Raw genomic sequence first — 71,678 nt, 5'->3', positions numbered from 1 at the left:
GGATTTGTGTGAAAAGAGATTGTTGAAAAAGATTACAAGGGATTACAAGGTCAGAAACTGAAGCCAATTTACTTTGAAGACAGAGTTAGGTCTCAGCCTCTGCAGCAGCCCTGTATGAGATATCAAGACTGACCAGATCCCTGCTTAAAATTGCCTGTATCTTAGCAACAGCAATGAAGATGTGATACTGTGAGATGTTCTGCGGAGACCTCTGTTCTGTGAGATGTTTTGTAAGATTTCTCCACTTCTGCAGAACAACTCGCAGCATGAGTGCTTTTATACTTGGAGGCACACGAGGACCCAAGGGGCTGGTACTGAAACTCTGGAAGAATAGGAAAAACAAGTGGAGTTATTGATCGTGCAGAGAAGAGATCCATGTTGTATGCTATAATTAGGAAGTGGGGTGCTATATACAGAGTCTGCCTGTCCTGAGGGAGAGACATAAAGGTGTTAAATGTGGTGATATGAAAAACCAGCATGTGAGGAACCTTCACAGCGGAAGGCAGCTAATGAGCTGCTATTAAGAGGCAGAAGCTGGGAATGAGCTTCTGTAGATCTTTGTCTTGAAGGCTAGGAAGAAAGTGGTCAGTGTCATCAGCTCAGAGCAAGAGTGATAAATAGATACTTTAAGTCCAGGAGGCCCAACACCATGAAATTGTCTCTTTTTGAAGGGATCTGGAAATGACACTGTAAAGGCAATAGCTTCTTTGTGCCTGGTGGTGTGAGGGTTTTCACTGTATCACCACGACATTATCCAGGCTACCATTTCCACTGGTCTGGGATTATCCTGAGCAGGCCACAGCTCCCTTCACAAATGTTTGAGGTTTACTCACTCCTGTTGCCTTTGTGGCACTTCACTGAGACCACGCAGGTGTGAAGGATGGTTCCCTGTCAAAAGTGAACAAACAGCTTGTGTTTACTTATGATGAGAAATACTAATGGGAGCGTAAAATAAGTGTAAATGCAAACTAGTTTGTTTTGCTTGAGTATCAGAAATTGTCTTTTATCACAAAGTAAAAGATTTCAAATTGCTTTTGACCTTGAGGGTAACTGCAGTTCCGTCTGCTCTCCATTTCTCCAAGAGCATTCCCAGGCACAGACATAATGCAGTGCTGTTAGGCCTCCCCTGACATGGCCCATAGTTTAATCCAAGTGTGCTCTTTCCGCCAATGCACTTATCACTCCCATCTACATGCCCCACGTAAAGCCCAGTGGAAGTCATCCACTATAAACTTTTATTATATTGGTTTGGGTTCTCTCTCCCTTTACCCCTTGTCATTGTTTAACCCCAGCTGGCAATTAAGTCCCACGCAGCTTCTTACTCACTCCTCCCTGGCAGACATGGGGGAGAGAATTGGAAGAACAAAAGCGAGAAAACTTGTTGAGACAAAGATGGTTTAATAGGGTAAAGAAAAAGCCACATGCACAAGCAAAGCAAAACAAGGAATTAATTCACTGCTTCCCGTTGGCAGGCAGGTGTTCAGCCACCTCCAGGAAAGCAGGGCTCCATCACGGTTACTTGGGAAGACAAACGCCACAACTCCGAACATCCCCCCCCAGCTTTATATACTGAGCATGACATCATATGGTATGGAATATTCCTTTGGTCAGTTGGGGTCAGCTGTCCTGGCTGTGTCTCCTCCCAACTTTTTGTGCATTCCCAGCTTACTCACTGGCAGGGTGGAATAAAGAGCAGAAAAGGCCTTCCCTCTCTGTAAGCACTGCTCAGCAATAATTAAAACATCCTTGTATTATCAACACTGTTTCCAGAACAAATCCAAAACATAGTCCCATACTAGCTAGTACGAAGAAAATTAATTCTACCCCACCTCACTCTGAGCTCCTAGCTTGCCACCTTGGGGGAAAGCTGCTGACTCAACATACTCTCCAGCAGAAGAGTGCTAGGTTATTCAGCCTAGCTGTTCCCCTTTTCTTATGGATATTGGAAATAGGCATGCTTTCCAGTGACCTCTGCTGCTCTTCCTAGAGAGTTTCTCTATGTGCTGACTCCTTATTTTACCACAGGTATATACATCATGAATATATATCACTGACAATAATCATTACAGAGAATGTGATGTAAAGTTCAACATAATTCTTAGGTTTTATAGGCTCCATTGTCAATGGCAGTGATCTGATACTGACACTGCAAAACTTTCAGTGTGGCTTCTCGGTACCTTGGTAAGACAGCTGCACCCTGCAGGAGTGGTGATTTTTTGCTGTACCATATCTATTCTTACATCTTCAGTGCAGAATTATTTTTTTTATAAAAACAAGTATACAAAGGTACACCAAAAAACATGCAGGTTTGTGTATGGGCTTCTGATTTATGCTAAGAGAGCCATGGGTAAAAGCAATAAACATAGTGAATACTTTTTTGACTAGTTTCTGACTTATTAGTCTCACCTAATCAGAAGACTGTACAGATGTAGTCTTGAGTGCCATCGCTGACTGCAGTAAGAAAGCTTGATGATTTCACCATCCACACTATTTAGAATGTGTTTGTGGTAATAGGTGAAGGGGTAGAGAGAAAGGAAATGAAAGGTTATGGGTATGTGTGAGGTAGCAGAATTGAGCCTGCATTTTCTAAGCACAAAGTGAAATCTTGTCCTTGTGAATTTCAAAGTTTTTGAAATTTTATTTTCCAGAAATACTGACAGTTCTTAAGACAGAAAAAGATAGGATAAAGAGCAATGTGTTGTGCTAAAAAATTCAGGAAAAAACCCCCCAAGGATTATATATTTATTTTGATTTTTCCAAATAGTAAAAGGTTTTCTATTTATGTACTACAGCCAGTCCTGATAGAAAACTAATTACCAAAAGATCAAGTGTGGCAATACATGTTAATATCCCTAGTGTCCTGGTTTCACTTGGGATAGAGTTAATTTTCTTCCTAGTGGCTGCTGGTTTGGATTTAGTATGAGAATAATGTTGATAACGCATATTGTGTCAGATGTTGCTAAGTAATGTTATATTAAGTCAAGGACTTTTTCAGCTTCCTGTGGAAGCTGAGAGGGACCATAGACAGGACAAGCTGGCCAAAGGAATATTCCATACCACAGAGGTCATGCTCAGTATATAAATGGGGATTACCTGGGGGACAAGGATCAGTGATTGCTGCTCGAGACGGACTGGGCAATTGATCATTGGGTGGTGAGAGCAATTTGTGTTGTATCTCTTTATATCGTATATTTTTTTACCATTATTAGTATTTTTCTCTTCTGTTATTGTTGTATTAAATTGTCTTCATCTCAACCCATGAGGTTTTTTTCTCCTTTTTCTCCCTCTTCTCCTAACCATACTGGGAAGGGGGGGGAGTGAGTGAATGGCTGTGTGGTCCTACTTGCCAGCTGGGGTTAAACCATGACACCTAGACAAAATTATATTTACAAGAACATTGATAATTTGGGTCAATCTATGCAACAGGGAAGAACATTAATTATCCATAACCAAGCATAATAAACTGAAGAAATGCCAGAGTTAAGCTAAACTGAAAGCGAAGAAAACACTTTGGAACAAAGAGAGGCGTCTGGGTATTTTGGTTTTGCCCTTTAGTGAGCTATGCAGTAACTGTTCAGCCATAGTTAATCTGCTCTGTAAGGTCAGACTGAACTGATGTTTTATGAAGAAACCTAAGACATTTTAGATGCCCACTGTAAGTCTGGATCCTACGCTGAATGATTCTAAAATTCCTAACCCACGTACACATTCCTGGATCCTCCAATTTGCCATTCAGATTGAGAGAGCAAAGTTACAGAAACGAAGAAAGAAATGGCAGCAATCTGTGGTCATTACGCTACCAGAGCTAGATAAAGACGTAGAGAACTACCACTGCCAAAACCGCTATTTTCTGAGTTGGCTTTAAAGCACCAACACTGTCTCATATGCCAGTGCATATCACATGAGGCAGATGTGACTTACCCCTTAGCCTCAAGGCCAGGATTCAGCTATAAGCCTCCTTAAAGCTTTCTTTAAGACACTTCTGGGTTAGTTAATATGCATAATTGTTTTAGATGTGTTTTTATTTGGTTACTTGATCTATTAGTTACTACCTACAAACATACATCGTAATTAAATTTCATAGTACTGGAGCTGGGATATATACAAAATGGAGAACAACCCTGGTACTGCAACTTCATCTTGTTTAAAGCCACAGTTGGGCAACAAATGGCAGTGATTTACCAGTTTTGTTTTTAAACCTCAGACTTTTAAATTTCATCATGAAACTGGGGAAGGGGGTATTCTACCTTTGAAAAACTGTGGAAACATAGCTGCATCTCATCTGTTCCCTAGAAAATATTGGTATGATCATATGTAGTTCAAAAAGAAAAAAAAGTTCCTGGGAAGAAGATCTTAGCTTACCATCTTATTGCAGGAATCCCTCATTAGCTAAATTTTACAGCTTTCTTAACTTTCCTGATTGAATGGTGGATAGGTATGCCATCAAAGTCATTCATCTGTTCCTTCTGCCCTTTAGTACATTCCACTCTGTCACCAACTCTTTAATTTAAACTCTTTCCATTTTCCTCTGATTCAAAGAAAAGAGTTATAATACAGATTTACTGTTGTAATACAGCTATGCGTAAACTCCCAGGAACTATATTATCTATGACATTATGATATTGAATAATTTCAAATCAGCCTTAGTGAATAGGATGGAGGGTCACCTAAGAATAAATTTCAATGGTGTAAGAAAGAGGGCTGTTACTTTAAAGTCATTGTACTCATTTCTTGTGAAATATGTATGGTGAATATTACAGAAAGAAAAATAATGTTTTAAGTTTAAGTCTGCAAGTATTTCATCCCTGGTTTTGCCATGGTGTTGATATGTGATGACAGGCAAATTCCTTAAACTCTGAGGTCAGATGTGAGAATCTTAAGGGACAGAGTACAGGGAGGGGAAGGAAGGGAAACATTGTGAGAGCATAAGATTAGACCCTGCCTCACAAAGTGTATTCTTAAGGCACTCCGGTTGCACAGATGTATTCAGTAACAGTGTTTCTTAGCTTGACTGCATGATGCTGTCACCCACTGGAACCTGCTGTATTATTTAAAACTATTTTTTGTGTATAACAGCAGACTGATACAGAAATTGAAAACGGGACTGATGGAAACACTTGGGAAGGTTGGAGAATGCCTTCATTAATTGTTAGATAGCTATAGACGTACCTTCTTTAGGCAAGAAGCTATAGCCAGAACAGCTGTGGCATTGACACACAGCCTGGAACCAGGGGTCAATGATTTTTTTAAATGAAATGAAAGCTAAGTAGTCACTTTTCTTGTGTTTCAAGCTGGAATGAGAAGTAGGTCAAGTTGGGTATAGATACATTCCTTTCACTCTTATCTGTGGATGAGCCACAGATCGGTGAAAAATTTGGGGTAAAACCAGCTATGTGTGCAGCTCCTGGGATACCCTCTTGATTATTTCTTTATTGTTCTGTGCTTGGTTCCCTTCTAGGAAGCAGGTTGCTTCCTTCCAGCAGTGTTGCTGGCTCCACTGGAAAAGGAAAAGGCAGCAAAGCAGATGCTCAGCACCATAATCCAGTAAGTGCTTTAATAAAATGTTTCCTTCTCACTTGCACAGCAATAAGGATGGGAGAAAAGAGACACACTTAACTTAGGAGGCTTTGCTTGCTGAGGGTTGAAAGGACAACAAAGTGCTTGCAGGGAAGGTTAAAGAACTGCCTTGTTCTGCAGGCCTCCATTTTGTGCTGCGTGTGAGGTCACCGCTGGAGGACTCTCTGGGTGCACGCTGGGTGAGGAGCACAGGTAACGGGCAGGGAGAAGCACCAGGGGCCCATGGCTCAGGGTGGAGGCAGCTCCTGGGCCACCTCTGGCCCCACTGAAAGAGTGCAGCATGTACTGCACAGCTCCACGGTAAATAGAGTTAATCCTGTACCTTCTTCCCCAAGTGATCTTCCAGGGCAAGCTGACTCTGGCCTGTTTAATCTACCTAAGGTCTGCCTTCCTCTGTTGCCTTCTCCCTCTCAGGGGACAGCATTTCCCATTGAGACATCTCTCCCTGCCCTAATCCATGCTTAGTTTTATTCTCTTCCTTTTCGGTTTCCTTTGCTCAGATGCCACCTAGCTTTATCTGCTTTATCAGAGGATAGTCTGCTTCCTATGCTTTCATTATTTTGCTGAACCACTTTCTTTTTTTCTCATTTTGTGACTTTGTGCCTATCTCTACACTTGCTTGTTTGCTTTCAGCCTAGCATTGGTGGGACCTACTTCTCCATGCCAGTTTCACAGCTTTTCCAGACATGGGAAGTGGGACTGGATCTCCCTCCAGACATGGGAAGTGGGACTGGATCTCCGTAATAGAGCAAAGCAGAACACAACTCCAAGCTTGTTCTCTACAGTTCATAGTCCAGTGTTGCCTGTGTCGCTGAGAGTCTTTCTTTTGACTCAAAGTCCCCTTCCTTGCCCAGTATCTTCTCTGGCTTGACAGCTAAACAGCATGCTACCTTGAAAGTGATGTGGATTTGAGGCTCTCAGGAATTACTTAGGTATATAGCTAAGTAGAATAGGTATCATCTTTATGGAAGAAAATTTTTCCAGCTATTCCTAAATAGCTGGCAGTTCTTACTACTGCTCAGCGTCTACCCCCGTGACTGGTAAAAAGACTCCACAGTTTAGATCCTCTGTTTTTTCAAGTAATGCTCAACCTTTAGCTGCCCTGCCACCTGGTGGCATTCAGAGCAGTCAGATAAACAGTTCACGAGGTGGTGACCATTGGTGTCACAAAAGACTGACACAGAAAGAAAAGAAAGGGAAACCATGTAAAACAGCTGGAGACTACCTAAATGCACGCTACGCGAAAGATAAGTACCGAGAATGACAGTATAGCTGCCAGCCACTGTTTACTGGGATAATCAACAGTCTGCCAAGAGCTTGTACTTACAATCAGGTCTCTGTAATGCAGGAGTAAGGTTGCCTAAACAAGAGGCAGAACTTCCTCAAAGCTCTACTCCAAAGCAGGCAACCTTTTCTCCAAGTAGGTATACAGTCAGAATTGCAACAGTATGCATACTCACCGATACAGATGCAAAGGCTGTAACCACTTACTAGTGGTTATCACAGGTAATAAGCAAATCCTGAGTTTGGATTTTCCTTATCTCAGTAGTGTTTAAGTACTACCTAAGCCTCTGAGCATTTAATTTCTACTGATTTCAAGTAGGTCTAAGGGCCTTTAAGATAATTTTGGGACATGCACAGCAGTCTTTAAGATCCATCTCATTTGGCCCATCTGCTAAATCAACAATGCTTTGTCACAAAGGCTGTTTTTTTTAAGTTAAGCTGGTTCAAAGGACAAAGTCTCATGAGACCCTGGCTTTCACCATTATGTTATTTCAAGATGTTCCTTGCATTTTTCCCACCTTCCCGAGTTCATTTACCTCCCATTTTACCCATTTCTCAGACAGCACTGCCCATGGCAGTGGCCCCAGGTCACTGGGATGATCTGGCTTAAAGTGACGTTTCAGTCATTCCATTTCTTATCACAACCTCGGAATCAGTTTGACAGCACAAACTGGAGACTAGAAAATTTCAGGGGGAGAATGGTAAAAAATTTCTTTAGTGTGTCTTCAAGGGACTCAAAGAAACCTATGGCATCTGTGTACGTATGATATCTTCTCTGTAGCTCTAACTCCTAAAAGAATGTAGCGTCTGATATCTCACAAAGATTTCCTTAAATTCCGGGCTGGATTTGCCCGAAGACTAATGGGTGCACTGGTGGAAAAAAAGAAAGAAGTCTCAAATTACAGGATATTTTGTGAAGAGCTGGAAGAGGTGCAAGAAGGAAAAATTGTGCTAGGGGAACATTAGAACACTTACAGCTGTAAGAACATGAATGATACAGATATTTTTCCTGATGCTTTGTTCCAGGATTTGCAGTTCAAGTGAACAAGCATGAATGCTTTACCTTAAAGTTCAGAAAGAGACAAAAAATGGAATTCCAGCTGCTGCTAGTTCTGCTTCCTTCAGTGATGCGCCAGAGACAGCCAGGAATCCCTGAGAGAAATCAAGCCTCATACAAATCAAATTAATTTGTGTTATTCCAATTCACCTAATACAGGGCCAGGTTCAAACTATCTCAGTGTGAAATTTCTAACTACTGTAATCGGAGATGAGAGTGAAAAGCAAAGTGTTTTGGTTTAAATGTTATTGTTTGCATCTCTTTCCCTCTGCAGACTATATGATGGGAAGTCCCTCAGAGCTGTATCCAAATCACCTTTGGATAGGCAGCAATTAGGCCATCCTTGAGAAAGTAAAACACAGTCTGGTTCAGCTACCAACTAAATGTATATGGTATTCACCATTGTCCTCCAAAGACATTACTGTAAAACTGGCATTAATTTAAAACCCCTGCAAAGTTCTGGGGTTGATGCCTGAGAATGCATGTGGTGGTCTCAAATTTACACACTGCAGAGCAAGGTGTATAAAATACTGTCCAGGGAGACAGTTCCTTTTGAAATACTTGATTGGTTCCCCAGATTTTCCTTTGGGCTTGAACTGTCCCTCTTTCTTCTCTCTCATGCCCCCTGCACTTGCCATGCTGCAGAGCAAAAGGAAGCGTAAATACCTTGTCCTGTGCTTCTAGTGTGTATGTAGTACCTTGGACTTAAAATAAAAGGAGAATGCGGCCAGCTTCTCTTAGGCTGTGTGTGTAGTGTGTTTCTAAAGGACAAGCAAGAAGATTCTGAGATCAGAGTCCCATAACAACAATTTAGTCCTCATGGTTTTAGGGTAAGAGAAAGAGAACTAATCAGGAAAGAAGAATGTTTTGCAAGAAGTTAAATATTTAGTGGGTCATCTTTAATGTTAATCATTAATCTATTGAAAGAAAAGCAGCACATTTGTATTGGTAAAGAGCTCACCAGACTGGTAATACTGGCAAACCTTGAATTTCTTCATAATTAGAAATGAGACTGAGCTGTAAAGTTAGCTGTTAAGGACGAGAAAGCCATCTCCATAAAATTGGATACATTCAGATAACCACTGAAGATTGACCATGTACATATATATTTTCACTCATATATTTCCCCAGGACTTTTCACATCTTGGGGCTTGGAACTGATGGAACTGGTCCCAGCCATTTTTCACCTGCAAGGCAAACCAGCACAAAAGAGAAAGTTAAAATTTAATACATAGAAGTGATCGGCCGGTCGCATTTCTGCAGTAGGAAGACTGTGCCTACTCTTCTTTTGAAGGGTAATTACTAATGATGGAATATAGATTTATATTTTGTTTGGCATGCTTTAGCCAGTGCCATAAATCCTCCACTGCCTAGTCACAACTGAAGCTGTACAGAAGAATTATTTTCCCTTCTCACAGATGAGAGATTCTGCAGGTCTGTGGCACGCCACATGACGGTGAAGCCAATTCCTTTTAGGAGTCCTTCTGTGAGGGACTTGGGGTAAGGAAGAGAAAAAGGGTGGAAGGCTGGGGAGTCAGAGAAATAAAAGGAAAATCTGTTGATATCCTTGGAGTTGAGACTAGAAACCAAGCCGTAACATTCCAAGTAGGCTTAGTGACTATCCTAGTGGATGTTTGGTATTTATCTTCCTCACTCTTGTTTTCATCAAGAATATTTTTATAGAATCAGAAGCCCATCCAGAAAAGAAAATAAACCTCAAAAAAATCCTTTTTATTTAAGCCCATGACTAATTTTAATTTACATTAAGATTTCCTGCTGAAATTTTTCAACAATCGTATCAGAGCTAATTATGTGCATAACTCTTTCTAGTGACAAACTCTCTCAAGTGCCAAATCGTGAGATTAATAGTCAAATGCCCTCTATACCATGCAAAAGCAGGTGACTGAGTTTTATTAGTTATCACATCCTATTCCAATTCTCTTTAAAAATTTGAAGTTCGTAGACTATTAACAAAAATAAAAAGAAGGATGGCCAATATATGAATTTCTGTTAAAAAGTTGTGTAGTTAGGTAATTACAAGTTATAGATTGGGGAGCTGTGATAATGTGCTTCTTATTAAGAAGGAACAGATATAAAATTAAAATGTTAAAGCTACAGGAAAAAAAAAAATAGCAGTATCAGCCATAGTCTTAATCTTAGCCAAGACCTAGTGTCCCGTACCAAAAGGTTAAATATGGACATTTTGAAAACTAAAGAGTTTCAATGGTAATTTGAGTATGGCATGTGGAGCACAAAGCCTTGAAACACAAAGAGAGGATGGAGAACTCAATTACTTCTTGTTTGGAAAAGGACAACATCTTTAGTCACTTGAACTGTACATTCCAGTCAGCAGTTTCATCCTGGGAGAAGGATGCCCAACGTTATTTAATATTTGAAAGACCTTAAGAGTGTTTTATTTAGCAGTATTACATACTTCATTAGAAGGGGGTGAAAGCATGAAACCAAAAGTGATGTTATTAGGTACACTCACCTATAACGCTGCCTAGCAGCTCTATACGATCAGAGCCAAAAAAGAGATGAGGTTCTCCATTAAAATGTGCCACAACAGCAGGCATCCCAAATGCCTATTGACACCACGGAGATGAAACAGAGAATGTTATAATGAGATAAATTTTTGCAGACACGTGATCAATCTTCAGGAATAAAAAGCAAAAGCTTTGACATTTTTTCCTCCTCTTCTTTTCACCTTCCTCATTCTTAAAGATGAGTCTAATGTAGCCATCAGAAAGTAGGAGACTCTCCAGAGCCTCTGTGCCCCTTTTGAAGGAGCAAAAAAAAGCAACCTGATAAATCCACAGTTTTATGTCAAGTAGTGATAAATGGTATCTCTTAGTACTGGTCCTGTAGCTCCCCATTCTTGCTGTCCAGTTGGAATGAGCTGAATGGGTCAGCTGTGGTTTCCCAGATGACAAGGAGATAAAACTACCAACAACAGTGAGTTAGCTTTCACATGTTCAACACGCAAAGACCACCTATATATAGTGCTTTACATGGTCTATACAGTGCTTTCTACTCATCACCTTCATCGTTCCTTGCTTCCCAATATTCTTAATAGGGAAGGAATGCATAGCTGTGATGCCAAATGGCATTGGAAGCTTCTCACCCCATATTTCATTGCTTCCTCTGTTGTCTCTCTCAGACGGTTCTTCACTGCAGGGGTTGAAATCATTTCAAGTAGCTTCTGGGTGAGCTCTGATGATAGCCCAGCCTTTTTGGCAACCTGAGAAAAGATGTTATGAGTACTCTAATATTAAATATTCTCATTCCTACTATGGTCTAGTTAATTTAATCTTCAGTATTATCACCCGAGGTCTATCACCAAAAAAAATTACAAAATACCCTTGAAACCCTGTCCATTCATCATTTATCAACTCTCAGATATGAAGTAGAAGGGCTATTTTAAACTTCTAAGCCCCAAATCTGCACATTTTTTCAGGAGTTCCTAAACAGAAAAAAAAAAAAAAAGGAAAAAAAAATAATACTAAGTTTAACCTCTGATCCAACGACTTACCAAATAACTTACCAAAAAAATATAAAAAATATTGTTCTGAAAAAGAGTATCTTACTGTACAACCCTGCCAAGACAAAAACAGTTTGTATGACAAATATGGCCACATAGGATCTATAAGTGATACTACATGAAAGAGACTGTAACTCTCCGAGGTTAAACAGTTGCTAGCCTTAACTGCTGTTTCTCTTCAGCCTCCTCTGTGCCTCTGCCACACAGGATTGAGATAAAGTGGCCAAAGGTAATGGTCCAAGGTTTATTGGGTAACATAGCAGTTACAGCTACCTATTTTAATAAAATATTTCACAAAAAAAGTTAACTTCCATGCCATCTACCTGAATGGCATGCCTTTTTTTTTTCTTTTTTTTTTTAAATATTTAAAAATGCTTACAGTATTGCAGATGGAGCAGTAATCCTGCACATGCAGGTGTTAATGATTTTTATTTTCTCTCAACGACTGTTTCATTTAGTATCCACATTTTGTTGTACTTTCTCCTACTTCCAGATCAGGGAGATTAGGAGCTCTTTTTGACTCTGCTTGAACAGGAGATAAACAAGTATAGTACTGGAGTAGAACAAAATGCTGCATATGCTTGTAGCCACAGTATTTAGACTGCAATATTTACACAGAGATGTAGTATCTTGTCCTCACCATGTTAGGGCAGGAGGGGTATTTAAGTGGACTGAGGCTGGATTCAAAGACTATACATTGCTTCTATAGTAATTTATGTGAAGTTATTGCTGACTGGAAAAAAAAAAAAGTAAAAAAAATACTAAGGAACTTTATAAAGTAAACAACATTCCATTTATCTAATTGATGTGTAAAATAAATTCACCTATAAAGACTCAGATGAAAAGGCTGGGACTCTGTCTGGCTGGGATGGAGTTAATTTTCTTCAAAGCAGCTCCTATGGTTCTGTGTTTTAGACCTGTGACTGAAACAGGTTGGTAACACCTAATGTTTTAGCTATTGTTGAACTGCGTTTTCACAGTGCGAAGGCTTTCTCTGTTTCTCACTCTCCACCACCTACTGTGGATAGATTGGGGGTGCAGAAGAGGTTGGGAGAGGACACAACAAGGCAGATAACCTGAACTAATCAAAGAGATATTCCATGACATATAACATTATGCTCAGCAATAAGATCACAGTATTGTTGAATGGTTAGAGTTGGAAGGGACCTTAAAGATCATCGAGTTCCAACCCCCCTGCCATGGGCAGGGACACTTCCCACTAGAGCAGGTTGCTCAAAGCCCCATCCAGCTTGTTCTTCAACACTTCCAGGGATGGGGCGTCCACAACTTCTCTGGAAAACCTGTTTCAGTGTCTCACCACCCTCACAGTAAAGGATTTCTTCCTGATGTCTAATAGAAATCTCCCTTCTTTCAGTTTAAAACCATTACCCCTTGTCCTGTCATTACATCCCCTGATAAAAAGTCCTTCCCCATCTCTCCTGTGGGCCCCCTTCAGGTACTAGAAGGCTGCTATTAGGTCTCCCCAGAGTCTTCTCTTTTCCAGGCTGAACAATCCCTACTCTCTCAGCCTGTCTTCATAGGAGAGGTGCTCCATCCCTCTGATTATTTTCATGGCCCTCTGCTGGACCCGTTCCAACAGGTCCATGTCTGTCTTATGTTGGGGGCCCAGGATGTGGTTGGCTTTCTGGGCTGCCAGCGCACACTGCTGGCTCATGTTAAGCTTCTCATCCACAAGCACTCCCAAGTCCTTCTCCTCAGGGCTGCTCTCCAGCCATTCTCTGCCCAACCTGTATTTGTGCCTGGGATTGCCATGACCCAGGTGCAGGACCTTGCACTTGGCTTGGTTGAATGTCATGAGGTTTGCACGGGCCCACCTCTCAAGCCTTTCCAGGTCCCTCTGGATGACATCCCTTCGCGCCAGCGTGTCGACCGCACCACACACCTTGGTATTGTTGGCAAACTTGCTGAGGGTGCACTCTACCCCACTGTCCATCTCTCTGGCAAAGATGTTAAACAGCACTGACCCCAGTACCAATCCCTGAGGAGCACCACTCGTCACTGGCTTCCACTTGGACACCAAGGACCGCAACCCTTTGAGTGCGGCCATCCAGCCCGTTCCTTATCCATTGGTGGTCCATTCATCAGATCCATGACTTTCCAATTTTAAGACCAGGATGTCATGTGGGACAGTGTCAAGATGTGTGGAGGGGGCTTAGGAAGTTTAGCCACCTTTTGCTTGGGGACCGGCTGGGCATCAGTCTACCTGTGGGAGTGACTGCCTTTGCATAACTTGTTCTTTTTTCTTTTCTTTCTCTCTTTTTCTATTTCTCCTTTCCTTATTAAGCAATTTTATCTGAACCCACAAGTTTTCTTGCTTTTACTCTTCTTTTCCTCTTCCCCTGTCCCACTGGGCAATGGGGGGAAGTGAGCAAGTGCCTGTGTGGTGTGTAGCTGCCTACCTGGGTTAATGTGCAGCAGCTTAACTATATCCTTCAAATCTTGCCTCTTGAAAAGGCAAAATGCAAACCTCTGCTAAAATTCTGGTAAGAAATAGTACACTAAGATTAAGTTGAAGTTCAAGGATTAGACTCCGGGAAAACAACAAGACTGCAAGTTTCAGGTTTCAAATAGGGATGTTGGATAGAAAAGACTAGTCATGGACAATTTCTCTCTTTTCTTCATATTCCAAGAACTTAAAAAATAAAATAACGTAGAAACAAGAGCCCTTAAAGAGGATCTCACGGTATACTAACTTACATGCCATCACAGCTTTTAGTGTAATAAAACCTTTACAGCAAAAGAAAACAGTATAATTTCTAAGCATGTAAAAGGGCAATATAACATTGAACTTAATAGTAAAGCCTGGCTCTATCACTCCAAAGGATTGCATTTCACCTGAAGATTTCATATAGCAGCAAAACCTCAATGCATTCTGGAGACACTGTTCATATTTTCACTACTGTTTTATTAACTATTCATTGTCCACCCTGGCTATTTTGCCACATGAATTAACAAAAAAGGAGATTCTGGCTCTGAGTGTCATTCAAAGCATAACAAAAAGAAAAAAAATAGAAATCATTCCAAACAGACCTGCTAGGGAAATTAAATCCACTTTTTTTATAGCTGAAATTATTCAAAACTCAAAATGATCATTTGACTAAGCTATCTTCATGTCTATTACTGATCTAAGCCGTCAATAAGAATCAGTATCAGAAACACAGAAGGACCAACATAAAGGAGACACTTACAGCCAATATATTCTCCGGCTGACTGATATCTTCACGCTGGTAAAAGAATAAAATAAGTAATTAAGTACTTAAGAACAAAAGCTCAGTTCTGGACTCAAATGCAAGTTTTCTAAGAAAATATAAATAAAACCACTACTAGTTGATGGAGGAATTTCCTCAGAAAAAAGGTTGTAAGTCTGGGAATATAATCTGGGAATGCATTAAGTGATTTCTGATACGAACTAATGATCCACTCAGCCCATAGGATTCATCATACATACCTAAAAAAAGGCAAATTAAGCTGACTTTAAGGCAGTTCTTTTCTTGTAATGGCTCCTCCACCTTTAAGACCTTAAGTTTTCTGCTATGACTTTTCATTAAAAGACATTTCCTTTCTCTTGCTTGAATTCCACATTTGGACAAAGTGGGGCAGGAAGGGTGACAGAGAAAAGATCAAGAAGTTGGCTTCATAAAATACTGACCTGTGACCAAAAACGCATCCAGAATTCCCTAGATAAGGGTTCCACGTATCGTGGTTGTGTCATATCCACGGCTGTGATAAAGCGCATGGCCCCAAGAGTGCCTGGGATTAGTGAGGAGACAGAGAAATATACTGAAACAATGCACAGGATCAGGAACAGATACGGTTTGCGCAAGCGCTACCTAAGAACAGAATGATCTTCTCTGTAACAGCCCCCAAACAGTGAAGCTTATGTTGATTCACAGTATCTTCCACGCTAATATCATTCACAAGCACGTTTCTCCAGAAGTTCCTTTTATGGTTAAAAATCCACATACTTTGTATTGCTCACAGATACAGGAAGAGGCTGTGGACACGGAATGCATCTTCACCTTTACTGTTATGCAGAACTTGAACCAGAAGTGAAAAGAAGTTGAAAGACAGCAGCTAAGCTAAGCCTCTTACTTACTTGAACCAAGCATACGTTGCAAGTCATCTTCTGAAGTATTTATAGGCACTTGGTAGTATTTTGCCATCCTTTTCATATCCTTCAGCAGGTATTCTCCACGCTTTGGCAACAGTGCTGGGGGCTTGTTACCTTTCAGAAAAAGTTCTGTTGAGATTTTCAACTGTATTATAATAACACTAGACAAAACAAAGCTGGACAAATTAGACCTCACCCATACATGTGCCTACGGAAGAGTATAATTTCATACTGGTTTACTGAAACATACACAGCTTTTCCAAAGATAACACTAGGATTTAAACATTATTTATTTTGGTTTTGCACAGATCAACTCTTTAAGTTAGCAGAATAAGTTTTAAAGCAAGGTACAAACATCCTAGCAGGGATTTATATTGATTCAGACAGATGACTTTTAAGCTGCACAACTACTAATGCATGAGTAAACAAATGTAGAGACTTGTTAGTTTCATGATTTATGAGTTACAAGTCTCAGTGATTAACTTGTTCTAGTAAGGCCGCCAAGTTCTATTTCATGGCATACTTGGACCCTTCATGCATATTACAAGCTGCAAGCGTTCCACAAATTAATTCTGGTCTGAACTCAACAGAAAACTTTTAGGAAAACATTCCATATGAAATTATTATTATCCTGTTTTAGAACTGAGGAACTTTGGCATAGACTGTCTGTGCTGTGTGAAATTCCTTGTGGCTGATTTCTCAGTCGCTGCCGAGCTCCACAACCTTATAATTAATTTATTATCAGTGCCCAAACTTAGTTGAAAGCTGGCTCTGTGGGCTCTGCGCTCACTAAGAGCTTGCCCACTAGTGTCCTGCTAAGTGAAGGTATTTCCCTACTGAGCTCATCTCCCCGTACTGCCTACCAGTTGCTTGCATTATGCCACCAAGGAAAGCCGGACGTAAGCGTAGATCGATATTCCAGATGTGCTGGTACCGGCAGAGCACCTGCAACATTAAAAAGTAGTGACGGATGAACAGTCAGAGGAGATGTCCGTAGAGCTGCATGCAGCTAGGAAATAAGCTAAGGCATGGAGCAGACGCTGCAAGCAAATCCTTTTCTATCTTTTCTGGAGTCCTCAACATAGAAAGGACATGGACCTCTTGGAACAGGTCCAGCGGGGGCCACAAAGATGATCAGAGGGATGGAGCACCTCTGCTATGAAGACAGGCTGAGAGAGCTGGGGTTGTTCAGCCTGGAGAAGAGAAGGCTCTGGGGAGACCTTATAGCAGCCTCCCAATATCTGAAGGGAGCCTACAGGAGAGCTGGGGAGGGACTCTTTGTCAGGAAATGTAGTGACAGGACAAGGGGTAATGGTTTTAATTTGGAAGAGGGTAGATTTAGATTAGATATTAGGAAGAAATTCTTTACTGTGAGGGTGGTGAAGCACTGGAACAGGTTGCCCAGAGAAGTGGTGGATGCCCCATCCCTGGAAGTGTTTAAGGCCAGGCTGGATGGGGCTTTGAGCAACCTGCTCTAGTGGAGGTGTCCCTGCCCATGGCAGGGAGGTTGGAACTAGATGGTCTTTAAGGTCCCTTCCAACCCACACCATTCTATGATTCTATTAGTGCTAGGGATAAATCCCTTTCTTGGAGGCTGCCAGAGAACTCCGTTCTCAGAGAAACTGAAAGGACCACATTTCTATTACAACTATACAAGTCTAAGCAGCAGTAAACATGGAGAAGACCGAGCTCACGAGTGCACACCATCAGCACTTGTTAAACGTCGTAACTATCCCTAAAACGGAACTTTCAGCAATTAACTCCCAAACAAGCACAGGCCGTGGCTGCCGTTGGGCTGAGACACGCTTCCCTTGCGCCCCTGGTTTCCAACACCTGAGGCAGAAACCGAAATACACACCGACATACCGGCATACCCCTGACAAGGGAGGTAAAGCGAACACGGCAGCTTCAAGGTGGGGAGGCCGCTGCCCGCAGCAGGGCGGGAAAGGCAGGGCCCGCCGCCCGGACGAGCTGCCCTTCAGGCGGCTGCTGCAGGAGGCCGAGGCAGCGGCAGAGCCACCACCCCCCCCCCCCCGGGCCCGCCCTCAGCAGCAGCCGCCGCCGCCGAAGAAGGGCGGGGAGCCCCTGGAAGGGCCGGCCTGCCTCCCTCCGGCCACCCCTCACCTCAAACCCCAGCCAGGAGTACGGGGACACCACATCGTAAAAGAGATCCACCAGCGTCCGGCCCATCTCGGCACCGTCCCGTCCTCCGCCGCCGCCGCCGCTACCCAGAGCGCCTCAGCGGCAGCAGCACCTCCCCCGGGGCGGGGCGGCGTTCCGCTCCCCTTGCCCGGTGTGCCCCTTCGTCCCCTCGGGTTCCTTCTCCCCGTCTTTCCCCGCGCCGCAGCCCGCCCCGGCCTGCCCGGGGCCCGGTCCCAGCTGTGAGGTGCCCTTTGCCGTCTCTCCTTTGAAGCCCGGCTCGGGAGAAGGAGGAGGGGTGAGGGCGGGAGCCGGGGCTTTGCAGGGAGCCCGGGGCGGGGGGAGCCTGTGCCCTTCTCCATGGCCAGGCAGGAGGAGAGGAGGCTCCCAAGGAGGGAAGCCGGGAGCTGACTCAGCGGAGCACTCCAGCATGTTTTCCCGGGAGCACGCCTTCCCTGCCGGAGCCTGGGGCGGGGGGAGGGTACGTCAAATAAAAAAAAAAAAAAAAAATCCCCGAAAACTAACTAGTTGGGGTAACAAATTGAAGTTCTTGCTGGCTGGAAAATGCATAGTTTTGAACCATCCTTTCTAAGCACACTGACATTTTAAAGAATTTTCTTATGGTACAATCTAAAGCACAGCAGCAATCACTATTTTTCCTTTTTTCTATTCTTTTTTTTTTTTTTTAATGTATTGTGTTACACCCATCAGTCAAATAATCTCCAAGTCTATCTCTCCTTTCATGATATTTAAAAGTCCTGTCAAGTATCTTCCAATATCCCATTGAATCACATGGGAAGTCTTATCATAGAATCATAGAATGGTTTGGGTTGGGAGACACCTTAAAGGTTCTCTAGTTCCACCCCCCCCCGCCACGGGCAGGGACACCTCCCACTACAGCAGGTTGCTCAAAGCCCCATCCAGCCTGGCCTTGAACACTTCCAGGGATGGAGCATCCACAAATTCCCTGGGCAACCTGTTCCAGTGTCTCACCACCCGCACAGTGAAAAATTTCTTGATATCTCATCTAAATCAACCCTCTTCCAGTTTGAAGCCATTACCACTCATTCTATCGCTATATGCCCTTGTAAAAAGTCCCTCTCCAGCTTTCCTATAGGCACCCTTCAGATACTGGAAAGCTGCTATAAGGTTCCCCTGGAGTCTTCTCCAGGCTGAACAACCCCAACTCTATCAACCTGTCCTTATAGTAGCAAGATAATATTTTGCCACCCTGTTGTGGCTTGGGCCACAACAAACTAGGACACACCATCTCCTTTTTGATATACTCACTAAGATCATTTCACTATTTTAAGTGTGGCTTGTGTACATCAGCAACAGCACGAAGTCAGCTCTTCCAAAAGCACACAGCCCATGCTAATTCCATCGTGTCTTTCCTGAGATGACTCCTCATGCTCTGAGACAACCACAATCTGGTGTTAGAGAACTGAATTTAATCTTTCATGCTGCCTGATCTGGAAGTGCAGTATGCTTCCCTACCACCTTCTGCCACCATTGAGTATTTGTTGGTTGAAGTAACTGAGGTACCACCTACAGACTCAGCTCTTTGGTCTTTACTTCCTCCCTTGTATCAATGAATAATATTGAATATTCTAGGCTAAATTCAGCTCTTGGATAGGCATCTCCCACTGGGTTTTATAGGTTTCCAAGCACTCAAAAGCTCTGAAAATGGGCCTGTTCCTCTTCAGAAGTTAAAATATGAATGTGTCTAACAAGACAATAGATTTTAAATGTAGAGATTATAACAGTTTGCAGCACAGAACTATGGTTGCTTACAAACTTTTATGTCTTAGAAAAATTAGGTGTTCATTATAATAGAACTGTTTGTCTTTACATGTAACGTTTAACCTATGAAACTATATTGACTGATCATTACAGATCTGCCCTTGGAAAGAAAATGCACTGTTTCACGTGTAGTTCTGAAATGACATCGTAAGGATGGGCTAACACTATTAACAGCTACAGTCAATACATGTTTTCTAAATGATTTTGAGTGCTTCTAGGAATCTCATCCAGTTGACTTTTTCTATTCAATTCTTCATTCACTGATACCATAAACAATCAAGAAGTTCAATTTTCCCTTGGAGAAGCCAAACTGGCTCAGAATTACTGCTTATATTACATATTAAATGTATTTATATAAAGGGAGGGAGAGATTGGTCGAGAGAATCACATTGGCTACCTTTGAGTGGAGCACAAGTTGTTGCTCTTTGTAGTAAAGGTGTTTGACTCAGCTCTCTAAGATTACCCAAACTGTGCATTATTTAGTGCTGTCCATCTGTACCTTTCGTCTGGCAACACTCATGGTAAAGTAAAGAAATTAAATGGAGACAGAAAGAAGGAAGCAAAACCCACTCTTTTTGTCCTCTACTTTATTACTTGTTACGTGATAGCACTGAGAAACCTTGCCATAAAGCCAGGTATAGTCAAAACAACTGTATATATAGGTGCTAAGGCTAGCAATCATCCTGTTAAAAATAACTGAAAAGTATACTTTAAGATCACAAAGGATTTCTCCTTTGTTATTAAACTAAGTCTTGCCATCTTTAAAGAAGACAAATTCTTTAAAAAGTGGTTTGAAAAGTCAGTCACGAGAACACATCAGCTTTGATAAAACTTTCTCATTTGCAGGTTCAGCCAGTAGTGAGGCTGAGTGTGTGTCGCAGAGAGATACATAAGTGTGCATGCACACACACACACACAGGATGCTACAGCAGCAGCTACACAGACTGCAACAGGCAGCGTGCTGCCTGTAACAACACTCACATATAACAACTACCAGCACTCAAAAAAAAAAAATCTAATTGTAGATACTCCAGTCCTGTTGCTCTCTACCTGATTGGGGTTAAGTTCACTAGTGAAAACACACCCCTTCACCCTCTGGATTCACAAGCACATGCACGCTGGCAGATCCCTTGAATATCAGCATGGGCCCTCAGCCCTTCTCATGTTCATTCCCTGATCTTTAGCCCTCTTGCCCAGTATATGAGTCTTCTACTTACCAGCTAGTCCAGCTCAATACTTGCTGGCAGAGACATGCACTTACACACTTGTCTCACAAGTACGCTTACACTCATGGATCCCTTGATTATCAGCAAAGGCTCTCAGCTTGGCCCGTGGACTGTGCTCTTAGCTCCCTTAGCCATGTCCAGCTCAGACATGAGTCTTTCTAGGTGTTTCTCCCACAGGCTCGTCTCTGTAAGCCCAGAGGTGCTCAGGGCACAATGGCATGTGAGAACCCAAATCCCACCTCTTGGAGAAGGGGAACACACTGTCCTGGGCTCCTCCCAGGGCAGACATCAGTCCCATCAAGGGACTAGGGATAAAACCCATCAAGTCAGCAGCACGACTGGTTGTGGTTTTTTTTTTTTTGGGGGGGGGGGGGGGGGGGGCGGTACTGCAAAGGGGTCTGGGATGCAGGGGAAGACCATTTGAGGCTTACAACATATTTATGGGGTGTTTATGGAGGAACCAAAGACAGGGAAAGGAATGCAACTAGGTGATTTGGGGAGGAACAAGCGTGGAAAAACACAGGTATAAGGGGATAAAAAGAGCCAGTCATATGTAAACATGACTTGGCTACCACAGGGACCAGGGGAGTCCCAGTAAGCGCTGTGTGTGCACCTGTATGTCTCAAAGAGCAAAAGTATAGAAGGAGTTGGCTTCCAGAGGGAACCAAGGGAGCCCTGGCCAACTGCTGGTAAGTTGTGTGTGTATGTGTGTCTGTGAGCTCTGTAACAGCAACTGGAGTGAGGCTGTGGCCTCAGGCGCTTCTATAACCAAGTGTCAGCAACTGTAGAGACTGGGATCTGATGGCCAGCTACTGGGTAGACTCCCAGCCATGGGGGAGAATCCACATTGTACCTTGGATCAAGCTGAGTAAAATCAGGTGAGGTTGAATACAAGGAAGTATTCGGTTCATCTCAGTGCAACCTCTTCTACCTCAGTCCTTGGCACAGGACTGTACTGTGTCCTGATGCTGCTCTAATGAGGTTAGTGAGATTGTTTGGGAAAGGATTTGCTTGTCTGTGTGTCTTCTCAGCTGTTTGGGACAAACTCACATTTCTTTATGTATCATGATGGCTAAACCCACTGTTGGTTTTATGTAGATTGATCTCATCTAGATTATGGTGACTCTCACAGGTATTTCTAGGCACATCATTACATTGGCATGCCCTTGGCAAATTATCAACAGCCTGCATTTCCACTGCATTTATCCAAAAAGTCATATCCATGTTGAAGTTTCAGACCTTTTTCTTTGACATACTTAGTTGAATAAGGTTCATAAAAAAATCCCTTTGCATTCTTGAATAAATTAGCAGCTTTCTTGGGCGGAGAGGGAGTGCCTACTAGACGGGTAGGGCTCAGGTTTTGAGGGATAAATGGAGGTCAAGAGAGATGACAAGAATACAAGAGAGGCTTTTTGTTTCAAGACCAAGTCTTGTCTTGTCAAGTCTTTGTTTCAAGACCAAGTCTTACTGTTGTCTTGTGCCAAGACAACAATACTTCACCACCTGTTCCATCAACATGCAGACTTTTTCAGTCTGCCTTCATACAATTAAAAGAAGTTATATGACAGACACCTATAGGTATGACCACCACTTGCCATTTGTAGAAAGAAATTAAACTTTCTCTTACTATATAATTTGTATGACTGTGGGAGACAGTAAGTCATGATGGTATAGAGGGAGAAAAGAGAAGAGTAGCTTTTCCCTCCAATCAAATGCGGGATTCACTTGTACATAATTCAAATGACAGACATGCATCTAAAGTGAGGACAAGAGTAACCTCTTGCCGAGTTTCTCATCTCACATAGCACTATCTAGAAAATTTATTCTAATCCTCTATTTGTTCTGTGTGACAAGCAAGAATATCCAAAAGATGAAACAGAACTTTGGTTATTTTCTTGCAGTTCAGTCTCCATTCCTAATGATCTCCAGAAAGCTGCCTTGTGTATCTTGAAGAAGAAGCATAAGCTTGAGAAGAGATCTTTAAACAGTTTCTAATAAGAAAATATCATAAGTTGAAAAATTAACTCAATAGAAAAAAATTACAATGAAAATATTTATAAATAAAAAGCAAAAGTGTTCACACAGTCTTGGCAACAAGAAACTACAAGGGAAATGAGAAAGCTTTTCTTAACAGTTATGCTGAAAATAAACCAAACTTAGGTAAACTAATCCTAAATGCAGGTTTTTTTGGTTATACTAGTACCCGATTAGCATTTTGCGAACAGAAATGTATTTCCAAAAGTGGTCACTACAGCTCAGCAGTCTCTATCAGTGTCCCAGCTCTCCAATGTCATCATAGCCTGTATCTTCAAGAGCAGGGGATGAATGTCTGTCAGCCTCAGAGTTCCTGTTTCCTGACACATTAGGGCTCGGGTCTGAAAACAGGAAGGGAAGAACATCAGATAAATGTATATCCTCCATGTATTACCTTTATAGCATTGTGCAGTTGGCAGCATGGGCTGTCTGTCCAGAAATTAGAACCGTAGATACACATCGCTGTGAAAGCCCCGAGAAATGCTTGTCTCATCCTACCTCCTGCTACATGTGCACATATGCAAGGATCAGGCTTACTTTTCCCAGAAAACAGGGAACTGAAAACACTTCAATTCTTCAAAATCCCTAAATAACCTAACTCTGTTTTACTGCCTCAAGTCATATCTGACGCACTGCAAATTTAGTAGATCTGTCCTTGTCCATCCCACAAGTGTGCCTTGATCTGGCTCCTCACAAGAGAGTGCTCAGCCTATTGTCTGTGTTTGAAACCCATGAAGAGGCTGTAACCCACTTTACTTACTGGGGCACATTGCTGCCCACCACATGGGAAGACAGAAAGAGGATCTTTGGATTATAGAGAACTTACCATGGGCTGCTTAGAGAAGGAAATGAAAGCACAGAAAAAGAGGGATCAACGTAGTTTGGGGAGGAAAACACATGAGAAAATAGAATGATAAGGGGATAAAAGGGGCTGATGGCATGTAAATAGGCCACTGGCCAGTCTGTGTATTTGGCCATGCCCTGCACCTTATCATGAGCATCTGTCCTGTCTTATCATAGAATCATAGACTGGTTAGAGTTGGAAGGGGCCTTAAAGAACATCGAGTTCCAACCCCCTGGCCATGGGCAGGGACACCTCCCACTAGACCAGGTTGCTCAAAGCCCCATCCAGCCTGGCCTTGAACACTTCCAGGGATGGGGCCTCCACAGCTTCTCTGGGCAACCTGTTTCAGTGTGTCACCACCCTCACAGTAAAGAATTTCTTCCTAATATCTAATCTAAATTTACCCTCTTTCAGTTTAAAACTGTTTCCCCTCGTCCTATCGCTACACTCCCTGATAAAGAGTCCCTCCCCATCTTTCCCATGGGTGCTCTTTAGATACTGAAAGACCACTATAAAGTCTCCCTGGAGCCTTCTCTTCTCCAGACTGAACAACCCCAGCTCTCTCAGCCTGTCTTCATAGGGGAGGTGCTCCAGCCCTCTGATCATCTTTGTGGCCCTCCGCTGGACCTGCTCCAACAGGTCCATGTCTGTCTTATGTTGGGGGCCCCAGAACTGGATGCAGTCCTCCAGGTGGGGTCCCATGGAATGGAGCTTTTCATCAACCAACACCTCCAAGTCCTCCTCCACAGGGCTGCTCTCAATCCATTCAACACACAGGCTGTGTTTGTGCTTGGGATTGCCCCAGCCCACATGCGCTTGGTCTTATTGAACTTCATGAAGTTCACACAGGCCCACCTCTCAACCCCATCTTGGTCCTTCTGGTGGGCATCCCTTCCCTCCAGTGTGTCAACCTCACCACACACCTTGGTGTCATCAGCAAACTTGCTGAGGATGCGCTCAATCCCACTGCCCACGTTGTCAACAAAGATGCTAAACAGCACCAGTCCCAGCCCACAAGGAATGCCACGCATCACTGGTCGCCACTTGGACAATGAGCTGTTGACCGCAACTCTTTGAGTGTGACTGTCCAGCCAGTCCCTTATTCACCAAATGATCCATCCGTCAAATCCATGTGTCTCCAATTTAGATACAAGGATATCATGAAGGACAGTGTCAAATGCTTTGCACAAGTCCAGGTAGATGATGTCAGTTTTTCTTCCCCTATCCACCAACACTGGAACCCCATCGTAGAAGGCCACCAAAAGCAGATAGATAACAGATAACATGGATTTGTCAAAAATAAATCACACCACATAAATCTGATTTTTCTTTTTGATTATCTAAAAGGGGTTTTATAAGGGAGTAGAGCAAATTATCACTCAAGTCACAAGATATTTTTATAAGAAAACTAGAGAAATCTGGTCTAACTCAAAGCTCTGTGGACTGGGTACAAATTCAGTCAAAAAGGTATTCTTAGTGTAGCTCACTGTACCAGCTAAGATTCTTTGACAGCCCTAGATACAACTATGTATTTTTTTTAAGTCCTAAGATAAAAGACATGTTCTTATTACGTTTTCCAGGTGATACCATACTATACTATAATTCAAATGATCCTGGCAAAGTTTTCATTAACATGTAATGTAATTTAATAAGGACCACTTGCAACACTACAGATGAAGAGAGAAACAATCAACTGCATAATTAGAAAGTACAGTAACTATAGATTATGAAAACTAACAGCACTGCTCTTCTGGCCTCACCTGTCCATGATTCCTTGTTTCTGTCACTTTCTTCAGGGATCCCAATGATTTTCTGTTCATTCTGCCCAGAAATAGAAGCATCTTTAGGTCCAGGAGCTTCTGTCACATCATCATAACCATCTTCCAGGGCATTTCCAGGCAGTGGAGAGATATCTGGAACAGTACAGGTATTAACTATAACAGGAAGAGATCTTTCACTAGAGAAAGCAGTAGCTGATGGTCCAGTGATAAGGGCCTGTAACACTGACATTATCATGATGATAATGAACAATTATAAACCAATAATCCTCCTGAGGACTACAAGGATTCCAGACAACAATGATATAGCTCCAATAATTGTTATACATTGCTGTAGCAAGTAGAAAGTGAAAATCAACATGGAGAAGGGACAGGAAGGGAAAGAAGGTTTGGAGGAGGCAGTTAGTGACAGGCTTTATTTCAGAGTAAGATTCCCCATTGCATTTCATAATTGCACAATGACAAATTACTCCTTGTTTATCTCTGTGTAGCACCCGCTTCCTTGTCTTTTCATGACTTTAACCACCTTCTGTTAAATTTCTCTGAAATTTTCTAGCTCAGTAGCCACTCTGGCCATTTGGCTATTGTTGTGGTTTAACCCCAGCCAGCAACCAGGCCCATACAGTCACTCGCTCACTCCTCCCCTTCCCAGGGTAGGGAGAAGAGGGAGAAAAGGGGGAGAAAGGGAAAAAAAAAACTTGTGGGCTGGGATAAAGACAGTTTAATAGAACAGCAATGAAAGAGGAAAATAACAATAATAATAACGGTAAAAGAATATAGAAATTAAAGTGATACAACACAAGTCACTCTCACCACCTGATGATCGGTTGCCCAGCCCATCCCAAGCACTGATCACAGATTTCCTGCCCCCTTGGCCAACCCTCATTTATATACTCAGCATGACGTCTATGGTATGGAATATTCCTTTGTCTGTGGTCCCTCTCAGCTTCTATGGGAAGCTGAAAAAGTCCTTGCCTAATGTAAACATTACTTAGCAACATCTGAAACAATGTGTTATCAACTTTCTTCTCATACTAAATCCAAATCACAGCAGCTACTAGGGAGAAAATTAGCTCTATCCCAGATGAAACCAGGACACCTATGGACATGTGGCTACATACCTAGGCCAAACCTTTAGAGAAAAATATCTGTTTCTCTTCTGCAGGCTGAACAACCCCAATTCTCTCAGCCTTTCTTCATAGGAGAGGTGCTCCATCCTTCTGATAGTTTTTGTGGCCACACTCTTGACCTGCTCCAACAGGTCCATATCTATCCTGTAGCGAGGATTCCAGAGCCGGGCACAGTACTCCAGGTGTGGTCTCATCAGAGCAGAGTAGAGGGGCAGAATTGCCTCCATTGACCTGCTGGCCATGCTGCTGGGTACGACTTGCTGACCCAGGGTATTATTTGCTTTCTGGGCTGCAAGTGCACATTGTTGGCTCATGTCCAGTTTGTCACCCACAAGTATTCCCAAGTCCTTCTCCATAGGACTGCTCTCAACTCATTCACCCCCCAGTCTGTACTGATCCTGGGGATTGCCCCAATCCAGGTGCAGGACCTTGCACTTGGCCCTGTTGAACTTCATGAGATGAGATTCATGTTCATGCATTTCTCAAAGCTCTCAAGCGTATCAACTGCAGAATTCAGCTTGGTGTCATCTGCAAACTTGCTGAGAGGGCACTCAGTCCCACAACCTGTGTCATTAATAAGGACATTGAATAGTACTGGTCCCAGTATGGACCCCTGAGGGACACCACTTGTTACTGATGTTCATTTGGACATTGAGCCTTTGACTGCAACTCTTTGGATGCGGCCATCCAGCCAATTCCTTATTCATTCATCAAACTCAGTTTTGTGAGTAGCCAGCTTTCTGATTCCTCAGGGGCAGCTAGCTCTGTGGTCTGTACTTAACTAGAAGCCATCCCTCAGAGGATATTAGTTTTCACTGTTTTATAGTATATCACAGAATATTTTTGGTTGGATGGGACCTTTGAGATCATCAAGTCCAACCAACAACAACAAAAAAACCCCCCACACCACCAAAACCAAAAAAAAACCAACCCCAAATCCCAGAACACCAAAACCAAAACAAAACAAACACCCACAACCACACCACACCCCACCCACAGACACAAAACAACAGTCTCGGGCACTAGAGCATGCCCTGAAGTGCCATGTCTACACATTTCTTAAATACCTCCAGGGATGGCGACTCCACCACCTCCCTGGGCAGGCTGTTCCAGTGCCTGACCACTCTCTCAGTACAGTAATTCTTCCTAATACCTAATCTAAACCTCCCCTGCCCCAACTTCAGACCATTTCCTCTGGTCCTGTCATGATTCACTTGGGAGAAGAGGCCAACACCCACCTCTCTACAACCTCCTTTCAGGTAGCTGTAGAGGGCAATGAGGTCTCCCCTCAGCCTCCTTTTCTCCAAACTAAACATGCCCAGTTCCCTCAGCCTCTCCTCATATGACTTGTTCTCTAGACTCTTCACCAGCTTGGTGGTTCTCCTCTGGACGCGCTCCAGCACTTCAATGTCCTTGTAGTGAGGGGTCCAGAACTGAACACAGTACTCGAGGTGAGGGCTCACCAGTGCCGAGTACAGAGGCACGATCACTTCCCTACTCCTGCTGGCCACGCTATTCCTGATACAGGCCAGGATGCCGTTGGCCTTCTTGGCCACCTGGGCACACTGCTGGCTCATGTTAAGCCGGCTGTCCACCAATACCCCCAGGTCCTTTTCTGCTGGGCAGCTTTCCAGCCACTCTTCCCCAAGCCTGTAGCGTTGCCTGGGGTTGTTGTGATCAAAATGCAGGACCCGGCACTTGGCCTTATTAAACCTCATCTCATTGGCCTTGGCCCATTGATCCAACCTGTCCAGCTCCCTCTGTAGAGCCTGCCGACCCTCAAGCAGATCAACACTCCCACCTAGTTTGGTGTCATCTGCAAACTTACTGAGGGTGCACTCAATCCCCTTATCCAGATCATCAATAAAGATATTAAACAAGACCAGCCCCAAAACTGAGCCCTGAGGGACACCACTGGTGACCAGGCGCCAACTGGATTTCACCCCATTAATGACAACTCTCCGGGCACGCCCATCCAGCTAGTTTTTTACCCAGTGAAGAGTACACTTGTCTATGCCATGATTCGCCAGCTTCTCCAGGAGAACGCTGTGGGGGATGGTGTCAAAGGCCTTACCAAAGTCCAGGCAGACAACATCCACAGCCTTCCCTGCATCAAGAAGGCGGGTCACATGGTCACTGAAAGAGATCAAGTTGGTTAAGCAGGACCTCCCTTTCATAAGCCCATGCTGGCTGGCCCTGATCCCTCGGCTGCCCTGCACTTGCCGTGAGACCTCACTCAAGATGATCCTCTTCATGATCTTTCCCGGTACCAAGGTCAGACTGACAGGCCTATAGTTTCCCGGATCATCCTTCCGGCCCTTCTTGTAGATGGGCGTCACATTGGCCACTCTCCAGTCATCTGGTACCTCTCCTGTTGACCAAGATTGTTGATGGAGAGAGGCTTGGTGAGCTCTCCCGCCAGCTCTCTGAGTACCCTTGGGTGAATCCCATCCGGCCCCATGGACTTAAGTGTGTCCAGGTGCATAAGCAAATCATTAACTACTTCCTCCTGGATTACGGAGGGGTTGTTCTGCTCTCCATCCTTATCTTCCAGCCCAGGAGGCTGTACACCCCGGGGGTAGCTGGTCCGACTATTGAAGACAGAGGCAAAGAAGGCATTAAGTATCTCAGCCTTCTCCTCGTCCTTGGTCGCAATATTTCCCCCCGCATCCAGTAAGGGATGGAGATTTTCCCTGACTCTTTTTGTTGATGTATTTATAAAAACTTTTGTTGTCCTTTATATTAATGGCCAGGTTGAGTTCCAGCTGGGCTTTTGCCTTCCTAATTTTTTCTCTATATAACCTAACAAGATCTCTGTACTCTTCCTGAGTTGCTTGTCCCTTCTTCCAAAGGTGATAAACCTTCCTTTTTTCCCTAAGTCCCATCAAAAGCTCTTTGTTCATCCAGGCTGGCCATTTTCCCCTCCCTTTAATTTTGCGCCTCATGGGAACAGCCTGCTCCTGGGCCTTTAGGATTTCCTTCTTGAAGAGCGTCCAGCCTTCCTGGACCCCTTTGCCCCACAGGATTATCTCCCAAGGGACCCTCCCAACCAGGGTTCTAAACAGGCTAAAGTCCGCCCTCCAGAAGTCCAAGGTGGAGGTTTTGCTCACCCCCTTCCTTACCTCACTAAGAATTGAAAACTTGACCATTTCATGATCGCTAAGACCAAGACGGCCTCCGACCTCCACATCTCCCACTAGTCTTTGTTTGTGAAAAGCAGGTCTAGCGAGGCACCTCCCCTGGTAGGCTCTCCTACCAGTTGTGTCAGGAAGTTGTCTTCCATACACTCAAGGAACCTCCTAGACTGCCTGCTCTCTGCTGTATTATATTTCCAGCAGATATCCGGTAGGTTGAAGTCCCCAACCAGAACAAGGGCTGGCGATTGCGAGACTTCAGCCAGCCTTATAGAATACTTCATCAACCTGCTCATCCTGGTTGGGTGGTCTATAGCAGACTGCGAACACAAAATCCCCCTTGTTAGCCTTCCCCTTCATCCTTACCCACAAACGCTCAACTTCATCGTCACTGGAATCTAGCTCTATACAGTCAAAACACTCCCGAATGTACAGAGCCACACCCCCGCCTCTCCTTCCTTGCCTATTCCTTCTGAAGAGCTTATAGCCACTCATTGCAGTATTCCAGTTGTGACTGTCATCCCACCATGTTTCCGTGATGGCGACTACGTCATAGCTGTCCTGCTGCACCATGGCTTCCAGCTCATCCTGTTTGTTGCCCATGCTACGTGCATTAGCATAGATACACTTGAGCTGGGCTCCCGATTTCACCCCCATCCTTGGCCCTTTACCCCCAGGCTCATTATCAGTGGGCCTGGTTTTATCCCCTTCCCCCTCCACCTCTAGTTTAAAGCTCTGTCCATGAGCTTTGTTAACTCCTGGCCTAGTACCCTTTTCCCCTTTTGGGATAGGGTTTTCCCATTGTTCATAATCAGAAATTTCTAAATGTCTATCCCTTTTCTCAAATAAAATGACACAGCAAGAGTCCTCACTAAATCAGCATCCTTCAAGACTTGGCATGCTTCCCTTGAGTTTAATCCTGACAGGCCCAGTTAGTTCCCCATCCCCCCCTCATATCTAGTTTAAAGCCCTACCAATGAGCCCTGCTAACTCCTGCTCCAAAATTCTTTTCCCCCTCTGGGACAGGTGCATCCCACCTGCCCCCAGCAGGCCAGGTGTCTCGTATAGCTGCCTATGCTCAAAAAACCCAAAACCCTGCCGATAACAACAGCCCCGGAGCTACGAGTTGACCTGTTGCCTCTTCCTATTAATTTCCTCATTCATAGTTGCCACTGAAGGGATAGAGAACACAACTTGCGTTCCTGATCCCTTAAGCAGCCGTCCCAAGGCTTTAAAATCTCTTTTAATTGATTTTGGCCTCCTTCTACCCACTTCCTCACTACCCACCTGAAATACTAACAGGGCGTAATAATCAGAGTGGTTTACCAGGGCAGGAAGTTTTTCCAACATGTCCCTAACCCGTGCCCCAGGGAGGCAGCAGACTTCCCTGTGAAGTGGGTCAGGGCGGCATATTGGTCCCTCTGCCTCCCTCAGTAGAGAGTCACCCACAACAATGACCCGTCTGCTTTTCCTTTTGGAGCTAGTAGTGATGCCGGGTCTATGGTGACAACTTCTTTCTGACTTCTCCAGCCTGGGTGTACTATCCTCCTCTCCAACAGCCAGTTCCTCCTGCAGGACTCCACACCTGTTCCACAAGGGTAACTGGGGAGGTGAGAGGGGCCGGGAGGGGGCTCACCTGCTTCCCCGAGCAGGGACCTGTTTCCATTCCCCCTCTTCTCTGAGATCTCCTCCTATTGCTTGGTGACAAGAGGGGAGGGGATTCTCGGATTTATGTGGGGCCTCAACCTGTTCCCTTACTCTCAGGGAGCGGGCCCACCAGCCAATCTCTCTCTCACACTCCCTGATACTCCTCAGCCTCTCCACTCCATCATTCAGCTCGGCCACCAGGCTGAGCAGATCATTCACCTGTTCACATCTGATACAGGTGTTGTCTCCCCTACCCTCCATCGCAAGAGCCAGGCCCCGGCACTCTCTGCAGCCAGAGGCCTGGACGCCCACACGTTTGCGTGAGGCCTCTGTCTGGGTGCCCACAGCTTTTCTAACAGTCTTTGACCGGGTAGCAACCATGGCTGGATCTCTACAAGCAACTGACACCTTGCGACTCGAAAGTCAGTTGGGATGAGCCCCCTAGTCCTCTGGCCACTTTGAGGGATTGAACTTACCTCGTACACTGGTAGAGGCTCAGCACCCTGCTGTACAGGCTGCAGCTGGCTGAGGCACCCGCTGGGTCACACACACGAGCACCAGGTGCTCACTCTGTGCCCTGTGGCCAGGGACTGCTCCCTGCCCTCCCCGAGGCTTCTTATACCCTGGAGGCTCGGTGAACCGGGGGTGGTGGTGGCTCCGCCCGGGCTCCCTCAGCAGCACCTCCCACCAGCTGTCAGCCCCAGAACAAGCAGGGGGCTTGTCCCGGCTTCAAAAAGCCCCAAAAAGAGCTTCTCGTCGTCAGCCTTTTTTGCTGCAGATCCCTCCCCCAGCGCAGTCTTACCTGCCCTGAAGCTGGTCTCCGTGGCAATATACATGCATACATGGACATACAAATAATACACATATGAAAATAAAAGTCAATCAAAGCACTCTTACTTCACTTTTTATCTAGTACTCAATATTCAATCTGAATAAGGAAAAGAGATCTTATTTGGCATAGTTGTCTTCTTGATGAGCATTTCCAAGCAAGAAGGCAAAAGAAAAGCTTTCAGTTTAAATAATAAAAAACTTTAATAAGAGAAAAACAACAGAAATAAAATTAATGACATAGCACAGCAGAGTTAGGGATATGGGCAGCTGAGGTCCAAAACTGCTTGTGCCTTTGGCAGTTGAACTCTGAGACCAGCTAAGAGCTCGGATGAGCTCTAGGAAAATGGAATTCTTTTCCAAACACTTGTTCTCCCTCAGCTTTTTCAAATTAAAAAAAAAAACCAACACATGACTGGTAAACTGCTGTTGTCTTCAGATCACTCAGATTAAAATTTCCTAATTAACTCCAGTGGTATGCCAATATTCTTCTTTTGAGCATGTTTTCCCTCTGTTTTAATTCTCCCCGTTTAGCTCAGAAATGAAGCAACAGCTTGCAAGCTGTTACACTTGCAATTTCTGGGAGAAGCAGTTGTCAAATTGTCGGATTCATGTGACTGGATCTCATGAAGAGTGCAATAATACCAGCAAACATTTATTTTAAACTTCTCATACAGAAGAGAAGACTAGCACTTAAATACAAGTGGTGTTCTTCCACCACAAGAGTTAAACAGAAATTTTTGGTTCACATCAAAACATCAGTAGTGGACATGAAGTAGAGCAAGAAAAAATTTAATCACCAATAGTGCTTTGGAAATTAAAAGCTACCCTGATTTTGGGTCTCTTTCTTTGTAGGATACCCATCTTCCATTACCTTGAGTTTCTCCAGGACCATTTTCTTTATCACTGTCCCCGCTATAAAACTGTGCCTTTGTTTTTGAAGTCTCTGAGTAAGAATCTAGGCAAAAGAGAAAGAGTGTGGTATCAGATTAAACTCGCCTGAGCTGCTAAGACTGCATCATGAAGAAAAGAACAGGCTACAATAATACCACCCAAGTCAAGAAGATTCTTGGGCAGTCAGTATTACTCCTGCAAGGTAAAGGGCTTTCAGAATCACCCAGGAGCCCCATAATACCTCTGGTGGCTCATGAGGGAGGCAAGACATGAAGGGAGAAAAGCAGTTGACAGAAGGAAGCCTACAGAGGCACATAGCTTCTGGGAGGGAGATAAAAATTATTCCTTTACTTGTTCCTGCTTTAAATAATTGCAGCAAAAGCCTTTTTGTTGGAGGGAGGAGGGGGTTTGTTTGTTTGTTTGACCTATACTGACCTATGGTCTATGGCTGCAGTGAGGACAGCACAGAATGAATTGTCCCTAAGAGAGGAATTGGCAGAGTCCAGTGGGCAGGAATCCCCTTTCCTCAAATCTAGGAATTTCCCTTTTCCTGGTAGATTTGGGAGCTGAAAAGTATCAGTTTGGGATCTGGGCCACCAGGAGGAATTAACCTCAGTTATTTTCCTTTGACAAGAGCAAAACACACATACCTGAGAGGCCAGTCGTGCTCTGCTTTTCCCTCATCAGGTTATAGTCGATCTCTTCATAGACAGCCTCAGAGAAGGCGTCATAGGATAGTCTGGAGCCTGAAAGTAAAAGGCAATAATCACTCACACAGTCTGTGCTCATACTCAGGCTGGGGTCATGCAAAGGAGAAGTGACCTAAATGGGTCTATGTGGCCTGGTTGGTACCCAGAAAGTCACTGAGAGGTGCTGACTGAGGATAATCACTTCTGGGCTGAATCTTTCACTGCCAGATGGTAAGTGAAAATCTCAGTGTGGCATCAGATGCCATTCATCTCAGTCACCCGTCCCCCCAGCCTCCCCAGCCAACCAAACGCTCGCCAGCCACATCAAGGAGGTGTTTCATACCAGTTCTGAGGGACCCACCTCTCTGCTGTGCCCTGGCACTTCGTATCTGTCCAGCAAGAATGGCAAGGACCAGGCAGAGAAGGGCCCCCAGGACAATGCAGAGGATGATAGGTATTGAAATTCTTGTACTGTCTGTTGCAGTGCGGCGGGGAGGATCTGAATGGAAATAAAGAAGCAACAGGTAGAGAATTGGGTGACCCAAAGGGCTGCTCCTCTGTAGGCTCCTGCTGTGCTAGTAGGGTGAGGCAGGTCACCAGCTGCCCAGCGGTGGGTCCTGCTCAAGCAGCCAGAATTCAGCAGCTGGGGATAGTGCCACTCAGCTTTCCTTTACAAAATGCTGTGGGAGGTGCTTTCTGATGAGCTGCAATATACTGCTGATTTACCTTCTATGCAGTATCAGGGACGTTAAACACTCATCTGATGGGAGAAAAAAAGGGTGAAGAAGGAATGTTTTACCTGCTCTAGTGGGTGATGCTGTTGTTTCTGTCATACCTGCAAGAGGAAGGTGAATCCAGATTAAAGAAGAGGCAAGTGTGAAAAATAGGAAGAATATCTCCACATCATTTGTGAGGTTCCTGCAGTCAAAATTATGAAGGGGCTAGTCGCTGGGATGTGACTGAAAAAAACCAGCTGACATAATGTTGCTGCACCTGGGAAGAAACAATCCTCAGTATAAATACAGACTGGGGGATGAGGTATTAGAAAGCAGCCCTGAGGAAAGGGACTTGGGGGTGCTGATGGACGAGAAGTTGGACATGAGCAGGCAGTGTGCTCTCGCAGCCCAGAAGGCCAATCACATCCTGGGCTGCATCAAAAGAAGTGTTGCCAGCAGATCCAGAGAGGTGATTCTGCCACTTTGCTCTGGTGAGACCTCACCTGGGGTACTGTGTGCAGGTCTGGAGCCCTCAATATAGAAAGGACATGGACCTGATGGAGCGGGTCCAGAGGAGGGCCACCAAAATGATCAGGGGGCTGGAGCACCTCTCCTATGAGGACAGACTGAGGGAGCTGGGGTTGTTTAGCTTCGAGAAAAGGAGGCTCCGGGGAGACCTCATAGCGGCCTTCCAGTACCTGAGGGGGGCTACAGGAAGGCTGGGGAGGGTCTGTTTACAAAGGCCTGCAGTGACAGGACGAAGGGCAATGGTTTTAAGTTGGAGAAGGGAAGATTTAGATTGGATATTAGGAAAAAATTCTTTACCATGAGGGTGGTGGAACACTGGAACAGGTTGCCCAGGGAGGTGGTTGAGGCCCCTTCCCTTGAGATATTCAAGGTGAAGCTCGACGAGGCCCTGGGCAACCTGGTCTAGTTGGGGATGTCCCTGCTGACTGCGGGGAGGTCGGACTAGATGACCTTTGGAGGTCCCTTCTGGCCTGGACCAATCTATGAATCTATGAATCTATGTTCCTTTATCCACCTCCTTCCCAGATCTGTGTAATGAACCAAAGGACCAGTCACTAACCGGAGCAATTCACAGCAGCATCTTCCTTATGATCACAGTTTTTGCCGAACAAGGCCTTGGCAGGACAGTCCCAAAAAGACAGCTCTGTTCCTTTACAGTGCACCTTCTCCAACCAGATGGGACCAGTCCCTTCCCCAAAGGCAGCTTCAATCAGAGCAGACACAGCAGATCCACAACCCAGCTGCCTGCATACAACATTAGCATCTGCCATGTCCCAGGAATCATCACAGACTGTTCCCCAAGAACCTTGGTGCCAAATCTCCACTCTGCCTGAACATCCATCCTCTCCTCCTATGACTCGTAACTTCTCCCTGTCTGCAAAACACAGAAACCTTCTGTATTGCTGAAACTGCAGGAAGGTCCGCAGGGAACAATAAGGAGAAACAAAGAGGTAGAGGTACCTGAACAACTTGTAGAGTTTGGACAGTCAGTAAATGTGGCTGGAGACGTTGCCTCTTTTCTTCCTGCAAAAATTTAAATACTGAAATTGATTATTCTCTGGAAAGAGTGAGGGAGTATAAAATGCCTGAAAATTAATCAAGTCATTTTTTTCCTAAAATATATATGACCTATTTAGTGCTTGGTGGATCACTGTTTGGCTATTTCTGTGAATTAATAATCTTCCTGATGACTGTGCTTGCTTTCTTCTTGTGTGAGGTAGCTGCAGTCCCTTTCAGGAGATCTGAATGTCATCTAATACTCATTTATATTACAATGAGCACCCACAGGTATGAAATACTGTCATAAGAGCAGGCATTAGAAATGGACTTTTAGAATGGAACCAATTCATACACTTGTCCATGGCTGTGTGCATGCACGTGGGTACATGTACGTATGCACTGATATGCCTTCATACATGTAGAAACACCTACATGCCTCTAGACTTCTTGAGAAGTCTGATCCTAACTCAGATCTCACAGATTGACTGTGTATCATAGATTTTTGCTTTAAAAATATGCTATGGCACCATCCTATCAGGGACTTCCTTGGTATTTCCACCAGGTAACTGCACTCATTGACACTCCTGTAATTTTAATTCACTTCTTTACGTCAAGGATATAGATAAAGAAAAATGTTTCTGCAATTTGCATGAAACTAGAAATAATATATACCAGATAACAAATGAACATGAGGTAATTGCTACAATGTCCATATATGCATGCATAGGTTTATGTAGATGTCTGGGTAGTCCTGTACAGATGCATTTCTAATTACCAGTGCAAGAAATATGGGTCTCTTCTGCTCTGTTATCACATGACTGAGGATTCCAGGGGTCTGACTGACATTTCCAGAGAGAATTATGGTGTTCAGAACACTCAATGTGGTCCAGCCATGTAGGTCCAGAACCTCTGCCATATTGGAAGTCTTCCGCAATTTCCCCACCATCTCCACAGTTCAGGTGTTTGCACACAGCTATTGCAGTGAGTTGAGACATACGATTGGAGCAAACGCTCCCCCATGTCCCATTGTAGAAAACTTCTAGGCGCCCAGCACAGTCATTGCCATTCACCAGCCTCAGAGCCAGGTACTCTAGAAATGAAGACATAAAAATGGAATTAGAGAGGCCGGACTTTGCTAGCAACTTGGCTGTGATGAGTGAAATCCAGTATCTGCTAACAATCCTGTTCGTCCCTCTGAATGAGGAAGTGCCAGAGGAAACCACTACAAAAGTGGCAAACACTTAAACCCCAAAATCATACAGTGATCCTCTCTGGTTAGGCAGCATTCACCAGCATCTACATAAACGAACAACAGTGATGGCCACACCCCGCAGTACCAGACGTATTTCTTTGGTATGTTGAAGCATAGGTGCCATGTGTTCCTCTGATTTGTTGAAGTTCTGGTGTTTTTTACAGTAGTTTCCGAGCCTGCTGGAATGGCTCTCCTGCAGCAGCACAGGGCGTGCCTGCAGCCTACGGTGACTGAAACCCTGCCAGTTACAGCCAATACATTTCACCCTTCACCTCTGTGAAACACCTGTTTAAGAGAAGTGTTTGAACATACGTCCATTATAAACTCTACTTTACCATCATCATAATCATAAGAATACATGCATTATAAACTCTACCCTTAGTCCCAGACAATAGGTATTGACATTGTAACAACGTGCATATATAGTCAACAAAATGTTACCTCTTATTCTGGGAACCACATTATAGGAGTTAACATCATATCAATCTCAACATATATTTATTACAAAATTCAGACCTCGTGCTTGCAAAACACATGAACAAGAATGTAGTTTATGAGGTAAAGTAAGATTACTCTCTTCTACTTACTTGATGTAAAGGCACACATTTCGTTCCTTTTTTGAAAACCAACTACTAAGTAAACCCTGCTCTTCAAACAATAGAGACCACTCTCTTAGGGATTGCAGCTGTTGCAGGCTTCCCAATCCAAGCATCAGGGCTGGTTGGTACTTCATCACCCAGTTGAGCTCAGGTTTTCTTTTGGGCTGCTATGACAAGTTCCTGGCTCAAGGTTAGCAAGCCACACAGATTCTTGGAGGTGAGGAAGGTAAGGATGTCATACATTCCTGATAGACCCTTTCTCTAGTGTTTTTAGCATGGGTTTAAGTAAGCCATTGTACAGTTCTACTTTTCCAGCTACCTGGAGATGTACCCACTCTACTCATTCTTGACTGGTTGCATTTTTGTAATAATTTACATTGTCTGATTCCTGCCTAAACAGCATTCCATGGTGCCAACAGATATGTTTGTTTATTCCTTCTAGGGTGCTACCTGCGTTTGCTGTTTGAGTGGGGAAGCTTCTAGCCACCCTTGTGATGCTCTACCACTATGAGGACATAGCATCTGCCAGTGGTGATGGGGAGGGAGGGGTTGGTCTATATAATCCACTTGCCAGGCATCTCCAAACATTCATTTCTTTCACTGTGCATACAGTTTCATCATTCACACTGTATATTGTGTTATTCCACAGACATCACACAGCCTAATTGCTATATCTTCCCAAGACAAGCCTAAGCAGCCGCCTTTGTTCTCGATCCCTCATAGCATGCTCAGCAGTTTCACGGGCTCTTCTACCTAAAAATAGTTTTCCTTTATGCTCCTGTCCCAAACCTCTACTGACTAAGAGCCAGCTGGTCAGCTTGGTTGCTGTGTTTTTCTTCTTGAGTTGTCTTTGAATTTGGGATATATGCATTTGGGATATACGCATTGTTAGCATGACATACTAAGCAGTTCTTTCTTCAAGCAGCTGTTTTCTACACTTCTGCTCAAAATGGTTTTCCTCACTGCTGCCAGTTATCACAATTTCACTCTTTAAGTGATTTCCTTACCAAGTTATTCAGCATTCAGGAATCTGTATACATGGGTCTGTTGATGCTCCTGAGTATGTTCCAAGGCTATTTTCAAGGCCTTATAAACTTCTTCAGGACTCCTTCCAGAAGGCAGCTTCTCCTGTAGAAGGGTTCTAAGGATTTCCACCTCCTGTTTCCTGCTGTGCTTTTGCAGGATGCGTCAGAGAACAAACTCTGTTGTTTATTTTCAGTACTTAATTCATCATATTCTAGGGCTTGGACAGTCAAAGGTGTTTGGTCTTCCTCATACTATTGATTTGCTGGCCATTAACTTAGTAAATTCAACTAATCCTGGTCTGGAGCTTCTACCAATATGTGCAGATTGGCAAAGGGCTGGTAGCCTTTTTTGCCAGGTGGTTGTGGTTGATTTTCCCTTAGTAGTCTCGAATCCTCAAACCTAAAATTCAGGACAGCTAGTCTAGGGCATAACCACAGTGACTGCTCTGTGCACACCTCAGTGGCACTCAGACACCCTCTGCACATGCAGCTAGAACTTCTTGTTCTAGAGGGGAGTAGTTATTTTCTGTTCCTTTGAGGCTCTGACTCCAGAGTTCCAACAGTGTCTCTCATCTCTTGACAAGCTCATTGTGACAAACTCCATTTGATGGTCTTCTTTTCTGCATGTGTATATAACAATTTTTTTTATATTGCTACCTACCCATATTGGTCCTAATGCCATGGCATGGACTATCTTCTGCTGATCGACTTCAAAGCTTGCTGGTGTTCCCCTTCCTGCTCAAAATGAGGCTTATTTCATATACACATATTTGGTGTATGGGTTTAGTCAATTGGCTAAAAGGGGAATGTGCATACGTCAAAATCCAGTAATGCCCAAGGAGGCCTGGGTTCTTGTTTATTGTGTGGAGGTCCGTGGTACTGATCCAAGCAATTTGGTCAGCTGGCATATATCTCCATCCATTTTGAATGCCTAAAACCTGTATTTCTTGAGGGGGCCTTTTTAGTTTGGAGTGCTTAATGGCAAATCCAGCACTGAGAGAGGTAATGATTTCCTACAGCCCTTTAATTTAATTGGAGTTGTTCCTCCAAGCAATACATCATCGAGGTAGAGGACAAGTTATTTGGCATTCTATTACTTTAAATTTTTGTGGATGATGCCATTGCAGACATAAAGGGCTGTGTTTCCACCCTTGGGACTGGTGGTTCCAGATGTACTGCACTGTGGTGAAGGCAAACTGAAGTCTTGCTTCTTTTACCCATGGGATTAAAAAAAAAAAAAAAGCATTTGCAATATAAGTTATAGCATACCAGATGTATTCTTTAGCTTCTAGCTCATACAGAAGCCGCAGCATATCTGGAACTGTAACAGCTAACGGAGGTGAAACTTCATTCAGAGCGCTGAAGGCTATTGTAAACAATTATTCTCCAGCAGATCTCCACACAAGTAAACAGGGCTGTTTTAAGGTGACTCTGTGTTTAAGACCAACCCTTGTTTTTCCAGGGAAACAATTATTTTTGGGATTTCATTGGTGCCCCCTTGGTCAGTTTGATAGTACTTTCAGCAAATTACTTGGATTGTCAAGGGACTGACACCTGGGTTTATTTAAGCAAATTCAGCAATGTTTGGATGATCAGAGAGTCCTGGGGAATCCCATAGCTGGTTCTCACCCGTGCAAGACACACTGCCTGTTCCAAAAACCCCAAAGCCTTCCTGCCACATCTGTCCACTTCCAGTGGTCAAGATAGACAATGCCAAGAATGACAGAGGGAGTAGGGCCAGTGGCCACAAGTAAGGTGTACCAAACACATCTATTCAAGCTTAGGTTTCCTTCCTCCATAGCTGGGTATGTTTATCCTCCAGTTACTCCAAGAACTCTTGGTTTATCATTGCTACACAAAGAGGACAATAAGGTGCACTGAGCACCCCTATCATTAGGTGTCCACTAGGACACAATATTGTTGAGGGAGGGGTACCTGGCCACCTTGTCTGGAGGGTCTAAGTTATTTGGTTAGCATCATCCGCTGCCAGGCCAGGGGAGAACCCCCCTGATGCAATTAGTTCAAATCAGTTGTCAGAGCAGTATGAGGTTCAGAAGTGGGGGCAGCAGGAGGCAATAGTTTAAGTAAGCTCTCACCTCTTTCCTGTGCTCACAATGCTAGGTCTATGCTTTTCCTCCCAGTCTGTCATATTTTCTCTGTTTTCTTTCAGATACATCCTAAAGTCCCAGTGTATAGGAGAGGGACATGCAGAATTCTCATTCTCTCTTCTTATTTTTCTGGAGGTTGACCATACTGCTGGATCCTTGGTGTTATCCTCATCCGTACTGTTAGCTTGCGCTCTTCTTCTGGCATCCTCACTCCAAAATAGTATACATAGGTCACTCCTTGATCAACAGGGCATCCCACCAGATGGCACCAGAGGGGCATTAGAAACTGTGCCTAGCCATTGGAGATTTCAAGCCCTAACATTAGTGATCACAGGCTTTTCAGAGTCCCTCTCCCTTTGCCTGTAACCACACTCCAGCAGTCCAGGAAACTGCAGTTGATTATCCCCTTCTTCCCAGTCCTTTCAAAGGGGTATTTCGTTTGTAGAATCAGCACGATTAGGCACCGCTCAACATATCTCTCCATAAACTGATCCCAGAGCCCTCCTTCATTGTTCAGGACAGTGTTTACAAGTGGCTTATGCCCGAACTCCCCAAAGCCCTGCTGTCTCAAGCTTTCAGCTGTATCTCATCTGCTCTGGTGTTCCAGCAATGCCATAGCCACTGCAGAGCAGAGACTCTAAGTTTCTCCACATTTCTCTGTTCGTTTACATTCAGTAAAGACCCATTGAGCAGTCAGAGGCTAGAGAGCAGTGTAGCCTTTTCCATAGGACTCCTTAATTACTGTAACCAGGGCTGCCTGAAAGGAGTAATTTTTTAATTCATCATGAGCCCCTAGTTTCACCTCCCAAGGTATCCAGTTCAGTCAATTTAGGCTCTAGGTGCTCCCACAAGCAGCCTGAAGCTTGCAGTTTGACCATTCCAGTGCTACTAGCTGCTAACTTCTGATCAGAATCCTCCCTTTTGTGCTGAGCGGTAGTTAACACCACTTTTACAAGACCGTTGCTCTGACTGAGACTCTCAACCAGATTGCCCAGCTCTGCTAAGCCGTCCCAGTGCCTCTTGAAGCCCTGCTGTGAGCACATGCTGTATCCCACAGCAAAGCAACACACCACTCATGTTTCACAGGCAGCATAAACCCTTTGCATCTCCTGGGTTGATCTTCTTAGACAGAAAAATATCCAGGCTCCAGGCCACTGGAGTTCTTCCCAATCACTTTCTCCTTCAACAAGGTCTGTCACACTCTCCATTTCCCACCTGTTTACATGTAGTTCATACCCTTGCTGGAAGCCCTCCAATTTATCCCCCAAATATCCCACCCCACCACACACTTCTTTTGTGTGTGTTAATGCAAAATAAGGACTTCTGTAAACCCTTTGCATCTTGGTGGGACCAAGGGGATGTGCTGACCAACTATGCTCATAGTCAAGAGAGAGTAAGAGGCTGTCCAAACAAGTCTCCACTATTCTGTGCTTCCCCTTCATGTAACCCTCCCCTTTCAACCCACAGGCTCAGAAAATGATTCTCTGAACACACCTGAGCACAGGACTCCAGCATCCTCTTTGTGTTGGCAGTTGTGCTGGCCCCATGCCCTAGAGGGACATGCCCAGAGATCAGATTCAGCCCCAGTGCAGTTCACATCATCCAGCCAGATCTGTCCAGAGCCTTCACCATAATGAGCAGAGGCAAATGCCTTGACGGCATGTCCACATCCCAGCTGTTTGCAAACAACATTAGCATCTGATAGATCCCACTTATCATCACAGACGGTGCCCCAGATGCCGTCATGATAAAGCTCTACTCTCCCAGCACAGCGGTTTGTTTCATTCACCAGCCTGATCTGTCTGCTACCTGCAGGAAAAAAACTCAGCTGTCAACATGCAATATAATGATAATGCACAGGTCAGTGTAATGTCTGTATGTTTAAAACACTTCTAAGGTATCATGTTCTTATTATATTCCAGTTCTTCTGTTATGGTTGCTTGGGCAGAACTCCTGTGATGCTAAAACCTCATAAAGGGAAAGGCCTACTCCTGGCATCAGGTAAATGTTTGACTAACTCCTGTGAGATGTGGCAAACAAGAAGTGTGTAGTCAAACTAAATATATGTGCAGATCACCTTATCTTAGAAAGCCTGTGAAGCTATTTTCTATCTAAACTCATTTAGTTAGACAGAGACAGTTTCTGTTATAGATGGGTTACCAAATAAGAGAAGAGTAGAAACAGTTCTAATTTACTTTAGAAAGGCTGCAGGTATCTATAAATATAGCAATGTCACAAAATAAAACCTATTTAATTACATTCTGACAGTCAGAATGTGTGGCAGTCATGGCCAAATTAATGTCTGTTTTACTTCTGTATTCTGTTATTTCTTTTTGATTCTGTGAGATAAATTCTTTAAGAAATTCAGATGAAGAAAATGTTATGTTAATTACACTTGCTTCTTTAACTATCATTTGTCCCTTAGAATATAAAAGCAGGTGGGTATCACAAGCTCAGACCCATGCCTATTTAAGATCTGGTGAGACTGCAGCACAAGGTGGGCTAGAGGCAACCCAGGAAGCATTCTGTTCCTTTTGCACAGTAACTCACCTGAGCAAATCACACCAACGTCTTCAGCAACTCCCATTGGCTGAGAATGGGAGGTCTTACAGAGCATCAGCTGAGTCTCATTTCCAGCACACTGGACATTCCTTAAGCCCACAGGACCCATGCCTCGCTTAGACCTTGGAAGGTAATAGGCTTTCTCGGCAATTCCACACTGGAGCTGTCTGCATACCACATGAGCATCCTTAATGTTCCAGTCCTCATCCAGGACTCTGCTCCACGTGCCATGGAGAGAAATCTCAACTCTCCCATCACAGCGGCTCTCACCACCTAAGAGTCTGAGTGATTCAGTGAGACCTGGGCTCAAGAGAATTGAAAAATATATTGAAGTTACTACTCTTACTGCAGTAGAAATAACACGCAGGAGACAGATGGAAGAAAAATTTCTGTGTTGGTAAAAAAATAATTCTCACCACCGGTTAAGGAGACAGCCTCTGTCAAGGCTTTGTTTGCTTTCATGTACACAAGAGTCTGCAATAGGAAGTGAGAAAGGCTTCCCCAGCTCAAAGACTAGATCCTGTGAGAAGTCAGGCACATCTGAACAATGTGAATCCCTCTACTAAATTAAGTTTTTATGCTGAAATAAGGGTTGGAGGGGTGGGGGAAAGGAAAGGGCATCAGACACAGGCTGACAAACCAGACTTACTTGTCAGAGTGCGATCTCCAATGCTGCTTTTGTCTGAAGTTGCACTGTCCATAAAAGGCCACTCCTGACTTACCTGAGCAAATAACAGTGGCTGCATCTCCAGCTGAACAGGTTGGGTTGCCCAAAGTCACCTGAGCACAATCCCACAGGCAAGACTCTGTCCCGTTGCAGTGAAAAGCATCTCTCCATACAGGCCCGTTCCCGTCCACAAAACGGTCTCCTGTCTGGATTGACTTTGCATAGCCACAGTTCAGCTGGTGACAGAGAACACTGGCAGCCTGCAAATTCCAGTGGGAGCGGCAGAGTCTTCCCCATGTGTCTCCATGGCGGATCTCCACTCTACCAGAGCATGTGGTGCCATTCACCAACCTGGCCCCTGGGCACCCTGAATATAAGAGAAAGTGGGTACTGAGATGTCATGTTAGTAACTGCTCATGGGCATGACCTGAAAGTGACTGGGAAATGGGAAAGAGCTTTCCTTAGCATTCAGTAGTAAAAATGACTCCACTGGGCCACTGGAACTTCCATACTTATAACTAGACTTTGGTCCACCCTATTTTACTAAGAAGAATGGCTAGAAATCAGTATATGGTCCCCTTTGCAATTTTTAAACTTGGGGCACCAGGTTTCAGGGCTCTGGGTGAACCAATAGACCTTAATGTTCTGCCCAGCCTCAGCTGGGGCCTCCAGCTATGCACCCTACTTGGTCCAAGGCCTCACTTAAACCTGGACCAGGCCTTCAGTCTGTGAATGGTGCGACTGTCTCCAGTCTTGTCTCCTGCTACTCCTGACTACTCTCCAGTTGGACCCTACATCTGACTGATTATTTTGCCTTGTCTGGGACTGTTCATAGACCTTGTTATCAGTACCTTCCTCTGTCCTTTGTGCAGATGCCTTGGATTGTGCCTTGGTGGGTATGGACAGTGCCTGTGTTGTCTTCACCCTCTGTCTCCAGCTCATCCTACCTTGTGCGGCAGCCCTATTCTTGCTGTTCCCTGACACTAGAGGCATTTCACAGAGAGCAGCCGTGTGGTATAGGTGAAGTGCAGCCTCAGATCCTGGAAATGCCTGTAGCAGCAGACAAAAGATGGAGCTTGTCTCCACAGATGTTGGGTCCATATTTTTCCTCAAAGGAGGAGTTTTTCAGTTCTCCTCTTAGACCTTTCTGTTGCTTACCTGAACATATCACATGAGCATCTTTTCCAGCAGGGCATTCATCATGATGTAGCACGTTCACAGGACAGGCTCTCAGGCTTGAGTCATTCTTCTTGCAGCTGAATGTACCGTTCCAGACAGATCCATTTCCTTTCCCGAAGGAAAAGGTATCACCTGGTATCAGTAGGGCAACTCCACAGTCCAGCTGCTGGCAGAGGGCATTAGCAGCTGGTAAATCCCACAGGTAGTCACACAGGGTTCCCCACGTGCCTCCATGAAGAAGCTCTACTCTCCCAGAACATGTGGTACTGCCATTTGCCAGCCTGTACCCACCATAGCCTGCAGGGAGAATAAAGGAACTTAGCTGTTACTTTTTGTGTGTGTGAATGTGCTATTGCATTGAAATTTGTAAAAGAGATCTAGCTGCAAGGAACTAGCACTCAGTATGTCTCAGGTTACTGGGAAGCATGTTAGACCAGGATGCTCATAAACCAGCTCAGAAAAAAAAAGTCTTTATTGTCCATGTTGTAACCTGCACTACATGACTAAAAGTCTTTTGACTCTTTAAGTTTGGTCTCCCCTCCACTGCTCTGCTCTCTTCTACCCTGTCAATACTGCTGCTACCTTGCAACATCTTTTCTTGCAGAGGCAGTTCTAGCCTTGCCTTACACTGGAGCATGTGAGAAACTCAGAGCAGGAGTTACTAGTAACATCAACTTTCATCCATGCCTCAGCATAAGGTTCTGACCACAAAAGGCCATGCCCATCAGCGTATTCACAATAATTTAATGCAGTGTGGGCAGGACTGTGGTGTCCTACTGTCAGCCCCATGCAGTCCTTCTCTCTTCTCACACTTTTACTTCTTAGCTTTGTCTGGTCCTTGCATCATACTCCCCCTGATGAGATTTCCGCTCTGAGCAGTGAATCTTGCAAGGCGGAGGCAGGAGCCAAGACCTGTCAGTTACTGATACCTTAACTGTGCCATTTGGCTGCCACAGCTCCCCAGTCAGTGCTCCAGATAGCCATGGCCAGTGGGTTAGTGTCCAAGGCAGTCTTGAAATGAACTGCAGCCCTTTGACTGGGAAATGGACATGAACTGCAGCCCTTTCCAGGCTTGTTTTGTGACAGGGTGCTGCCAGCAGCTCTGCCCAATGTTCAGTTTACCCATTTTGATTTGTGTCCTCAGGAAAAATGTTGTGTTTGCTAGGTCTAAACATCATTTTGTATGGGTGGCAATAAGTTAGCTGTATTTAGAGCCCCCAGCAGCTTTGACTCTATGGAGTTCTTAAATAATGTTGCCTGGCAGTCACAATTAAAGCCATCTGGGCCTCCAACAACCTTTTCTTTTCTTTTTTTTTTTTTTTTTTTTTTTTTTAAATAACTTAGATTTGTAACTTTTGCCTCCTTTGTCTTTTTGGAGGTATGGTACCTCTCCCAGTTTTATAATTAACTGAAGTGCCAGGGATTAACATACACACCGGCAGTACAGAAAATACATTTAATTTTCCACATTCCTGCCTGTCTGCTCTGTGCATCTTTCCTTTTATGTATATGAGAAAGACATGGAAAGAATTCACGGCACTACTGAGTGCATACCTTTAGTAGTATAAAAGAAATTGCAGCCCTTTTGAGATCCACATCCCTGGCGCAGAAGTGAAGTGGTTAGAACAGCTCATGTTAAATGCAGACTCTCAGTAGAGTAAATGAGAGATTGTGGAGCTGCTCTCTATTACTTTCTGTATTTCCCTGGATGGCTCAATGCATGAGAGAGGAAGCACTCAAGAACCCTGAGGACCACAGAAATATACAGAGACTCTGAACTGTGAGACAGGAAGAAGACATATATGACGCATGTAAATTATGTCCATCAGTCCGAAGTCTCACCTGAACATACAACAGTGGCATCATGAGAGCATGTCTTAATAGGGTGCATTTTCCTGGGACAGTGCGCAAGCTGAGTCTCATTCCCTACACAGTGAAACTCTTCTTGCCAGATCAGTTCAAGTCTGTCTCCAGTGTGAGTTCCTCTAAAGACATCCACAGCCTGGCCGCACTGTAACTCATTACATATAACAGAGGCAGTTTTGAAATCAACGTGTGAAAAACAGACTGTAGCCCAATTTTCTTTTTGCTTTACTTTCAGATGTCCTGAGCAGGCAGTGTCCCCTCCAGCCAGTTGCAGCCCGGAGAAACCTGGAAAAAAACCCCAAGAAATCCAGCATCAAGGCTTGGTTGTACTGACCTAATTTAATAAATCACATACCTTCATGGACAAGACACATGTCACTTCTCTGAGGACCACTGACTCTTTTAAATAGCCATTGTGGCAATTCCTGTATGCCACTGACAGGAGAGAAAATGGTGTGTGGGAATGCTTGTTTCTTAATATGTGAAAATACTAAATCCTTGGGAAGGAGGGAAATTTTGAACATTTGCCAAATGCTTGAGAAGTAGCAATCCACAAATGAAAAAAAAATGAAAAAAAAAAAAAAGTAATTTACTAGTGTGTGTCCTTGAGGTGTCATTATTCAAATGAATAGGAAGCTGAAGCACCCCAGAAAGAGGAAAGAGGAAATGTTGCACCCATCTTCAGAAAAGACTAAAAGCAAAGTCTGGAGATATACAGGCTGGTAGCAGTCCTGAAGCTGGGAAGAAAAAACCTCTTGTGGTGGTACTTTATCCAAAGAGCAAAACCAAGCACATCTTGCAGAAGAAGGCAGACAAACCGACATTGGATTTGTTTGCCAATGCGGACTGTTGTGTCTTAGCTTACAGAAAGATCTGGAGGAAACAGACAGTTTGTATAGCATAATGCAGCATTTTTTTGCTTGTCCACCTACAGCTGCTTTTGGAGCCCCCATATCTGGTCAAAGACAAGCTTAGTACTGCTCTCCTGTTTCCTGGGTGAGCTGTGGTAGAAACAAAGAGTGTTTCTTTTTCTGTTCTCTGTCATTTACTACGCTTACTTTGTTTCCATGTCATTGTGCCTAGGCAAAGGAGACATACACTTGTAGTCAGCAGAAGACTTATGCTAGTGGAACTTGCTTTAGCTGAGTGGAGGCCACAGAGAAAGTGTTACCACTGTGCAATATTTGGCTTTATCCAGCTAGGACAAAGTTTGATCTCAGCCTCATAGCATTTTCTATTATACAAGGTTGGGTGAATTCTTACCTGAGCAGATCACTCCAGTATCAAAATAATGAGGGCAGGTAAAGGTACCCCATCCTGCATGTGAGCAATTCCAGAGAGCGGATTCATAACCACGGCAATCAAGTCGATACAACCACGTTGGTCCAGATCCTTCTCCAAAAGAACCTCGATTAAGGGCCTGAACAGCAGATCCACATTGTAGTTGCTTACAAACAACCTCAGCATCTTTTATGGTCCAGTCACCATCGCACACAGTTCCCCACTTCTCCTCATGTTTTACTTCCACTCTCCCCGAGCAGGGGCCAGTTCCATTTGACAGCCTCAGTTCATCAGCACCTTCATACACAGAGACAGAGCAAGGTTATAGAAAGGACAGGGCCTAATCATGATTATCTATTCCAGATGGTTAATGAGATTATTATTACTACTCTTAATTTACTCTTAAATCAGACTTATTTGGCTCACCTTTCTAAATAGTCCAATCTAAAGGTTTCTTGCAGGGAGTTGTGTCTGTATTTACAAGTTTGAGCTAACCACACTACTAGAATATAAGTTATTTCTGATAACAGGCGAGCTTTCTCTTCTTCTGACCTATCAGGGCTGGGAAATGTTGAGTAATGTCCCTGCTGTCTGATTCACAAAGGCCTCAACAGAAGTTCGTCCTTTCTCTTTGTTTTTCTGCCATGATGATATCCAGCTGAAAATGTTCACTGGGTACCAGTTTCTTTATTGCCATGTTCAGTATGGTGTGAAGAAGCAATTTCCCTTGTCTGCCTCAACTCCTTCCCCTCAGACAAACTATTACTTGCAACTCAGTGTCCCAATAATCTTTATTCTTTCACTCCTCTCTTGCCCTAGCCATGGGGTCCGCTAGTCAGGAGTACCTAATAAGAGAAGAGAATTACTCATGAGGGATGGCAAGCTATCTCAGGAGACGTAGCAGCATCAACAGAAGACAGATGGGTAGGTCTTCATGTTGTTCCTCATGCTCCACCATCTCTTGGGGTGGGGATGATGCCCAAAGGACCCTCTTTTCCTGCTTTACTCCCAAGTCTGCCTCTTTCCTTTTATATGGATACACATTTCCCAGTCCTTTTACCTGTGGACTTACAAAATAACATTACAATCATCACAGAGCACTTGATAAAGAGCCAGACAGAAGAGGGAAGATGCACGTGTTGTTTTCTTGCTTTACAGTGTTTGGCTGCTACTATAGATGCTTCAAATATTATACAGTACCTTAGCACAGGGACTTACAGACTAGAAAGCACAGGGAGAATTTAGTTACATTCAAATGCAGGAATGATGGTGGGACACAGAAGCAGTTCTTAGGAAGTAAAGTTACACAAAGGCCTGCTGGGACCCAAGAAACACGGGAACATGTCTGAGTCTGTCTTACATAGACACAGTAAACATTGTAAAAACTGAAGCGCTTAGCCTAAGATGTAATGACATGTTAAAAAAAGAAGTAGACTTGTTCAGGAATTGTCTTAAGTTTTTTTCCCAGTCAGGAGTTTCATGGCAAGAGTTTTGGAACATCTTTTCATAAAAGAAGATTCTTTACTTGCAGAAAGGTAGAACTCTGCTTGAGTAAAAAGCATGCACAATTACAGAATCATAGAACATGCTGAGTTAATATTCTGAATTGACATAGACAATGATTTTCTGTAGATATTTGTGAAAAAAAATGTTGAAACAAAAAAAAAGCCCAAACTTTCTGCCAAATTCCATCAAAATCAGTTACTATTGTAATTAAACAACAATACGGATGGCATTCATTTGTTAGGTTATGTGATAGAAAGCTTGTGCTTTGTGTCTCCATGTGCAAAGGAGAAGAGAGGAACAATGGCAGGTGGGGGGAATACCAATAATCTCATCAGGGCCCTGCCCTACCCCTTCTAGGGCTCTCCCAGCAGAGTGATTGGCCCCATTGTCCAAGTGTGAAACCCATCTGAATAATCAACATAATGGCTTTCAGTGTCACCTTAGAGACTGAGTGGGGGCTACTGTGTGTATGGAGGTCTAAGTGCCAGCAGCTGGAGCTGGACCACAGGTCACAGAAGTATGTATCTTTGGTGCTGTACTGGCTTTGGCTGGTTAGAGTTAAATTTCTTCATAGTAGCTTGTATGGGGCTATGTTTTGCCTTTGTCACGAAACCAGTGCTGATAACACAGGGAGGTTTTAGTTATTGCTGAGCAGTGCTTACACAGCATCAAGGCCTTTTCTGCTTCTCACGCTGCAAGTGAGTAGGCTGGGGGGACACAAGATGGGGACACAGCTGGAGCAGCTGACCCCAATTAATCAAAGGGATAGTCTGTACCATATGACATTGTGCTCAGCAATAGAAGCTGGGGAAGAAGGTGGAAGGGGGGATATTCAGAGTTAGGACATTTGTCTTCCCAAGTAGTCATTATGAGTGATTGAGCCCCACTGTTCCACTGAACATCTGCCTGCAGATAGGAAGCAGTGAATGAATTCCTTATTTTGCTTTACTTGCACACACAGATTTTGCTTTACCTATTAAACTGTCTTTATCCCAACACACAAGTTTTTCTCACTTTTACCCTTCCAAATCTCTCCCCCATCTGAGACTGTTCACTCAACTCCTGCTCAGATTTTGGCTAACACGGCTCATGTTAAACCCTAATGTATGCTGAGAGCAGTGCCATTAGGTCAAAGCGAGTGCACCATGTAGGTGGGATAGATGTCCAGAAATTGCTAAAGGGCCATTATAATAGAGCCATGCAGATTGCTACCTCCTGCAGCCGTTGTCTTTTGTCTGGCAGTCTCTTCAGAATCTGCTAATTTATGGAAATGGTATAGACCAAACTTCCAAGCTGGAAAGTATAAAACATCAGCTTGTCGAAAAAGCCTTTGAAGGAGAGGCAACAGCAGCTGGACTGCTGAGGCTTTCATGCTTTTAGAATCATAGAATGGTTAGAGTTGGAAGGGACCTTAAAGATCATCGAGTTCCAACCCCCCTGCCATGGGCAGGGACACCTCCACTAGAGCAGGTTGCTCAAAGCCCCATCCAGCCTGGCCTTAAACACTTCCAGGGATGGGGCATCCACAACTTCCCTGGGCAACCTGTTCCACTGCTTCACCACCCTCACAGTAAAGAATTTCCTCCTAATATCTAATCTAAATCTCCCCTCTTCCAATTTAAAACCATTACCCCTTGTCCTGTCACTACATTTCCTGACAAAGAGCCCTTCTCTGGCTCTCCTGTAGGCTCCCTTCTAATATTGGAAGGCTGCTATGAGGTCTCCTTGGAGCCTTCTCTTCTCCAGGCTGAACAACCCCAGCTCTCTCAGCCTGTCTTCATAGCAGAGGCGCTCCATCCCTCTGATCATCTTTGTGGCCCTCCGCTGGACCTGTTCCAACAGGTCCATGTCCTTCTCGTGTTGAGGACTCCAAAGCTGGACACAGTATTCCAGCTTCCGCGTGTGATACACAGTCTGCCCACACTGTGATGGGGGAAGAAAGATGAACACTCTCACTGTCGGCTTGGTAACTGATTATTTTCTTTTTTTTTAATTTTTTTCTCATCAGTGCACAAATTAAGAGTTACAGGTTATAAATTATGAAACCTTATAACTTGAGTCAGTGAATTCACATGACAGACTAGTCTGGGCAAAGGAGAAATGAGCCCCTGTGTTGTGTTTATTGTATTTCTTAATGAGCTCCTAAAACAAAGATTAATTCACAGCGTACATCTTCCTGTAAATTTGTGAGAATCAAATGTACCGTGACACCCATCCCACCAGGGGAGAGAGAGTGAGTGGCTTTGTGGAGCTTAGCTGCCTACTGGTGTTAGATCACAACAGATGCCAACAACTGGAGTGAGTGAGGGTACCACATGTCAGTGTGTGATTGCTAGTGACTAACTATCAAGCTGGACTAGCCAGTGAGTAAGTTAATTGGCCTGGGAGCCAACTATGTGTATATGTCGCTGGGAGTGAGTTAACAGGAAAAGGTGGCTACCAGAGGGACCAGAGGGTCTGGACCAACTACTGGAGAGATGGTAAGGTCAGGGGGTCAACTCAAAGACCCATTTTCAGGTGTGCCAGTGTATGAGCTACAGAGGCTGAGGGTCCAGGACCAGATACTGGATGGGCTGAGTATCTGGAGGAATCCAAATTGTATGTATTTGCATATTTCCCACTGATGGACTTTTATTCTGATCAGCCATAAAGGAAAACACAGAATCACAGAATGGTTTTGGGTTTGAAGGGACCTTAAAGATCATCTAGTTCCAACCCTCCTGCCATGAACAGGGACATCTTTCACTAGCTCAGGTTGCTTAAAGCCCCATCCGGCCTGACCTTGAACACTTCCAGAGATTGATGCACTTCAAAAGATAGAATGTATTTTAGAAGGTATAATCTCTCACTAAGCAAGAGCAAAGAGCTGTAAAAAGGTTACAAGGCCTTGTGAAACATGACACTTTGTATAAACAATACATGCCTTGCTAATGAATATACCCTTGAAGAAGAACAGAGGGCTGCTAACAAGGGAATTATAACAAGAAGGCTCCAAAACTATCTGAAAACCAGACAGCTGCTGGATGAAGAATAAAGTCAACAAAGATCTGTCCTAACTGGGGTACAGGTGTCAGTGGGAGATCACGACCACCAACTCAATTAGAGACTGAGCAGAACTACCCACCCCACTGTACTGGAGCATGCACACACCAATTAAAGGACGCTGTAGCTTTAAATGAAAGTGAGAGACTGTGCTAACCAATATAAATTGTTAAGATAAGTTATTAACCAATAAATATAATTCAGGGTGTGTATTTCCGTGTTTTGAACTGTATAAATATTCTGAGGAGTTTGTAGGCCAGCGTGCTAGCTTTGTGGATTACCACCTAACACCCGTCTCTGCAGAAATGATTTAAATAAATACCTCTACTCTGTGTGTATATTGGAGTCTTGCACACCCAGTAAATGATCCCGCTTTGGGACAACAGGATGAGGCATCCACAACTTCTTGGGGCAACCTGTTCCAGTGTCTCACCACCCTCATTGTAAAAAATGTCTTCCTTATATTCAATCTAAATCTATCAGTCACCTCATGCACCCCTTGGAACCAAGCTGTTGGATATAAGTTTTGTGCTTCTCAAGGAGAAAACTTAAAAGGAGAAAATGGGAAAAAAATGCTGTGTTGGCATTACTGAACCATGTGCATTGAAAGTCAGTGGTGTTTAGAGCATGAAAGAGGACACAACAAAATGGGTGGGAAATCAAATGGTAGAAACCCACATGCAAGACCTTGGTATTTCCATATTAAGGACAAACTACAAACTAAGTGTACCACATCTGAGACTTTTATTCAGTTTGGTCAGATTTGAATTTCAGCATGTTATGGAACAGGCAAATCCCTGAAAAGGGCTGGCAACTTCTTCTGGGTCCCGGAGGATCATTTGGATTGACCACATAGCTAGAGAAGGCTTAAAGGACAGTCATGTAAGAAGCGTATTAACTTTGGTCCCAAATTAGTGCTGTTTCAAAACATGACACACAATGGAAAATTAAAGCAAACATGTAGGACAAATTTGATCCAATTGTCAGTGCCCTGAGTGCACTAATAACCCTAACGGCCTTGAGCTTCCCCAGTTGAGGTCTCCACCCACACACTCTGCCCACGGGCCCAGGCCTCTATTTAAGCACAGGCCTGGAATTTCTGTCCCTGCTTGAGCTACACTGTTGGTGCATCTGTGTTCAACTTGGGCACAGCTGTGCCTTGCCATGGGCACTGTTGATCTGCACTCTGAGCCACAGGCTGACTTCTCAGATTGACCTTGGACCTGCCTCATCGCTATGCACTTGCCTGATGATCTGAGGCAAGTTGGCAACAGGAGTTGAACCCAACTGCCACCCCTAGGTCTGCCCTTCTTGCTGCTCTTCCATTCTCTGGGGCTGGGCCCTGGCTAGTGAGGTCCCCTGCCATGCCAGACCTGCTATTGCAGCTGGAGCAGCTGGTCCTTGCTGTACCCTCATAGCAACTCTACAGCTCATGACTTATAAGAGTCACCCCTCTAAAGGTGACACAGTTAGCTAAGACAATCACAAGTCTTAGTCAGTAAGACTGCACTGGAAGCAAGAAAGGTGTCAGAACCTGACCAGGTACCAAGAGAAACCTGCAGTACTCATTAAGACCCAGCACTGGACAGTGATGTGAACAGAAAGCTGGGCAGCTATGCACATCTTGCAAATAGTCCAGTAAGACACCTCTCAGAGATCATCTCTTATCAATGACGGTATTTGATAAGTGACAAAAGATAACTGATTTGCGCTAAGAGCCTTGGATTTTCCAGTAAGAGTTTTCAAAACAATCTGTTATGGAAAATATAACCTTCCTTCTCTTCCTCAAAAGAGAGAGGTGTTCCTACATATCACACTGCTTGCTGTCATTTGAGATTGTGAAACAAGAATGTATAATTTTTCTTTGCATTTGAAAAGAAATCTAATTCCTCTCTCTATTCCCCTTAAATATGTCAGTCTTAGCCCATGAACTGATGCTAATGCGACCGTTTCCTTCAGTAACTAACTATTGTTCCATTTCTCATTCCAGAGTAAACCGCTGGCAGTAGTCAACTAAAAGGCAATTTTGCCTCCATCTCTGTATGGTCTGTAGCCTCATTCTTCCCTGCTTCATCACACACAGACGATGTAGCTTTGACACATGATCACCTCTTACATATAGTCAAAGTTTTTTACCTCTTTGCTAACACCACTGGACTTCCTCACAATTTCCTGCCTATCGTTTATATTCAGAAACACAAAAAGTTTAAGAGAGATTATCCAAGTGACTGACAACTAGTAACTTCCAAAACCTATTTTTTCTGCAAGCTGTCCTCTTTCCTCAAATTTCCTGAGTAAGAAAGTTTCTCACATACATAGCATGTCTCTAATAACTACAAAATCCCTTTGTACCTGCAACATGTTGTCTCAGAAGGAGTATAATCTTTCTGTAATAAGTCTTTTAAGACTCTCTGAAAGATGTTCTGGAGAATAACCCACAGTTTACTTGAAGAGCATAGTCCAAAAGAAGAGTTTTTTCAGCTAAAAAATATATACATTTAAAAGATAAATAATTTCTAAGAAAAGTTAAATCCATAATATATTATTAAAGGAACCAGATAACTTATTTCCATCAACCATATCCAGGAGTAAAACAAACAGGTTGTCACTTGACTGATTGACCTCTCTGCATTTAAAGTTTTAAATAATTCAACATCTGATGTTTTCAACATGTGACAGCACGCAAGGCTGGAGGCAGAAGTAGGCATAACCCAATCAACAGATACAAATATTTCCTAATCAAAGCTATCTTTTGCTGTAACCAATCTTACGTGATTTTTTAATGATACCTACAGGCGCACTCGTTTGTATTCCTCACACTCCATAGCATGTCCCACATGTGCCTTCATTGAATTCAGTGGTACTAGTCACAGATTGAGGTTCTGCTTGGCTAAGAAGGCATCAGATTTTGGCTTGTTCCAGCTGAAGATCTGGTTCCCCTTCTAGGCCAAGGGTGAGAATGAGCCGTGCATCCCCATACCCAGACCTTAAGTGGAGGTTTTCAGCACGTGTTCTACCTCGGTCGCAGGTTGCCTACTCGCTCCCTGAGGCCCGGGGCCATGCCTCCTCACTGCCTGCGAGCTGCACCCTTCCTAGGGAACAGCAGGGGGCTCAGGCAGCATGGAGAACGCAAGTACTGCCAGAGCAGAAACTGTCGGTGCTGATGATGGTGTCAAGGTAAAGCTACTCTTGTCTGCATCTACCAGTGAGTTGCTCTAGTACTATTCCCTATTATTTATCGGGAGTTGGAAGAAAACTCACTCTCATTTCTACAGTACTGCTCAGTTGACACTCAAACGTTGCTACAAAGACGTCTAAGTACAAATGTTAAATACTGTTCTTCCCAGTCCTTTGCACAGAAAGGCCTGTGCCTTCTTTTCCCATCTGCTTGAAAGGTGACTGCATCCACACAGCTGGTGAGAACCTTTGACTAGGGCCATGCTACATCAAAGTATCAACCATGAAGTCTTGTTCTCATCATATGGGGATGCGACCACCAGTCGCAATGCCATAGTGCCACCTCCATGTGTCTAGAGACATAAATGGGGATTCCAAAATCTGGCTCTCATCATCAGCTTCAAACATGTACACACAGCTGTAGAAGAGCAGAGAGACAAATAGCAATAAGCTTCAGATATACAGGAACAACTGAAGGGATGGTATGTTACCCAGCCAAACTCCACTGGACACAGAGCACACCAACGTAATTTTAACTGGTGTTGAATTAACACTGGGAGTTATTAATTCTGTCTACACAGAGCTCAACGGGGCAGGCAGTAGCAAGAATACCCAGCTGGCTTCCATTACAGCTTGGCTGTTTACTAAACTTGGACTTGAATTCCTATGAGAACGGCCAGTCACTGATGTCTACGTAAAATACAAAACTGTTACAAACGGCTTACCCTTCTTTCTCTCAGAATCACCAAGGAGATTGAATCAAAGACAGAAATATATTTAAACACCTTCTTGACACTTTGCGTTACATGCTGATGAAATAATAACCTATTTATATCAAATTTACATTATTTTCCTACCTCTCTGCCTTACGTGAAATAAAGTATGTACTTACCCAGGGAGAAATGAATGGAGAGGAGAAGCAGCCACAACACTGGAACAGAAAGATGTCCTTCTGTTGCCATTCTGATCATGGACAGATGAAACTTCACTCTCTGTTAGACACTGCCTAGACCAAACTCTGCATGGGCTTCTCTGTATCTCACAAATGACTACAAAGGAGGAAATATATAGATTCACATGATAGCATGAACTACATGGAGGAACCAATAGAAATATTGTTCACCTTTTTAGACATTATCAACAGATTAATCTCAAATCTGAAAGAACCAAAACCTCCAATAAAATTCGAAAATTATACCTGTGACCATATATGAAGGATGATTGCGCTTCTGATGTCATCATCGATATTGTCTTGTTTTACTATGGGACCAACATTGGTAGTACAGGCAGAGCAGTACGCAAAATGGTTATTTCTCACCTGACAAAGCAATGTTAAAGTTCAGAGCATCGGTCATTTTATGAATCACTTTGGAAGAGAAAACGGCAAAGAAAATCCCTGAATTTGTAGGTTGTCCATCTCCTTGGGAGCAATTACTCTCACTGTAAAATCAACAGAAGTTATTGACACTCACTCTGTCTCTGAGGCAATTTCTGCTCAGAGTTTCCTTTTTCAGTCAAAACTTGAGAACTATATGGGTAGAAGCTCTTGAAAGACCATCTTCCTTAGGATGTGAATTACAGGACTTCCTGTTTCCTCTACTGAGTTTCTTTTTGTTTCAGGTTATGTATGACCATTGCTGGTAGTTCTGCCCACTCTCTCATGATGATGAATTTAGGGAAATAAAAGCTGATGTTAATCAAACTGGGGCTACTTGACTCATTCTTGTCAACTGGAACCAGTTGCAGAATGCGATCTCTTTACATCAGTCTGAACACACAATCCTCTTTACGACACTGACACACGTGCTCTTTTCGTCTAATGGCAGCTGTGGTGTTTATGCAGAATCCCAAGTTCAGTGACATCCAAGCTGTTACACTCTTAGTACAACAACAAGCTCTCCAACCTCTTCCACTTCTCGCTGGGCTTTGACGGCCTGTTCAGGGTCTGTATAACCTTGCAGCAGTGTAACTTTGGGTCAGACTGCTGTGGGAAGAGCTGCGTGAGGAAGAACAGAGAGAAGGCTGGCTAGAGGCTGCCCATTCTTTGCTCAGGAACTGCTCAGGAGCTCAGACATTTGCCTGTGGTCTCTGCTAGAGCTATATGGCAGCCAAACTAGAGTCTGGCCATGAATTTTGCTGACTGACTTTAGCCAGCTTATCTGCTGATTTGACTTTATGGCTTTATCTTGGACCTACCACCTTACTGTGGTCTTCTTTGGATTGCCTGGACTGCTGATTTAACCTGGCTGCAGTCATCAGACCTATTCAGTTCTTCTTGTTCAGGCACTATGGGACTGTACCCCTTGGTGAGGATCCTGCCTCATGCCTGGCTTTTTGTCAACTTCAGTTCCTGGCTGCCCTTAACTTGCAGAACTGCCTGCTTCAGCTCCTTGGCACAGATCTCTGAAAAACAGGAAGTTGCTTCCACTCTATTGGAAATCTGGTCAGGATGAGGAAAAAACTATTACAGATGTGTTAATGAGAGATAGACAAGGTATCCATTATAATGTCTGTTGCTGTACTGAAGTTCAGTGGTTACACTTAGTACTCTTTTCCTTGCTGATTAGTAGCCATCAACAGAATTTTCACTGACATTTTAAACTGATTCCAGGAAGCCTAAGAGTGAGATCTATTTCTTAGCATGCTGACCCTGGCTGACCAGAGTCTCCTTCACGGGCAATATGACAAAGTAAAGAGGTACATGCCCATGGATGTTAGAACTCCAGAATTCTCAGCTGGGGAGAAGCTGGTACTCTCCTTTTCTTCTCTTTTCCATTGCAGACAGGGATGTCATCAGGATCAGTATTCACTTGTGTTGGGACTGACAGCATGGATTTCCTGTGCCCAATGGGCATGAGGGCTTACCTAAAAACCACAGTCCCCATGATGACTTTAACAAGTCCTGAATATGTCTGGTGAGACCAGAATGTGCTTCTAGTCAAATGATCAGGAGAAGACATCTATTCAAGGACAAGTTCCGTGGAAACATAACATCACATCTGTCATCCAGCCTTATCCAGCTAGCAATGTTTGTGAAGGACCTTAAGGGTATCTTCTCACTAGACATGGATTCAGAATGTTCCTACATGGAATAGTAAACCATTGGTTACCATTACAGAGCCCATCATAACTCTTTGTATTCTTTGTCTGGATGGAGGGGCATTCTGGGACACCATTTATGCTCCGATAGCAGAAGTAAAACCAGCACCATCTCCACGAAACATAAACGTCTTGGTCTACACATCCAGAAATTCTGCTCCTTCCTCAGATGGATGAAACAATTCCTTCCACTCTAAGGAACCCACCTACAGCTGCCCCACTCCACCCTCCAGTCAAACTGTCTCCCTTCCTCACTTCTTTCCCTGGCCACTTATAAGCCAGTCACAGGCTGAGGATTCTGTCTCTTCTCTCCTGGAAATAGGGATGCTGAGCAGGAATCTTGCATTTGTCTTTAAAGCAGAGTTCATCTATCATAAACTGAGTACCTGTTTGGAAAAGATTCTCTGCCATAAGTTTCATCCCTCTGGAGGTCCATCCCCCCCTTTCAGAAGTACTCCCTGATGCTTTCCACACTGTATTCCCACTGTTAGCCTTAGAAGCAGATGCCCTTTCCTCCACAAGGAGCTGATCACGACAGCAAAAATCTGTAATGGGGCAAAGAGAGGGAACTGAAAGTTTAAAACAAAGGCAGCTGATAACAGGTCATCAAATGGGCCTGGAGGACTGGGAATGACTTCAAGACTTATGAAGAAATACTGAAGTATATTTGCTTTAGGATTAGTTTTCCAAATGTGAACATATATTTCTGAATTCTTGGTGATCTTTTTTTGACTCCACATGAGTTCTGGGACTTCTGGACAGTTTGTGTCATTTGTGAAGGTTCTTTCAGAATTGTCTTCCCCACCAGAAAAGCCTGGGAAGGTGGACAAAAAGCAACCCTTACAGTTTGGAAGCACACAATAGAATGTGCTAGGGATAAGACTCAGCCTTGAGTGCTTGAGAACAAACTTTACAACTCTGTAACTAAAAATCATATTGCATATGGAGTTGCAAGGACACTGGTTAGCACACACCCTTGCACAGGAAGATGTAAGAGGTGTTGGTGTCTATAATCTAAAAGAGGTAGAAGACCCTTACAGGATCCCTAATAAACTGTGAAATTTTGCAGCCAATGGTTAGATTGCATGAGAATGCAGGAAGAAAATAAAGAGAGAATTTCCTGTGCTGCATGAGAAACTTCATACTAGCATCAATCGTCTGACTTCCCTACTGTACATTCTGAGAGCAGAATGAAGTATATTTCTTCACAGAAATGAAAACGGGTCTAGGGGTATGAGGAGACTGGTTGACAGCTCTTTCTGTGTTTGCTGAGTAAGTGCTTCAAGACATACTGTTCCCCAAGCAGCACTTTCTTCCAGGGTCTCCCGTTGTCAGCTGTAGGGGTACCTACTGGCTAAGGATTACTTCTCAGTTCTTTTGCAAGAAAAATCTGGTGTTGATTCAGTTTTCCGTACCGGGATGAGTAAAAATTAAGAGGTGGCAGAGCCCACTGTTTTCCAGCTTGCAAGGAAGGAAGAAGAAAAGTAGATACAGGGCAGGGCTCCAATCTGGTTGGAGCACAGACTGAAGGTTTGCTGTTCTCAGGATCTGTCCATATACAGGAGATACTTACCTTCCTGCAAAATGGGCATAGGTGGTGGGAGCAGCCCAATAAATAGATCAGTTTATTTCATAGGTTTAGTGAGAGATTAATAGGGTAGAAGAGAGGGTTCTCTCTTCTCTTCTGATGTTCCTCAGTTTTACCACTTTGCATTTGCAAAGAAATGTAGCATAGGGAACTGACACACATAAGGATGTTCTTGCAGCATGGCTTTGAAGTAGGGTGCATGGGTGCAACCCACAGGTTGTTCAGTGAGAGTAGTTGGAAGACTCATGCAGCAGGACCCCATAGCTGAGAAGCGTCTAGGGACTGTTTCATACAGGCTTGCCTAAGACAGCAAGTACCATGGAGACACCGGGGCTTTCGTCTCCTGGAGCAACCAACGAAGGATGTGGTTAGAGGCTCATCTCATTTTTGAAGCAGTCAGCACAAGTATTGTCTACAGAGCTAAGTAAAAGTTGGTCAGGGACTGATTCCTGGGTCTGGTGTCAAGTGGCACAGACTGACTTGTGCCTGCACTGCTTAGGATTAATTCCCTGTATATCATATTTCCCCTCAAGTGCACCAAAGCAAAGTTAGAGACTGATGGCACCTGAGCCATGGACAGAGGTTACATGCTTGAGTTTGCTTGCTTACCATGCAGTGTAGAGGTACTCACAGGGTCCCTCCCATCTCTCTCTCCTCCAGCTGAAGAGCTCCCTGACCTTCTTGATGCCTGCCAGGGTTCATCCTCATGGCAGCATGGGGGATCCCTCCCCATGCACATGAAGATCAGGTATATAGAGTAGGAAGTCAGCAAGAAAAGTCCTTCCGTGTAGTCTGTAAAAAACTTTCTTTCTAAAAGAGTTTTCAGGACCTGGCAGTACAGAGATGTCTAGTGGGAGTTCTCTTAGGAAGCAGTTGTAGTGGAGATGGCTAAGAAGACCCATTAGCAAACTCTCTGTTGGATCATCTGGACTAGAAAGGAACCTTTGTATGATTCCAGGCATAACCATATAGGGTAAGCAACAAAGGAGGCAGTTCAGCCCCTTTTAGAGGATGGGAAAGGAAACACAGAAAACATTTGTTAGAGACCATCTCCTGAGAAACAGAGGTAAAGCAAAGAAAGTCATAGTTACAGGGACGGGAGAGAATGGGAATGGGTACCTCAGCTGTACTGACACAGGACTGTCTAGCAGGTAGACACAGGGAATATATGGGGACAGGACATCCAGGACATCAGCAGATCTGCAGGTCACAAAAAGCTTGGTGCTTCCATCTTTGCCACTGGCAGGTTTGATCTCTGCATACCAAGAAACCCTCCTGTCACAAATTGCTTCAAGCTTCAACTCAGGGCTTTTCAAGAGAGCTAAACCAGGGATGTTGGTGTATATTTCTGAGGCTCTTGCTGCCAGAAGCTTTGGTAGTGAGGGAACAACAGAGATGCCATCATCTTCCTCACCTCTAGGCACATCAGTACTAGACCTTGCTCAACCTTTCACACAGCTGACCCAGTGGCAGCCTCACCAGAAATTCAGAAAAGGAACTTTCTCTCAAAAACAAAGGTGAGCTGCTAGTCCTGCCATTTGCGATTTCCTAACTATTGCTGCAGAGGAGCACATAGGTCTTACCAGCCTTGCCATAGCCTGAGGGTGGCTCAACACTCAGGGTTGGCAACATGCAGTTACAAGGGAGCACAGACAAGCATCATCTCCCTGGGTAGTGCCTGCTCTCTCTTGCAGCACCTGGAATCATGTCAGCTGCCTCACGTTTGGTGGATTGCAATGGGATGAAAGAAAAGCTGCTCCTCAAGGCAGTGTCTTAGGCCAATGGTATCTAGAAGATACATGGGGACATGGTAAAAATAAGGCAGGGTTGCCACCTTTTTTGTCTGTGCCAATGTGCAGCATCATCAGAACCAATCTGAAGGAAATAGTAAGTAAGTTCAGGAATTGATGCAATCACAGGGGCTGGCAGGAGGAGGGGTATGATAACAATGCTGCAGAGATGGGACAGTGTGAAAGACAGGTGCACATTGATTTCCTTGGAGGTCTTATCCACTGCTGCAACACAGCAAAAGGCCCCTCTTCTCATCTATCTGTGAAGGCTGCCAAAGCAAATTAGGATAATACCTGGACTAATGCATGTGTATTTTCTTGAATGTAAAATGAAGTTACACTTCATGTACCAGTACACCAGTACCAAGTCCTTTTCCACAGGGCTGCTCTCATTCCCTTCATCCTCAGCCTGTATTGATACCGGGAGTTGCCCTGACCCAGGTGCAGGACCTTGCACTTGGCTTTGTTTAACCTCATGAGGCTCACACAGGCCCACTTTTTGAGCCTGTCCGGGTCCCTCTGGATAGCATCCCATCTCGCAGGCATGTCAACCGCACCACTCAGCTTGGTGTTGTCCACAAACTTGCTGAGAGTGCACTCAATCCCACTGTCCGTGGCATTGACGAAGATATTGAGCTGTGCCAGTCCCAATACGGACATAACTAAGAGGCAAACAGCTCTTGCCTGATTGTTTTAATTCCCTCTACCACATGCTGACACAGTGTTTTTCTTAGAATGACAGGAACTGTATCCATATAGAGCCCCGTTTTCCACATTTTTGACTCCAGGGGGACACAGTTTTCCAATTAAAATTGGCGGAGCACAGCAAATCTTTGTCTGTAATTTGTTGGTCCCCACCCAGACAGCATTCCAGTGACCGTCATCCTGCAGCTGCTTTTGCTGCCCCTTGGCTGCTTATCCTTGTCAGCCTCTCAGCTAAAGGTAGGCAGGCGGAGGAGCTACTGCCCCAACACTGGGGCAAGTATTGCTCTGCAGTTTTCAGGGAGAGCTGCTATACTCTCTGCTTACCAGACAGTGCCATCAGTAAGGGTTTCTGGTAAGCTCTCAAACTATTAGGCTTACAGATAAAACCAAATTCCTAAATATTTGTCCTACAGTGCTATTAAATGGATTTGATCAGAATATGAACCCTTTTGTATGGAAGGCTGTACACGTTTCTGAAAGCTTCCTCTAGGTCTTAAGACCTTCAGCCCCATACGTCTATGAAAGTGGGTGAAGAAGATAAAAACACACACACAAACACATATCTTGTGGTCCAAAGTTAATATAGGCTGCTTCAGAACTTGTTTTGGGGCTATATAAGTATATGTGTCTTTGAACTGATGTTATCTTGAAATAAAACATAGATGGAGCTAAGAGATGGAGCTAATACACTTAATGCTAAGGTAAAGATGGGGGTGTCTGAAGGAAAACAAGCAGTTAGGAAGGAAACCACTTTCTTCCTTACTCAGACTGTGCTGGATGGATTTTGAGTTTCAGAGAAATGAGATGTATTCTGTGGTTAAGTTAAACCTGAGCTTTGAGAATGATTAATCTCTGTATCTTAAACTGACAATGCCTTAAACAAACATCTGAAATGAAGTCATCTGGAGTGCTATTTACCTTTGTGAATATTTACAAATGTATTTTTCAAAACCTTCCAAAAGCTAGTCATACATTTTATTACTCTCTTGTGGGTCCAAATGCTTTTGGAGAAATGGCAGTCAGAAATTTTCAAACAGAAAACAGTGGATCAGGTCTCTCTGGTAGCTGGCCTCTGGACCCTCAGATTCTCCAGTACCTAGCTCCTAAACTTCTCACTCTGCTCACCAGAGAGTCCAGCTTGAAGTTTGGTGGCAGACCATGCACACAGAAGAAATAGAGAGCATACTCTTATGAAAATGGTTAGAATTTAATAAGAAGACAGGACAGTCTGTAGTGATTGGACAAATTTACTGCTTATGTGCAATGGCATCTTTTATACTCTCCTTTTGCCATTTCTCCATTTTTCTCCATAACATGATCCTTCCCATTCCCTGTAAACATCCCTTAATTCATCCTCTGCATTCCCAAAATTCCATTGTTTAATCCCCAAATTCTCCTCTTGCCCCAGGCTCCCAATTTTAACTTCTGTGCTCCTTTATGCAGTAGTTTGCCTTCGTTTGCATTGCATTCCAAAGAGAATTGAATCGCCATTGTTTTACAACAGGGATTACTAAATTCGTAATCTTTAATGGTTTTAGGAGTACCTGATTCAGAGGGATTAGGTTGAGTTCTTGATTTTTCACTGTTCTTCTGATTGCTTTCTGTGTGTTTGCATGACTGTTAGTCAGACATCCTTAACAGATTTTTATTTATTAATCTGAAGTATACTTATCCTATGAACTTAGTTGCGTCTCAGGACAGCCTTAAAAAGGCTAAAAAAATACTTCTGAGATTTACTACTTACAATATGGAAATTCTGAATAAGCACACACTCTTGAACTTCTACAATGTTATTGTTAGGAAATATGTCACCAGGTACTTGAAAGAAACAATCAGATTTGACTTATGACCCTCCATAAAGAGGCAGAGAGGCTTAAAGGGAGAAAGAAGCCATGACCACATTCATCTGTATCCATTCGGTGGCACACTAAAAAATGCCCAATTAGGCTACAAGCCACCCCTAAATGTAAGAAAATCAGCAAAAGCGTAAAAATTCTTGTCAGCCAGCTGTTGAAACCAAAACACTACTGTGGACCTCCTGGGGATGCAGTGGAATCATCTGTGCCCAAAAACGCCAGGGCATCCTTATGGATGCAAGCTTCCTTCTGAAGACACAAGGATACTGAACCAGGGACCAGCTCTGAACCCAAGGCCTTAATTTCACCAGAAAGATCATTTATATCTTTCTGTTGCATCCCTTTCCAAACACACACAGAAAAGTAGTATAGACATGCATACGGTGCTGCTGGTGCAGGCTAGGCTGAAGATAGGGTCAAACACACGTTTGTGCATGTTCATCTTGACTTGCAACAGCCTTCTGTAGGGTTGAGGAAGGAAAGCACTGCCCCCTGTACTGCTGGAGGCTATGTTGTCTTCACACCTCATACATGAAAAAGTGAAACATAGAAATTCACCTGGGACAAAGAGAACCATCGTCACATGCTGTGACCTGGGTTAACTGACAATGATAGTCAATGAGTCTTAAAAACTGTGAAACAGAAATAAAACCAATGAACACAAATGGAAAAATTAAGATGAACTCTTTTTCAAGGTTGACGTTCCATAAATGTACAATAGTGTGTCTTTGGAGCTCCGTGATAATGAATAGCAAAGTAATGTTTCATGGCATATATTAGAAGTCACAGTCTGTACTAGAACCTCTTTAGGGTCGCAGCTAAAATTACACTAAAGGAGCATCTAGCTTGAAGTGAGGAGCGCTGTTAACACAGCCACAGCGTCTAGGTTTCAGGATGTGTTAGGGATTACAGGAAATTACTTTGCAGAAGTAATTTTGAAGTGCATTTCAGAAGCTGGAGGAAGCCTTTTCCTAGATAAAACTTCACAGACCAGAGTTATAGCAGGAATTATTCTGGGGTGAAAAGTTTTTCTAGAGCATGATTGTACATCTGTCCTTCAGGATTTTTTCCCTAGGTATCAAAGAAAGATTCAGAAAGAGTGAGATGAAAAATAACTCATTTCTGACTTAAGAAAGTGGTTTCAGATGGTGATCCTAGAGTTGCAAATCAGTCAATAATCAGCTTTCTAGTGCTGCTCACAAAGTTTCCATTTTTTTTCCTTCAGTGCTAGTGATTGATTATTGCTATTATTAATTCTGTTTTCTTTTTGTAATTCCATTAGGAGTGTGTGAGTGAATCCTACTTGTTCAGGAGAAAAACAGAAAGAAACCAATTATATCTGTACTGAAGGAAAGAAAACACATTTAAGTGAAGTCAAAGGAATGGGAAGGAAGATTCCAAAAAAGATCTGAGCACCCCTTCATCTCATTTTTCTAGCACAAGATTTTCTTACAAAAATTATCATCACTATGCCATAAAACTGTTCTGTGTTTGTGTAGTGTAGAGGTGGAAAAACAGTTACCAGAAAACAGCAGGTGGAAGAACTGAAAACTACATGCTTAGAGGTATCATGAGAAAGTCTCCCAACAACTGATACACTCCAGAGACTAGTGGTGCTGTTGATTCCGCAGGAACTGGTACATGTTAGGCACCAATACAGGTTAGGTGTGGACCTGCTGGAGTCAAGTTCTGAAGAGAAAGATCTGGGGGTCCTGGTAGACAGCAAAATGACAAAGAGCAAACAGTGTGCTCTTGTGGCCAGGAAGGCCAATGGAATCCTGGGCTGCATAGGGAAGAGTGTGGCTAGTAGGTCGAGGGAAGTCATTCTCCCCCTCTACTCTGCACTGGTGAGGCCACAACTGGAATACTGCATCCAGTTCTGGGCTTCCCCAATTCAAGAGGGATAGGGAACTACTGGAAAGAGTCCAGCGAAGGGCAACGAGGATGATTCAAGGATTGGAGCATCTCCCTTATGAAGAAAGGCTGAGAGAGCTGGGACTCTTTAGCCTGGAGAAGAGAAGGCTGAGGGGAGACCTTATCAATGCTTATAAGTATCTAAAGGGTGGGTTGAAGGAGGAGGGAGCCAGACTCTTTTCAGTGGTTGCCAGTGAGAGGACGAGGGGCAACGGGCACAAGTTGGAACATAGGAGGTTCCACTCAAATATGAGAAAAAACTTCTTTACGGTGAGGGTGACAGAGCCCTGGAACAGGCTGCCCAGGGTTGTTGTGGAGTTCCCTTCTTTGGAGATTTTCAAGACCCGCCTGGATGCAATCCTGAGTAACATGCTCTAACATGCTCTGGGCAATCGTGCTTCGGCAGGGGAGTTGGACTAGATGATCTTTATGGTCCCTTCCAACTCTAAAAATTCAGTGAAATTCAGTGAAATTCAGAACACGAGAAGGCTGCTGAATGGATGCTCACCGGCACACACTGGTGTCAACAGGTTGAACATCTCAGAGCACAGGCAAGGAGGCAATAGTTGTTATATAAAAAGAATATAAGATTATATACAAATAAAGGTATACGTATGTACACATATACATATATATGTATATTTGCTGAGAGAAAGGATGCAATTGGGAATTTTCTGAACAGTGATCTAAAAGCTTCTGTTGCACAGCTGTGGAATAAGTAGCTGGGGTAGGTCTCAGTCATTATTCTGACCAGGTTACTATGAGTGAGCATGTACACGGCGTGTGTGTGTGTGTATGTGAGACAGAAACAGGGAGAGGGAGCTGTGTAAGGAGGTAAGTGTATGAACAGCTATCTATTAATGAAAAATGTATTCTAATAAAATAGCAGCTCAACCAATAAAAGACATTAAAGTAAATATTGTTTGTGGTCTGCGTTTCTCCATGGCATAATCTACTGTCAAGGAAAGTGCAATTTGCAATAACCCTAATGTCACATGTATTGATACACAGTAGGAGAAAATCTAGTCAAGAGTTTTAAATGCTCCTATTATGTATGTCTGATTGAATCCTTACATTTTCAAGTTTGGAGAACAGAAGAATGCCTATATCTTTTCAAGGAAATAATTTCAGCCCTGAAAATTTGGGCATCAAATATGATCAGTCACTTTTGATTAATCTTTAAAGGTTTTTATATTTTTACATTATATACAACATATATTAGGCATAGTTTCAAGATGCTGTTTTAAAATTATTTATCACTTTCACGAGTACCATCTGTGTATAGACATTAATCAGACTAAAATCCGGATGGTGGTACTGCTCTTACCATACATACCCAGATAAAGATGAAGTTATGGATCTCCGGGAAGCCTCAAAGATGCAATAGAATTTTTCATTTCGCTTAGCTCAGGAAAGAATGCTTTGATTGTAAAAGCCCAATCAGTAATCACAAGAATGCAAACTACGGTGAATGGCTGTTTGCATATTCTCTTTGGATCATTTAACTCTTTCTATGTTTAACCTGAGTATCATCATTTTGTACAATTACATCTTGTGCCCAGAAACAACAGGCAATAAACAAATTAGGAATTCATTTGCAAGCTGTCCCAGTTAAACTGTCTCTGCTTTGTAATTTCTGCCTGAACAGTCTACAAAAGTAAAAATGAGTATCATACACCTAGAATAGAGCTGACCTAGCTAATATCAATAACCAAGGCTCTGGAGGTTGTATGAAATTGACCTTGTAAAGCAAAGTGATAGGATCCCCATAGGGAAATGATAACCCATATGCAAAGAAAGAACACCTAGGACTGTTCTGTAGAAAAACATAGGCCAAGGGTGTGTAGGCTAAACATGAGTATGACGTCAGATTCCCAGGAAGACACTTCAGCTCCTATGTGTAGGACTGCATCTGGGGCTTGGTTTTTTTTTTTTCCCATTTCTACTGGATTTTTGTCCAACAAACATTTCATGCAAATCTGATAATCCATGGATAGAAAAGGAAGTGGAAAAAAGGACTATGCTTCTTAGTTCAGGACAGTTAGTGTTTTAAGTGACACTTTCTCTGTTGTGTCCAACTAGTATTATATGAGGAAGCATCTCCACCAAGTGAGTGGAGAGAACCTCCTAGTTGCCCAAACACCTTCATGCTTACAGCCTGATAGCATCTTGCTGGTATGTTTGTTTGCATGTTATCAGGTTTCACAAGACACCCAATCCAGGCTCTCTTCCTTGAAGAAGTATTCTAGAGAGCAGGCAAGGAATGGGAGAACCACAGCCCTCTGCTACTAATACTTAACAAAAATAAGGCAGCTGTGATTAGATCTTTGAAGCTGCTCAAGTCTACTGATTTATGCTGCATGTGGGCAGGGCAAACATGATGCATGGCAAATGTATCATGTATGTGCTGCTTTACTTAGTTGCTTTTTTTTATTTCACCAGAATTTGAGTCAGAGATAGTATAGAGTACTTCTTGGTGCTTGCAGAACTGAAACTCCAGGCACAAAAAAACTTCAAAGATAAGCAATGAGAGATCTAGAAAATTTTAGGAGCTTCTTCCAGTGTTTTTTTAACTTCTATTTCAAATCTGGCTTTCTTGCAACATGTTACGTAATGGAAATAGTAAGGGTTAAGCACTGTTCTGGCTTGCAGAAATAGCATGGCTGTTGCTCCTAACAGAGTGACAATGACTTATCTTTACATTTGACACTACCATTGTTTAGCATGAGTTATTGCTGGCAAGTAACGAGAATATAAAGAGGTGCAACAATAACCAGAGAAAAGTTACTCCTCAAGAATATCAAACCTACTTGCATAATGACGCCCATATATGAGACTGGTAATACTGTTTCTCAAGTTAATTCCTCTGTAGTCTTCTCCTAAATATGAAGCTATCTGTAGTACCTGTAGCCCTGATATCTCTGAGTTCTTACTGTGGTTAGGGAGCAGGCGCATACCACAGGTCGTAAGTGCTTTGATTAACCCATTAGTAAAGATGAACTACACCAGATAACAGCAGTTACAACAGTCATCTTATTTTCAAAATTCTCAAAGTCACTGTTGTCAGGAAACCTTGAAAAAAATAGTCTGCAAAAAAATCCACACAGATGCCTTATGCCTGTAAACTTGGAGATGAGATGCAGAACACTTTAATCCATAACATGGTGTTTTGATGAAAAAAAATACAGGACTAAGCACAGTTTACTATTATTTAACCATAAAAAGTCTTCTTTACAAATGCAAAAGCTAAATTTATTCAAATTTAGGAAATTATCTAGAAAATGTCTGAAACAGTATGTAAATACAGTGCATATAGTGTGAAACTATAATACCATTTACAGTAAGAACTTACATTCAAGCCAAATAATTATACACTTATATGATAACTGTACAAAGGAGTTTCAAAATAACTTGAAAAATTAACTTACACTTATTCATTAAAATATTTGGTACATCAAAAAGTATGTTTGGAGTTTCAAGTCATCCAATTAACTCTTGAGACTCACTTGTGTTTAATGAGCACAGGATTATATAAAATTCTGCCTCATTTATGGTTTAACTACAAGACCAAGCTACTCTGATAAAAAATGTTAGGCACAAAAGCTGTGATTTCCTTCAAAAATACAGTCTTAATTGTTTTCAAATTTGCAGGGAAAATCCATATGTATGTGAATTTTTTCTATAATTCAATGTCCTTCTCTTACTTTCTTGGTTCCTGAGAAAGTCTATATTGCTCTTCTAGCAACTGGAACATGTATGAACATGCTGCCCCCTTTGGTTCTCTTCCAGAAGAGGACCAAGTTTTACCATAAAAGACACAACCCATTGTGAAATAATATAGGTTATATAATGTGTCCTTATGTCCTTATGCTCCTGCCTCTGGTTAGAAGGAATGTGTGAAATAGTGATGACTTTGATGATCTTGCCTGTCCAGGAGTTGAAAAATGTAGTGACCTGCAACATAACTTGTGAAGAAACACATACTTAGATGCTGAGATAACTCCAATACAGATGATTAAGGAAAGTTCCACCAATTAATTAATTAATTCCCTTTGTTTGCTAGTCTCTTGTACTCATAACCAGTCATACAACAGTCTACTTTTTTCCTTCACAGAGACCCTTTTGCTCTCTCAGTACTGCACTTAGTATGTGTCATGTTTGTCTTCCCTTTCAACTCTTTCCTCACTTTAGAGAGTGAGTTACTTCATCTTCTGCCTTATTCTTATGCAGTGGGATCTTCTTAGTCTTTGTTTAAACAATGTTGGAAAAGAGTTTGGGAGCTCTTATACCATTAAGGCTGATGTCTGTAACTTCAGCATTTCAAACCTGAGTGTCTGTATATCAATGAAGAAGTTTAAATTTAGAAGCTTTACAAAAATGATTTCTGCAGAAAATGGGTTTGGCAAATATATACTTTCAAGACAGCTTTTCACACATACACGCACAAACGCAAAACCACACAGAAGCTGAGATGTGTTAAAA

General features: G+C 43.5%; 2 protein-coding genes across 3 annotated transcripts; both read right to left on the bottom strand.

Annotated features, from left to right (window-relative positions):
• Positions 1–8,714: 8,714 nt before the first annotated feature.
• On the bottom strand, positions 8,715–17,837 carry GSTK1 (glutathione S-transferase kappa 1). Of its 2 annotated transcripts, XM_074147131.1 has the most exons (8): positions 17,716–17,837; positions 16,455–16,536; positions 15,577–15,705; positions 15,130–15,230; positions 14,669–14,704; positions 11,043–11,159; positions 10,410–10,503; positions 8,715–9,105 (listed from the first exon to the last, which is right to left on the bottom strand). In XM_074147131.1, exons 1-8 carry the CDS (start codon positions 17,779–17,781, stop codon positions 9,056–9,058), a joined length of 675 nt encoding a protein of 224 aa, XP_074003232.1. In that variant the 5' UTR covers positions 17,782–17,837; the 3' UTR covers positions 8,715–9,055. The 2 variants fall into 2 exon arrangements, with proteins under 2 accessions (XP_074003232.1, XP_074003242.1); XM_074147141.1 differs by lacking the exon at positions 15,577–15,705 and having other exon boundaries at positions 8,782–9,105; positions 17,716–17,781.
• A 5,190-nt stretch (positions 17,838–23,027) lies between these two features.
• Positions 23,028–57,206, bottom strand: LOC141472103 (antigen WC1.1-like). Its single transcript, XM_074158953.1, has 16 exons — positions 57,137–57,206; positions 48,502–48,816; positions 47,215–47,523; positions 45,352–45,669; positions 44,249–44,560; positions 43,515–43,826; positions 42,459–42,773; positions 36,756–37,070; positions 35,942–36,004; positions 35,541–35,855; positions 34,537–34,572; positions 34,095–34,236; positions 33,691–33,787; positions 33,029–33,098; positions 25,350–25,550; positions 23,028–23,134 (listed from the first exon to the last, which is right to left on the bottom strand). Exons 1-16 carry the CDS (start codon positions 57,204–57,206, stop codon positions 23,028–23,030), a joined length of 3,297 nt encoding a protein of 1,098 aa, XP_074015054.1.
• Positions 57,207–71,678: the final 14,472 nt, after the last annotated feature.

Source organism: Numenius arquata, chromosome 1 (genome assembly GCF_964106895.1).
Source record: "Numenius arquata chromosome 1, bNumArq3.hap1.1, whole genome shotgun sequence".
NCBI lineage: Eukaryota > Metazoa > Chordata > Aves > Charadriiformes > Scolopacidae > Numenius > Numenius arquata.
This window is presented reverse-complemented; position numbering and strand designations above follow the sequence as displayed.

What these genes read in the sequence shown, in the direction of transcription:
- GSTK1 (XM_074147131.1), bottom strand. Translation starts at nt 17,781, where the DNA reads ATGGGCCGGACGCTGGTGGATCTCTTTTACGATGTGGTGTCCCCGTAC. An exon ending in ACTCCTGGCTGGGGTTTGAG is followed by an intron (nt 16,537 to 17,715) that starts GTGAGGGGTGGC and finishes TTAATGTTGCAG; the next exon opens with GTGCTCTGCCGGTACCAGCA. An exon ending in TGGCATAATGCAAGCAACTG is followed by an intron (nt 15,706 to 16,454) that starts GTAGGCAGTACG and finishes TTTTTCTGAAAG; the next exon opens with GTAACAAGCCCCCAGCACTG.
- LOC141472103 (XM_074158953.1), bottom strand. Translation starts at nt 57,206, where the DNA reads ATGGCAACAGAAGGACATCTTTCTGTTCCAGTGTTGTGGCTGCTTCTC. An exon ending in CGTTGGTGTGATTTGCTCAG is followed by an intron (nt 42,774 to 43,514) that starts GTGAGTTACTGT and finishes TTTTTCCTGCAG; the next exon opens with GTAGCAGACAGATCAGGCTG. An exon ending in TGCTGGAGTCCTGTGCTCAG is followed by an intron (nt 37,071 to 42,458) that starts GTGTGTTCAGAG and finishes CTTCATTTCTAG; the next exon opens with AGTACCTGGCTCTGAGGCTG.